This window comes from Rhinolophus hipposideros (assembly GCF_964194185.1).
Source record: "Rhinolophus hipposideros genome assembly, chromosome: 5".
Classification (NCBI taxonomy): domain Eukaryota; kingdom Metazoa; phylum Chordata; class Mammalia; order Chiroptera; family Rhinolophidae; genus Rhinolophus; species Rhinolophus hipposideros.
The window spans coordinates 29,812,297-29,884,385 of NC_138051.1; the positions used below are offsets into that span (position 1 = coordinate 29,812,297).

Below are 72,089 nucleotides of genomic sequence, written 5' to 3' on the forward strand. Positions count from 1 at the left end.
ACAACTATGCTAATCTTCCACTAAGCTTTTTTTATATAGGAAAATGTAGGTGATTTTCTTATAGCAGAGGATGTGACATACAAATTCAGGACATTTGATGTATACTCTGAGGCTATTTGATTGACATGAGCAGTTTATATAACTGGTTTCTTTCTGTACATGCATACAGAAAACCCATGGTGGGAGCCAAGCCATAATGTTCATTTTATTCTAATTGTATAATAATGATGCCAGAATTCAGGCTAAGAACAGACTCCAGCAGTCTGCACAGGCGCTAAAAACTGGAACATTCTGGTCAGGGTCTTATCTCCTTTTTCTAGGGATGTTTGGACAGAAAAATTTATATCTAGGGGCTGAGCCTGGGCAGTCCCTGAAGAATGGACCCAGCCTGAGTATTGATCAAATCATTTTCTGTTAATCCCCCTCCGGCTGATGTTTTGTTAACTCTTTTTCTGTCTCATCAATAACCATAAGTTTCATAAAGACCACCAACCACTCAAAACAATACATATCAATTCAGCATAAATTTCCTATGCTGAACTGGGGGGCCTATAAAATAGAGAAGTAATTTACTTTACAGAGAAACTGATTATACAGCAAGTCTATCAGAATTTGGAGTCCATTATAGCTTTTATGTAAAAGCAATGGTGCCATTCTTTAAGCAGAGATAATCAGATCAACCTCCCTACGCTGAGCTTTGGATGGCCTTGCTGGCAATAAGCATCAACTGAGAGGAGGACATGGTAAGATGTTAAGAGAATTGCATTCACCGATAAAATTAAAAATAAGATCAGAGGTACAAAATAACAGACTAGAACACAAACAAGCCCTATAAAAATTAAGTAAGATTATCTTTGTCTAACTCAAGAAAAATTATGAAGATTAAGTAGCTTTAGATCAACAATAACAATAATATAAAATTCAGATAAAAAAGTAAAATATCATTGGCATCAGCTTAGAATTTGACTGGAATATTACACCCAACTTTGGGTTCCACATCATCAAGAGACAATTGATAGACTTGAATGTTGTGGCTGCTCACTGTGGGTCATTAAGGAATTCTCGAGGCAGGTAGAAATAGAGAAAAGAGATTTATTAACTCTTTCACTGCATTAATTGATTTCAAGGTTTTTTTTCAAAGTGTATCAGATATCCACAAAAAAAACAAAAAGTTGACATTTTGACTATTTTATGCAGTTAATAATAACAATTTGAGCTGCTTTGTTTATAAATGATGTTATTTTATGTATAAAAATTTCCTATTGTTATTCATTCTTGAAAAACACAAAAATATAGAAAAATATACATCTGCTTCCCTAAACTTCCTTTTTGGAAGTTTCCATCTGCAGTCAATGGATGGAAATATTCATTTGGATATATCCTACCATCGCAGCAAAATGGTTAAAGAGATGGGTCAGCAGGGCAGAGTCTCCTGGAAACTACTGCAAACTACTGTGTTGAGTCTTTGTTTGGTCTCAAGTTTTATATTTTCTAACCAGGACGTAAATTGCTTCGGCCTGTAATAGAATTCTATTAAGTTTAACTTTGTCCATTGGTGAAGGGGGAAAACAGTTAAACTGATTATAACAACCTTTACATATGTTATGTAGATTGAAGTTGGAGCCAGGAGTGTATCCCACACAGAGGCAAAACCTCTCCCAAGTCACAGGGCCTGCGTGGCCAAAGTAAACAGAACCATTGAAAATGCACAGTAAATGTATAGGAAACAGAAGGAGACCCCTAGAGCTAAAACAGTAACCATCACACCAGGAGATCAATTTCAGGGAAAATGAGTGTGGTGAAAGAAAAATAATTTTTCCTCTATCCTTTCAGGTTCTTGGCTGAGACCCCTGTAATAAAAGATGGATTAACAGAAGAAAAACAAAAGTTTAATAACATGTATACATCCTGTATATATGGGGAGACCCAAGAAAACCAAGTAACACAAGAAATGGCCCAAGTTATCACCTTAAATACCATCATCAGCTCAAGACAAAGAGGGGGGAAAATGATGTTGTGCGGAGGGAAGCCAGTTGTGGGAGGTTTTCAGGCAAAGCACAGTAAAAAAGGGTATGGCTGTTATGCAGATTTAAGTCATGGCCTTCTCCATTCATGAGTTTCTAGAGATTTAGAATGATCCTTCTCTTCCTGGTACACTTATAAATGAAGATTTCCCTTATAAATTCAATGTCTCTTACAAAAGGTTAGCTTCTACTCAGTTTTCAGAGTTTCTATTGTGTCTGCTGTTTCATAAAAATAATCAGCTCAAACTAATCCTTATGCCAAAGAGGCATATTTGGGGGTGGCATATTCTGCTCTTCTTTAATAGAAATGACACTGCGGTGTTAAAAAAAAGAAGTCCTCAATTCGGAACCTATGTCTAGCACGAGAAGGTGCAAGTTCCGTCTTTTAAAAAGAATTATATGTAGACACAGTCAACTGATATCACACACACAGTATATATAGGCTCTAAATCTGTCTTTGTGATGTTCAAGACTTATGGCCTGTTGCTCAATACAGCATACTCAGCTGTTCAAGATGAGTAATAAAAAACAGGTCGATTTTTTATCCTCCTCATCGTCATCATTTGGTGTTCAATTTGATATGGGCCAACCGAGTAGCCCCTTCACTGAAAAACTGTTAAATTTTCTTTCCTGTAGGGATTTTAAGTTTCCTTTCCCTCAGTTTCTTAGCTCCCTAGTTCCTGATTTTAATCACCTTTCAAATCAGCTTTTTAATCTTACACAGAAGATTGTTTCTAGCCTGATCCTAGGAAGTCCCCTGCCCCCTGCTCCAGGCCATTCCAGGCCCAGCTCCTGGGTGAACACCGCCACCTGAATGACTAGATTAATCAGGTTAGAGGAAAAGACCACCTGCTCCATGAAACTAAACAATATCTATCACACAGCCATCTTGCGTTGATGGCTTTGGGTCCTGCTTCTTGGGCCAACACTTTTAACTCTGTTTAACCAAAATCTATTTTTTCTCATTCAGGGGCTTTGGGGATACAGATGATACCCCAGCAAGATTACCAGTCCCAACCAAAGAAGCCAACACGGTCTTCCAGGCAGATATCGAGACTCCTTCCTCTCATCTAAGATTAGATAGGAGAAGAGTTATGTGAATCCCCCAATAGGTAGGGACAGCTCTGTGTCTCTGCCCAGCAGGAAGCAGATACAGAAGAAAAGACCCCCTGTTCCTCAACTTCCCATAGAGATTTTATGGGGATCACGCCTCTCAAGGGGAAAACAAGGCAAGCAGTTAGAGATAGGCATCGGGTCTCTGCATTCCTGCATGTCCAACACAACCCACAGAATGCAGTCTCCCAAAGATCTCCCCTCTCCACTCAAAACTTCCTCTCCTCACTGTAACAATCTATCCCTATGAGGAAACAAATGAGTACAAAATACCCAGCTAGATTAGATCAGTCACTCAGCTGTGCAGTAAAGGCCACAACGACCTTCATTTCACCTGGGCCCCATTATACCATCATTATAATATTATACATATGCCCAGAAGTTCATTAATATCATTATAACAGACTGAATTCTGGGAAGGAACATGCGCAGTTTAAAAAGATGAGGTAATAGCCTCTTGTCAATTACAGGTGTCAATCAAGTGGTCCCACCCTTGGAAAGGAACAGCCCATTCTAGAGAAGAAAAGGGCTAAAACCTCCAAGTCCCCACCAGTCAGCGCCTCCTGAGCCTTGCCTTTGGTTGGGGCCCATTGCAAACCCTTTGGAGTATAATTTTTCTCCTAATAATGGCCTTGAGCCACTGCTTTCTGCTCGCCCACTTCTACCTCTTTGAAGTGTACTTTTTTTTGTAACAAACTGCTTTTTCACAACTTTACCTCAGTATCTTATTCAGTTCTTTTCTGTCCACAAGAGGAACATGTTTAATCCTGTATATTTCTCATGTTGTTCTGGCCTAGTCACAAAAACTGAGCAGAATTAACTGTCTTAAATAATAATAATAGTAAAGCAAATCCTCTGTCCTTGCTCTCAGGCAGTCTTCAGAGTGTTTTTGTTTTGTTTTTGAAAAATTATGTTGTTTGAATTTCAGAGCTGACAGAAGCTTAAGAACCACACGTTTAAGCCCATCATTTTCAGATGAGCAAATGAGACTTGCAAATCTCTGTAGTTGCTCCAAGTCACCTAGTCAGTAACAGCAGAACTCCGACTTTAAGATGGATCCCTGCTCCCTGTCAATCCAGTGCTGTCTGACACCTTTACTCCTTTCAAATAGTCCCCACTTTATTTTGCCAAGAGCTGTGGTAAGCCTTTGGGGGACAGCACAGCCAGCAGGTCTATTGACTGTGAATGGTTAACAGGGTTTGGGAGCAGGAAGTGGGTGGCAGGGCCCTGCCGTGTGTCTGCAGCACAGAGGTAGGTAGCTGAGTCTGCAGGCTGGGAGGCCATGATACGAAATGAGCTCTGTTTAATAGTGGTATCAAAGGTGGCCCTCAGTCTTCCGGTCTGTTTCTGGCGCTCATTTTCACGTATTAGTAGCAAAAAGACGAGGCCCCTTCCCAGATCTTGTCGGTACCACTGTAAGAATGCTGGAGAATAATTTGTAAAATTACATGTCAGAACGGCCTCTTCACCCTCCTGGATGCTCAGGTGCTGAGGATTCTGTTCCATCCTTTGGCTGCTCACCCCTAAGCAGAAACACAATGACAGAAACAGGAGTTTTAGTCACTACACGGACACTCTTAACACTCATATTTTCTTCCCACAACCCCAGATATAACCAAAGTTGCAGCAGAATGGATCCTGGCCCTTCCTCCTCTATCCAGTGGGCTATGTCCCTGGATCTCTTTGTCCTCATCATCTCCAACTCACAATCCACTGGAAGCCACAAAATCACCAAAACAACTCGCAGGGAAGGCTCCATTTTTTTTCCCAAATGAGATCTGAAATACTCGAATGGACTAAGTCCCTCAATCAAAAAATCATTCTCTTTCATTTGGTAGGTGTTACTAGGGTGATTCCTCTATGGGAGGAAATATCTGCTCCCTACCCAGCCAACCAGTGACAAGACGGCTCAGCCTTTTACACACACACACACACACACACACACACACACACACACACACACTGGCCTAATCCAACTTTAAAGTGAACTTTGTATTGACTCTGAGAAAATATCGGAAGGAATAGGAAACACTGCCATCTTGTGTTCAGAAGGTTTTTATAGTGCACTAATGGCATGCCATGTAGAACAGTGCTTCTCAGGCTTAAGGTGCTCCAAATCACCTAGGGATTTTGGTAAAATGCAGATTCTGTTTCACTGGGGCTGGATAGTCAATATTTCTAACCATCTGACTGGTGATGTTGGTTCTCAGATCACACTTTAAGTAGCAATAGTGTAGGAATGTTTGTTGAGTCTCAGTTATACATAAAGTTTGATACAGGACAAGTGATCAAGTATTCCAAGGTCCCCATTCCAATGCCCAGTCAAACTATTATGTTGTTCCCACAACAGTTGCCTGAGGATATCATGAGCTCTAGATAATGTAAAGCAGAGGAGCACTATTGGCTGAATCCGAGGAAACTTTCCCAGATCCAAGCAGTGCACCTCCTCTCTTCACCTCTATTAGCCTCCCCACAAATAGGAAAATTATATTTCAAAAGGTCTTTCTGCCTGATCTTGTTGGGCTAGCATAAGTAAATACTGTTTAAATACAGCAAGGACTCAAATCAGTGAAGTTTCCCACTTCATGAAGAATGCTTTCTAATATTCCCTGTACATTGTTTTTAAAACAAAACAGTTCTCTGATTGCATGTATCAGAATTTCTTTCTTTTCAACTTTGCTAATGCCAAGATAAATATATTGTAGTCATTTCCTCAATAACTTTTAGGCCATTCTGTGACCTAAATGATAGATGAATGGATAAATAGAAAAATGGGCAGGCAGATGAATGCATGAAAGAAAGAAAGAAAGGGCTAGAGTATAATGAGAAATAAAGCTGGAAGGAGATTTGGGGTTTATAAAACATATTTTGAATGTCTGAATTTTTTTGTAGGTTACTTATTAGCAAAGAACTACTGAGGCTTTTGAGCAGATAATATTATGAAAATGGAATTCTACACATTTAATTTGTCTACAAGACTAATTTGCAGGGGTAGTTTGGTAGGCATTGTAGAGTAATGTTTAAGAGATCGTGTTCCAATCTCAAGCTGCTCTAACTTTGAAACCCAGCTCTTCCATTTAATATCTCTTAAGGAGCTTCGGCAAGCTACTTAATTATCTATTTCCTTGTCTGTAAAATAATAATACCCTCAGGATGTTATTAAGAGGAATAGATGGACTAATTATATAAAATGCTTTGTAGGTAAATCACACACAGTAAGGACTCAATAAATATGAACAATTAGTATAGGAAAGGGAATACAATAGAGACACTGCACAACCAGTCAGGAGGTCATTGCAGCCTTCTCATTGTGAATAATAGGTGACTGAACCAGGATCACTGAACTTCAGAGCTAAAAGGAATTTACAGAAAATGATAGATTAGAGAGACTTTAAATCAAACAAGGTTCATATTTTGGAAAATATAGAAAAGAGAATCAAAAGAGAAAAATCACTACTTATCCTATTAAGCAAAGTTATACATTATTGTAGAGGCAGAAACATTTCCCTATTGGGTTCTTTCACTGGCCTGATAATTAAACTGACATAAAACAGATTAACAAGAAAAAACAAATTTCATACACACAGGAGCTTCATTAAAATATGAGATTCCCTGCTAATCGGGTAATTGAGGCTTATATACCATTCTGAGCTAAGGAGAAGGGGGTAGGGATCTGGGGCTTCAAAAAAGGAGTAAAATAATTCAAAGGAAGAAGAGAAGTAAAAATGTTTGGTAAACAAATGATTGCCCATGCCAGGCAGATAAGTCTGTCTGATAAAGTTGCCTCTGGCAATAGCTCTCTTCCTGGTACAGAACCCCCTATCTAAATTCTTTTAGGCAGTTAATAAGGAGGCAAAAAGCTCTTCCTGATTCTGCTGGGCCCTGATTGTCTTCAGCTTGAAATAATCCACATGACAAAGTAGAACATTCTGGGGTGGCATATTCTGCTCCCCTCCATTACCAATATCTTGGTGTATTACTTTCCATCCTTTATACTGTTCGTATTTTTACTAAGTCGCAATCACACCAATTAATGTCTTGATTCTTTTCAATTATTACTTTAAAATAATCATTATAGATTCTCTTTATAAATATTATTAATTTGCTATACAATGTTCCATTTGGATTATTAAATCTCCCTTTAAGATTAGACATTTTGGTTTTCATGTAAATAACTTACCGAATATCTTTGTAAATAATTGTTTTTTTATGTATTGAGAGCTTTCCTGAAGACCAATTCCCTAGAGAAAATGACAAGAAAGAAAATTAATGTTTTCAGATTACTAAATCATGTTTTTAAATTACTTTTCAAAATAGCTTACAAATTTACTCTCCCACTAGAGCATCTCTCACTACATCTTGTCCAAGTTTTCTTTTTTTAAATTGTTATAAAATTATCCCTATAATTCCTACCTGGTTTTTTAAAGTTGTTCACATTTTTATGACTACCAGTAGGTTTAAACATTTTCCATGTGTTTGTGAACCATGTTGTTTTTTTTCTTGTGTAAATGGCCTACTCATATCTTCTGTATATTTACCAATTTGAATATTAATGTTTTTATTTTATGCATATAAAAATCAGAAAAAATCTTAATCTGTTGTCAAAATAACAGTAAATTAACAGTAAACTGCAGTTTGAATGTAATTTGGGTCATTTTTGCCATAAAATAAATTAGCTTGTAATATTTATGTAATAAAATCTATTTTCCCCTTGATTTCTTCCATTATTTTTATTTATTAATTTATTTTATTAATTTATTTATTTTGGAATATTGGGGAACAATGTGTTTCTCCAGGGCCCATCAGTTCCAAGTCGTTATCCTTCAATTTGGTTATGGAGGGTGCAGCTCAGCTCCAAGTCTAGTTGCTGTTTTCAGTCTTATTTGCGGCTGCGCAGCCCACCATCCCATGTGGGAATTGAACCAACAACCTTGTTGTTAAGAGCTCACCTCTAACCAAGTGAGCCATCTGGCTGCCCCTCCAGAAGCTCAGCAGCAGCTCATTGTCTTCAATCTAGTTGTAGAGGGCTCAGCTCACTGGACCATGTGGGAATCAAACCGGCAGCCCTGATGTTCAGAGCTCGGGCTCTAACCAACTGAGCCATCCAGCTGTCCTTCTTCCATTATTTTTAAGTTTAAAAAGTTCTTCCCCATTCAGTTACTTGATTAATGTACATTTTATACTTTTTACTAAACTTTGTGATTTAATTACTTTAATTTTGCTGGGATTTACTTCATCATGTAAGGTACTTCATTTATTTAATCAGCCAATATTTATTGCTTGTCTAGTGATTCTGAAACACTTTTTTATTTTTTTACAAATATTCAACTTTGTGCTTCTCAAATTAGAGTACTCGTGCCCTCAAGACAAAATTTTTTATGTTTATGAAATAAACATAATGCATCATCTGACAGTACTATTATTACTGAAAAATTAGAGAATGGGTCAATTGGTAAATTATTTAAAAGATTAGGTTGCACCAGAATTAATATGGAAATATTATACAGTAAAATAAAAAGGATTTCTCAAATTTTTAAAGTAAACATGAGACTGTTTATCCTTACAGCAAACTACTGTGGACTACTGTGCCCTCATCATCCAGATTTCAGGAAGGAAACAGTCATGTTCATTCCCCCTGCTCTGTAGGGAGACTTCAGGAGAAAGCGTGGGAATCTCTGACCTAAACAATTGATGCAACACAATTTGAGAAATAATCCTGTTCTCCCCCATTAATTTAGAACTCTTTTGTTTTATTCAAATTCTTTCTTATTCTAGTCCTTTCCTTGCTTTTTCACTGTTTTTGTACTACTATTATTATTACGATTATTGTCCACCACATTTTAAAAACTATTTAAAGGGTAACATCTGTTGGGAGGTGGGGAAAAAATTCCCCCACTCTACCTTTCTTTAGTTTTTATGGCTGGACTACTTATAAAATAATAATATTGACAAAAGACTAGATTAACAGGACAAAGAAAAACAATTTAACATGTGTGCACGGGAGAATCACAATATGATGCTCAGATCCCAAAACAGGGCTGAAAAAAGTGATCAAACTAGGCACCTTCTATACTTTTTAGACACAGAAACAAGAAAAATATGAGAAATTGACAGGACAAAGAAAGTTAATGCTCGTTAGAAAGGAATTTAAGCAGGTTTGGGTATTCATTAGTGAGGATTCTAAACAAAGTTTGGGCTTGGGTAGTACATTAGTAAAGGCGTTATAAGGTTTGTTTATACATGCTCTCAACTCTGGATTTTATAACTCTTGTGATAAGTTTGTCTCTCACAGTCCTGATAAAGCCACAGGCCTACTAGTAAGATTCCCAGAAACTTTGCCATTATTCCTGTCTTCCTTTGGCCCCCTACAAAGGACCCAATTTCAGGATCAGGGAGGGCACCAACCATGGAGATTTATTTCCTGCTTTTAGCAGAGAGTCAGAGAGCTCTTTCTGCTCTTGCTGTTTTTCAGGTGATTTTAGTTCAAAATAATCAATACGACATTGTGGGATATCTTGGGGCAGCCGGCCCTGGACCCTGACACATCTGAGTTCAGAAAAACATTGCCTTTCACCACAAATATAAAGGATTCAAGGAGGGAAGAATAGGAGCTAATGCTCTATAATTATTTGTGTTTCCACAATATTACTTCCCCATCAAAAACTAAGATGAGCTAGATGGTAACACTCTTCCATCCCATGGGGTAAGCCTATTATTCTCAATAGAAAATATTATCAAATATTGCTTTCCCTGTTGCCAAAATCAGAGATAACTGCCTCCCACCCCCCAAAAAATAAGAATACTCTCACAGTCCTGATAAAGCCACAGGCCTACTAGTAAGATTCCCAGAAACTTTGCCATTATTCCTGTCTTCCTTTGGCCCCCTACAAAGGACCCAACTTTGAAAAGCAACAATCACCTAAAATCTCTATGTTTTTGCTTCAGACATCGCAAAAAAAAAAAAAAAAAAAGGTCTATCATACCAATCAGAAACAAAAAACTTCTTCCCCACTCCACCCCCTCCTCTATCGTTATCTCCATTCTTCTTGCCATGCCATCCACAAAAAGGGGAGTGGGACAAAAGAGGAGAAAGAGGAGCAACACCGAGAGTAAGAGATCAAAACTCAGAAGAGACTTGGAAACCATTCTCACAGATGCTCAAATGGCCAAACACCATTGTTCAGAATTTGTGTGACAATGATAATCTGACACAAGCTAAATTTCTCAAAAGCTGAGAAGCAAGTTGTCCACTTTGTGTGCAGTGTACATGTAAGGGAGTTTAGTATGTGTGTGAATAGTGTGTGTGTGTGTGTGTGTGTGTGTGTGTGTGTACACATGAACTGAGAAGCACCAGTGAGCTAAGCAACAATAACTTAGCTATCATAGATTGTCTCATGTTGTATAATTGAGCAGCTCAGGGACAATGGTAGAATGAAGACATTGCATTTTTTGTACTTTTTGAATTTCAGAACATGAAAATGGAATACCTATTTTAAAAATAAACAAGATCAAAAAAATTTAAGTAGTAAAATAATCTATGGATATGCTAACACTTTCTGAAAATAAGAAAATAAAATAAAAGTTTTAGAAAGCATTATTTTGGGGCTTCCTCCTGGGCTTGACTCCCGTGCCACAGGGGGATATTGTACACGTGCAGTCCTGTCTTCCTCACTGTGTGGCACTCACGATACAGTAGTACACAGCAGTGTCTCTCAGGGAAGCGTAGGGCATGCTCAGCGTGCTAGACTTCCTATCGGCAGGGATAAACAGAGATGCCACTTCATTTGTTGTGTTTGTCTTATATCCTTGAATAATAAAGTGTGGTCCCTGGTTGGGAAACTGTCGGTACCAGAAGATATACTCATTTGCAGCAATGTTGGTGTGGTTACAGGCTAGGTTCACTTCTTGTCCTTCGTATGAGTCAATGAAGCTGGGTTGGTTGGTCTCAGCAAGGCTCAAAGTACCTGTGGGAGTAAAAATACAACACTAGCTTCTATCCTGAAAACGAGGTGAATTGAAGGTCCAACTCAGCACCGCTAGGTTCTCTCTTACAATGAAGTCCAGCCCCACCCCTATTTTCCCACCATATACAGACACATACAATTTACTTCTCACTGTGTCCCAGGGTAAACTTTTTAAATATCTATTCTGAGGACTCCCAGGACAATATATACAGAGGTGGTAGGTCTAATTTCTCTGTCCCATGGATGGGCCTGGGCTCAATAACTCAGATTATTTTTATTGCCCTCAGACACCCCTCACATAAATGCTAAGAAACTGCCTGGAGAAAAATAGGACCCCAAAACCATCCCTCCACATCTTGAATGAACAGCAATGGTAGCAGACAAATTTGTAGATCCCTGTCCAGACCCAGATCCCAATGCCTCTTAATCCCAAAATAACTCACCCAAGATCAGGAGTACAGTCACTCTTGTCACCTGCTTCATATTCTAGGTATAAACCACGACCCAAGGTCTAAGCTCTGTTGCTGAGTCTGAGCCCAGACTGAGATACAAATCAGGGAATACAAATCAGCAGCAATTGCCAGAGCACACACTAACTAGCACACTAGTAGCTGTCACCCGGGCTGTCCCCAATAGCAGGGTGACAGCTCCTGAGAATGAGCTCCCCCTCAAGGTTCAACTGAGCACTCAGGAAGAATGGGGGTAAAACCTTCTAGCACAACAGCATAGCAGGCTGGATTTCCTTTTAGATCTTTGCTAATAGGTTTGGTCCGAATGAAGCAAATACATCAGAGGGTAGATTTCATTGGACTCATTATTCCCCAGCACTTTTCCACAGTCCCAGAAGGTGGTCATCTATTGTAGTTAGTCTGACATTCATGGAGCTCAGAGAATAATCCCTCTGACCTGGTACTCTGTGCCCAAAAATCTCCCATTGATCCCTACGCAACCAGATAAAACAGGGAATCCTAATTTCAACAAAAGAGCATATGAGGCAGTCTGAACTGGACCTTTCATCTCCTGACACCTCCTCTTATAATCTCACTAAGTGCTCATTTAACATATGCTTTTCAGATCTCACTTAACAAATGTTGAACAGGGGAGCAGACCCCACTAGTCCCTATTAACAAGCTAGGAAAGGACATCTGAAGTGGGATCATTCAACTAACTAGAAAGGAAAGGAGGTGAAGAAAAGCCCAAATTCAGAGTCAGACATACAAACCCCAGCTTTGCCACCTTGTGACCTTGGGCAATTCACACCTTTGAACCTTAGTTTCTTCATCTGTAAAATAAGGGCAATAATACCTACTTCAGAGTCAGTGTATGGCATGTAGTCAACTGTAAATTGTAGTTCCTTTCCAACCCCTTCCTTCTCATCTGAATGACATGCAAAGTACCATCCATGGCCAGTAGGATTATATATGTGACCATATATATATATATTCACTCTGTAAGAAATATTCAATATAAACTCAATAACAGTAACACAAAAACATTTTTTTTAAAACAGCCATTCAAGAAGAGTCAAATCCAAAAGACATCATAATATTAAGAGTATCAGCTAATTGTAGTAATTGAAACATGTTAGATACTCACATTAATATGGAAAAGATAGTTCTTTGCTCATATAATATTGAGACAGGTTAGTTAGCATCTTGTTGGGAAGACAGGAAGATCCCTGGTAAAATAAACTAAGACAGCCATATCCTGAAGCTTCAGGTTCTGAAATAACTCCTTCTGTCTAAGGCAAAATGTAACAGCACCTTGAGGTTAATAAATTATGTTATAAATCCCTTTTGGCAGGACTAACTGAGCAGATCTGACAGATAGGAATGGGTTCGTTAACCCCTTTAGGGTGGGCAAACAGGACAAACCTGACAGACGAATTTCATCAGAAGGCACTCCCATTTCCAAGCAGGCAAGGGAAGATATAAAAACCAGAGCCTTTGCTCCACGTTGGGCAACCTGGTCAGGACCCCCTCTCATTCTGAGAGCAGTGACTCATTACTTTAAATAAACTATCCTCTTTTACAACTCCTCACCTCTCCTTGGTCCGTGCTTCCATTCTACAGTTTCGCAAGACACGATCCCAGCACACTCACGAAAATATTCCTACATCAATATGGAAAAGGAAAATCACTAGAAAATATTTGGGAGGCGCTTCCTCTAGGTCTAGAATTGTCCAATGTATTCTGAATGAGCATTTTTTCCATTTTCCCATGCAAAAGATGAGTGCTGATGACTTCTAGTAGCATTTTAACAGAGTAGGTATCACAAGGCATGGATTAAATAACCAGCTAACCCTTAGTATCAAGTGGAGGAGAAAGGAAGTATTTATGAGGAAACTAAAGACACTAGGACACCTTGTACAAAAATAAAACAAAAGAGTTACAGGTTACAGTTTAGAATCAATTCATTGCAACAGTGACCCCGTGTGGTAAATATATGTATATAGAAGGAATGTTTCACAAAAGTCAGTACCATGTTTCCCTGAAAATAAGACCTAGCCAGACCATCAGCTCTAATGCGTCTTTTGGAGCAAAAATTAATATAAGACCCAGCCTTATTTTAATACAAGACCAGGTGTAATATAATAATATAATATAATATAATATAGTAATATAATACATCATATAATAGCGCGTCATATTAATTTGTGCTCTAAAAGACGCATTAGAGCTGATGGTCCAGCGAGGTCTTATTTTCGAGGAAACACGGTAGTAGATCTCAGACCCATGCAACTTATAGAGTATCACATTTCTTTGTTTCATGCAGTAGGCAGTAGCTTGGCTTATCAGGTGGACCATGGAGTCTGCTTTTTGCAATGGAAGAAACACTGAACAAGGAGTTAGTCTAACTAATTATAAGCCACTCTCTGGATTTGCTAATTTTGTGCAACTCATTCTTCATCTCCATAAGAAAGATTATAGGGATTAAATAAGCATAAGAAAGTTCTTTCTAAACTATAGTGTTCTATACAAATGCAAACTGTTTTACATATGTTTAACATAGCAAACGGTTAATCACAAGACCAAAATGATCTTACCTTTCCAGGCCAATGTTTCAAACATAATATTTCTGTGTTGCCATCTACCATCTCACTTAGGAAAATATCACTGGGTATCAAGCAACGAGAGGAGGAAACACTAGAAGTTTTTCTGTTGCAGCCTTTGGAATGAAAATAATCATTAATGGTTCTGGTGTGTTATGGGTTGAATTTTGTCCCTCTCCCTCCAATAATAAGAAGGAGAAGAAATTGGAGTCCTAATCCTTAGTGTTACCAGAGAGCAGGCCCTTCTTGGCATGTGTCCAGGTTCTTGGCATCCCAGGCAAAGAATTGAACAAGACGTAGAAATAAAGTGGTGAAAGAGTAGCTTATTAGAAGAAAAATCACACTCCAAAGAGATAGGAGCGGGTCTGAGCAGAAGGCAGTGGCTCTAGGGCCATGATTATCGAGGCCTTGGTAGTCTTTATTTTCTTTTTTTCTAGGATGGGCTGTTCCTCTCTGGATGTGGGACCACTTGATTGACACCTGTGATTGACATGAGGCTATTACGTCATCTTTTTAGATTATGCATGTTCCTTCCCAGAATTCAGTCTGTTATAATGATATGAATGAACTTCCGGGCATATATATGATATTTTAATGATGGTATAATTAGACCCAGGTGAAATGAATGTCATTATGGCCTTTACTGCACAGGTGTGAGTGACTGGTCTAATCTAGTTGGGTATTTTGTACCTATTTGTTTCCTCATAGGGGTAGATAATTACAGTGAGAAGAGGAAGTTTTGAGCAGAGAGGAGAGGTCTTTTGGGTGGTCGCATTCTGTGGATTGTGTTGGACATGCAGGAATACAGAGACCCAAAGTCTATCTCTAACTGCCTGCCTTGTTTTCCCCTGGAGCGGCGTGATCTCCATAAAATCTTTATGGGAAGTTGAGGGACATGAGGTCTTTACTTCTGTATCTCCTTTCTGCTCAGCAGGGGCATAGAGCTGTCCCCATTGGGGATTCACGTAAGTCTTCCCCTATCTGATCTCAGATGAGAGGAAGAGGTCTTGAGATCTGCCTGGAAGACCATGTTGGCTACTTTGGTTGTGACTGGTAATCTTTCTGGTGTATCATCTGTATCCCCAAGGTCCCCAAATGAGGAAAAATGGATATTAATTAATAAATTTTAAAGTATTGGCTTAAAGAGCAGAGCTCAAAGCTATTGATGCAGGGTGGCCACCTGATGGAAATTCCATTAGCTCTATGGAGCCTGTGGCCATTCAACCGGTGTCATTCAGATGGTGTATATTGTCTAGGAGCTGGGCCCAGGATGGGTTGTAAAGTACATCAGGCTTCAATGATTATAATCAATATATATAAATCACAAGTTTCAGATAATTATCTAAAGCAGGGGGTAAAAACACTTCTTATGATTCAGGCTAAAAACAATCTGTTGCCTAAGATAAAAAAAAAACTGATTTACAAAATAATTAAGAAGCAGGGGGTAGGAGCTAAGAAACTGGGGAAAAGGAAACTTAAAATCCTTATAGGAAAGAAAACTTAAAGTTTTTCGGGGGGGTGGGGAGAACTACTCACTTGGCCCGTATTGTTTGTACCTCAAAATGTGACCTTACTTAGAGACAGCTCTTTACAGAAGTAATCAAGTTAAAATGAGGTTATTTGGGTGGACTCTAATCCAAGAAGACTACTGTCCTTACAAAAAGGGGAAACTTTGACACAGAAACAGATATGAATAAAAGGGAAACAATATTTAGACAAGCAGAGAGTAGATGGCCATCTATAAGACAAAGAGAGAGGCCTGGAACAGATCCTTCCTTAAACAGATCCTTCCTTCGCAGCCCTCAGAAGGAACCAGCCCTGCTGACAGCTTGAGCTTGGACTTTGAGCCTCCAGAACTGAGACAATAAATTTGTTGTTTAAGCCATAGAGTTTGTAGTACTTTGTTATGACAGCCCTAGAAAATAAATACATGCTGCTAATAATTATGTTATATATTATATATAATGAGAAAAGTAAAGAGTTAACAGGAGTGGGCTTGTGAGTTAGCAAGAATGAACTAAACATTAACCGCTTGGCTCTGACTCCCCTGGCTAGCACTGCACCTGCAAGCTGACAAGCACCTTACATCCATCATATGTAGGAACAGAACAGCTCCCAATCGCAACGGCAATCCCCTGCAAACTAATAAACACCCATCACGGATGAGAACAGAACTGTTCCCAATTGCAACAGCAACCCCTTGCAAACTGACATCCATCATAGATGGGAACAGGCCAGTTCCCAGGAGAAGACAATTGTAACGGCAGCCCCACTGCAAGCTGACATCCTACATCCTACATGGAAAAATATAATACCCCAGCACTCTTTCTCATTGGTGCAGCTGACCCTATCAGGCTCTGCCCTGGCACAACTCCGTTTGCCAGTATCTCTCTATCCCCTCTGTCTCGACAGCTCTTTCTTTTGGGTATTTCTATTCAGTCCTTCATCTATAAATAAATAATTTTAATGATATTAGATTGCATGTGTGTGCATGTGCATGCACACACGTGCACACACACATTTGGGTACCCCAGGGTTTTTTTTTTTGTTTTTTGTTTGTTTGTTTGTTTTAATTTATTGGGGTGACATTTGTTGGTAAAATTACATAGATTTCAGGTGTACAATTCTGTATTACATCATCTATAAATCCCACTGTGTGTTCACCACCCAGAATCGGTTCTCCTTCCATCACCATATATTTGATCCCCCTTACCGTCATCTTCCACCCCTCAACCACCCTTACCCTCTGGTAACCACTAAACTATTGTCTGTGTCTATGAGGTTTTGTTTCTCATTTGTTTGTCTTGTTCTTTGTTGTTTTTGGTTTATATACCACATATCAGTGAAATCATATGGTTCTCCGCTTTTTCTGTCTGACTTATTTCACTTAGCATTATACTCTCAAGATCCATCCATGTTGTCACAAATGTTCCTCTATCATCTTTTCTTAACGCCGAATAGTATTCCATTATGTATATATACCACAACTTCTTTATCCATTTATCTATCGAAAGACATTTTGGTTGTTTCCATGTCTTGGCCACCGTAAACAAAGCTGCAATGAACATTGGAGCACACGTGTCTTTATGGATAAATGTTTTCAGATTTTTTGGGTAGATACCCAGGAGAGGGATTGCTGGGTCATATGGTAATTGTATTCGTAATTTTTGAGGAACCTTCACACTGCCTTCCATAACGGCTGTACCAGTCTGCATTCCCACCAACAGTGTATCAGGGTTCCTTTTTCTCCACAGCCTCTCCAACACTTGTTACTATTTGTCTTGTTGATGATAGTCATTCTGACTGGGGTGAGGTGATATCTCATTGCGGTTTTTATTTGCATTTCTCTGATGATTAGTGATGTTGAGCATTTTTTCATATGTCTATTGGCCATTTCTATGTCCTCTTTGGAGAAATGTCTCTTCAGGTCCTCTGCCCATTTTTCAATTGGGTTGTTTGTTTTTTTGTTGTTGAGTTTCATGAGTTCCTTGTATATTTTGGATATTAGCCCCTTATCGGAGGCACTGTTTGCAAAAGCCTTCTCCCATTCAGTCGGTTGTCTCTTTATTTTGTCGATGGTTTCTTTTGCTCTGCAGAAGCTTTTAAGTTTCATATAGTCCCCTTCATTTATTTTAGCTTTTACTTGCATTGCCTTTGGAGTCAAATTCATAAAATGCTCTTTGAACCCAAGGTCCATAAGTTTAGTACCTATGTTTTCTTCTATGCAGTTTATTGTGTCAGGTCTTATGCTTAAGTCTTTGATCCATTTTTAATTAATTTTGGTACATGGTGACAGATAACAGTCCAGTTTCATTCTTTTGCACGTGGCTATCCAATTCTGCCAGCACCATTTATTGAACCCCAGGGTTTTTTTATTTACGTTATTTTCCAAATATTTTTGCCTGTCAATAAATACATAAAATTTCAATTATAATAGTCTCAAAATATTCCATGATAGAGATGTAATTTATTTATTTACCAATATAATTTATTTACCAATTTTCCTAGTATTAAATATTTGGATTTTAGAAAAAAATACTCTGATAAATACCTTTGTAAATATATCTTTATTTAAACTTCCAATTATTTCTTTAGATTAGCTCTACAAAGGGGATTCCAGGATTAAAGAGTAAAAATCTTTTAGGACTCTTAGTAAGTATTAATTTACTCAATCAAACAATATTTATGAAGTTCCTACTTGGGTTGAAACCAAACAGGCACCCCTCTGGGACTTATTACCACCTCCATCCCAGCTCCTCCACAATAGAAGTTGAGTCCTTAAGGCAGACAACGCTTGGCAGGTACTAATTTAAAAATAGGGACATGCAGAAACACAACAAAGGAACCAATTAAGCAGTAAGGAATGGTGAGTTAAACACTTATCTGATACATGAGGCAGGGTCACAGGACTCATTGTTCTTCCTTTCTACTAGCTATGGATAGTATCTTAATGCATGTCTCCAGGTGTTTTTCTGGAACTAAAACCCCCCACCAGAGGGAAGCTGCTGATAACAAAGTAAGGAACATTTTTATTAGCAGATTCAGATGTATCTTTTAGTTTTTCTGTAATAAGAAGTCAAAAGTAGATACGCTTAGATTAATAAAATAATGTTTCAGTATTTTATCTTGTATGGTAATGATTTAGATACTCAATGAATTTCATTAAAAGACCAACTATACTCGAATTTAGCTTTTAGTCAAACTTGTTAAATTAGCCCTCTTAAGAGTTCTAGTTCCCCTGTGAAGGGAAGCAGTGTCCCACAGCAAGATATGCCTTTTGGGATATTGATTAAAGCTGGCTATTAAGGAACAAAATACTCAGGAAAAGCCTTTCCCTTCCCTCCCTTATCTGCCTGAAAAGAATTTAGATGGAGACCTTCTCCAGGAAGGGAGCTATCATCACAGATAATTACAGTTGAATATAAACTAGTGTGTGATAGAGAGAAACCTAGCAAGGCCAATTTGTTCAAAGTCCCCTCGGTATCTCATTGTTACAGGTGGCCCAGCTGAACATTTATTTACCAAACACTTGCTTTTCCATCTCCATGTGAATGGCCTTCCTGCCCTTTGAAGTCCCAAACCAGAACACCTTTTGTTCCTTAGCTTCAGAATGGCATATAAAACTTAACTGCCCAACACTTCTTTGGGTCTCTAGTCTATGGCACCCCCAAATGTATATTCATATAATAAACTTTAGCCATTTTCTCCTATTAATCTGTTTCTGTCAATTTGATTTTTAGCCCAGCTAGAACTTAAAAGGTAGGTGGAAAAATATTTTTTAGCCCCCACAGTTGGCTGTCATTATTTCTAGTTAAAGATTAGGAAAACAATGTATCCAGGTCCAGGAACATGACGACCTGCCTGTAAAGCAGATTTTGGAGGAATGTAGTCTGTTAAGCACAAGATGGATAGATCTGTTTTTCTGCTCTTAAGCTAACATCACTGACTCACAATCCCCAAGATGTGTTTCAGAACTTTGGCTTGTTTGCGAGAAAGAAGACCTCTCCACCCCAGTAAGGAAGACCCAGACAGGATGATGCCAGGGGATAAATAAATCAGATTAAGAAAATCACTGAAGTTTGTACAAAAACTGACCAATCAACACAGTCCATGTCCCTAAACCCCTTACTTGTGATTTTTCCTTTAAAAGACCCTGATTGTAAGTCATTGAGGAGTCCGGGTCTTTCAACATTAACTGCCCATCCTCCTTCATTGGTGCCTTTGAAAAAAACACCTACTTTCTTTCACTGTATCCAGGCAGGGGCAAGTTCTCTCATGCATGGAGCAGGTGTCAGTACAATTGGCTGTTTGCACATCAGGCAAGGTAACCCCACTTCAGGTTCTCCGTGTACTGAGCTACACACTAGACATTCAATGAGAAAGACCCAGTAGTCTAGTGTGAAGGAAGATAATTTAAAAGCAATGATAGTTCTCATGATACCTGGTGTGATAGGGCAAGCACAGAGTTCTATAGAAACACACCAGAAATGAAACTGCTTTGGCTGTGGGTTTCCAGGAGGAATTCCCAGCAGTAGTGACACTCAAACTCAAACCTAAGGGAAGAAGAGGAACGAACCTGGTAAATACTAGACCAAGTAGGAAGAAGGCAGAAGGAACATCTGGACAACCTGGAAGCAAGAGAAGATGGCATTTGGGTAGATGGTGGTGCCATTGTTTGATATAGAAAAAAAGAGGGGGGAAAAAGGAGCAAGTTTGTCTTGTTTTGTTTCATTTTGTTTGGGGAAGTGGAGAAGAGCTAAGCTCTGTACCATTTAATTTGACTTACTTCTAGATTCTTGCAGAGAACCCAGTGAAATTCACTATACAATCAGAAAAAGAGCAGAAGAGGAAGGACTGAATATACCATAGATGATTCTAGAGAGGGTGGTTCCTCTTGGAGAGAGGTGCCCCCAGCATCCAGGCAGGGCAAGTTCTCTCATGCATGGAGCAGGTGGCTATCTACATCTAGTATTCTCAGGAAAACCAGGAAACCAGGCTATCTACATCTAGTATTCTCAGGAAAAAAAGAACGTTGTTTCTGCACCCCAAAATATTTCTCTACCCCTACTTTCTCTAAAATGATTAAAATTATATTTCTGGGACAAAAACTGCGATTCCTCAAGTAATAATAAAAAAAAGTTGTTCCTTAAATGCAATTTACCACAATGTAAATAGATAATTTTTCCTCCTTTCCTAAAACCAGGCTTTCAGAGATAGAAGATAGTATTAGAATACAGGCCAGACTGATATGACAATGGCCAAAGTAACTTTTCAAAGATAGAAATGTATTCCCTTCTTGTGTTACAGTCCAAATATAAGCAATTCTGGGCAGATATAAGAGTTTCACAGGATTGGTGGCTGTCTTAGTCCGTTCAAGCTGCTATAACAAAAATACCATAGACTGGGTGGTTTGAACAACAAACTGGTTCACAGACTCCCATCTTAACGTGATCTCACAGAGAGGAAGGGGAAAAGGACCTCTGAAGTCTGTTTTATAAGGACACTAATCTCTTTCATGAGAGCTCTACCTCATGACCTAATCACCCCCCCAAAGGCCCCACTTCCAAGTACCATCACACTGGGGATGAGGATTCAACATACAGATTTGAGAGCAGGGGAGGACACCAAGATTCAGTCTATAACAGTGACCTAAAGATCTGATTGCTATGCCTCCCTCAAAACCCACTTTTATTTGGGGTCTAAGACATATTTTCACGTGTACAGCAATCCTTCCAATTATCTCAATTAGGAAAGTAAATATGGCTTATCCAATAATAGTTACCTAGAAGAATCAGAAAATACTACCTACACTTCCTAATTCTTAATTTAGTCTTTGTTCCACAAAACCCTTTAAGTGAGAAAACAGAGTGTATTAAAAAAAAAAAAAAAAAAAAAAAAAAAGGATAGTATGAAGACAAATTGTATTGAATTGCTAGTTTTGCCTAAAAGTTACCTGGTTATGTTTAAGGAACATTTTCCAATGAGCATAGGAAAAAAGAGAATACTGGGCTAACTTTTCTACTCAAAGTAAAACAGACCAATTACCAGGACAAAATGAAAAAAACAGAGCTTCTAAGGAAACATAGTTGCTCACTCCCAGCTACCTCAAAAAATGGAGAAAATATAGATTCCCATTTCTCTACATGACTCCCTGCCCATCACCACCACATGGTGAAAACAAACGTAAGAGAGCTAGTCTGACCTTGGAGAGTCTTCCTGAGAAGGAAATATTCCTCTGCACTTTGACTAAGAAATAGTTCCATTTGGGCAAATAAATAGTATCAATAATTTTCAAGTCTGGGCAATGAGTGAATAGGAACCTTTTATTCACCATTATATTCCCAATGACTAGAACAATGCCTGGTACATAGTAGGAATGCTACAAATAAGCATTGAATGAACAGGTAAATGAATGAATGAGTTGTAATTGTGTAACATCCTTATTTCTTTTGTAGGACTTGCACAAAACCTACCACGGAGCCAGGAGCCAGGTCAATGGCGTAGTGTGCTGAGAATATCCTTCTGGGTATGAACTCCCTTTGGAGCGAAACAGTGATGGGAGCTGAGGGCTTACCTAAAGAGAAGTATGGCAATATATATATACATATTAATTCTAAAATAGGGACCATGGTTTTATGAATACAAATGTATTTGAGACAATAATAGGACATAACACCACCACTGTTAGACACAAACAAGCAATGTCCCCATTCTAGTCCTGTACTTTAAAGACTCTAGCATGACCATCCTCCAGCTCCTCTCACCCTATTACCCGTGAAAAGTCCACGGTGCCAAGGGGACCTGGCCCATATGGACTCTAAATACCTCTTGTAGACAATGCTCTGGATACCCAGAATTCCAGAATTCTCTGCACACATCTCCCCAGATCTACTTTTAAGGTCTGCATGGGCTTCTTCCAAGGACCGTCTTCCCAGATGCTGACATACCAACAGTGTCCACAACCCTAGGCCAAAGGGGTGATCGAGGGACTGCTGTTTGCAGGATTGTAGACATATAGGTTAAGGTATCCACACCTTTATATGTAAAGCCCCTCAAAGTATGTGATGGAGTTAGATATCGAAAAATAAGAGTAGATCACAACGGACACCAGAGGCTGCAGGATGATGTTCCTTGAAGCAGCACAATCCAGCACAGAACTACTGGAATAGAGAGATCAAAAACACAAATCCACCGCTAAAATCAGTCTCATGTCTCAAGGAGCCTGCAGGCTAGCAGAGAAGTGGGGTGGTGACACCATGCACCCCACAGCAGACTCTTCAATTTGCTGTTTTACGAGTTTTGTGCCTTTGTTCCTTCATCAGTAAAGTGAAGCTCCTGGTAATAGTTATGAGAATGAAATGGGTCATAAATGGGTGGGATCACACCTGGTACATCAAGATCAAGGATAACTTTTTTCACCTCTTTATGATCAGTACCTAACATCTAAGGATTCAATAAATATTTCTCTAATGAACAAATCCTGTGGCTTTACATTGTAATTGAGTTACAATAAGTGACAGAACTTGGGACCACACCACCCTCTTGTGGAGGGACACAAAGGCTTCAGGAAAATGGTTTTCACTGTACTCGGGAGTTTGTGTTCAGCTCTCCCAGCAACCCCACCACTGTGTCTCTCCCAGCACAGAAGTACACAGCAGAGTCACTCCCAAGGGCAGACGGTTTCTTCAGGTGGAAAGACATTTGGCTCTTATTAAATTCAGCCACAAACCCAAAGCTGCCTTTGACCAGGTTGTCCCCCGAGAAGTATTTCAGAAGAAACTGGAGTCCTTGGTTGGGATACTGGACATACCAAAACATGTAAGGCGTCCCAGAAAACGAATAGGTGCATTTCACAGTCAGTGGATCCCCTTCGGTGACAGTGACCTGATCATCCGGCTGACTCACCGACTCTGCTCTCAGTCCACCTGTAAAGTAATCCACACTGCGTCAGTAGAACAGCTGAGAAGAAGGTCAGTGGATAGTACAAGTGGAAAATGGGAAAAGAATGTAACTCACTTAATGTGAAGAGAATTGCAAGTGTGGAGATGCATGCAGAGGCCATGGCTTAAGCTCAGCTGGCTGGAGGCACCTTTTCAGCTCCCCTCAGCTGGACATATGGCCCCACCCCAGACACTGGCTTTCGATCAGGGCCCAGCAAACCTGTGTCAGCACAGCGTTCTTAGAAATGGCCCTTCTTCAGGGACGCTGCTGCTTCCTGGCACCTGCGTCTTCTTTCTCTTGAGCAAGCTCTTGCTTCAGGCTCCTCAGACCTTTGTGGGGAGCAAGACTGTACCACACCTTGCCCAGTAGGAATCCTCACACTGGAGCACCCCCTAGAGCCCACCAACAGAACTCACTGTTGACTTGCTGACTACTGTCAAGCAGCCAGGGCTTCCATGTCTTACCACAGGACAAGACTCTGGACGTTTACACTGTGCACGAGAAACAGAGGGGGAATTGGATATTACAGGAGAAATAACAGGAGTTTGTGAATCAAAGTGGAAAAATGAATGCTCAGGGGATCAAGGTTTAAATGGTTTATGCTCTTAAGATACTGTAGAGGTAGAATTAGGGAAATAAAAAACTTTCAATAAAATGGGGAAACAAACAGAAAGAAGAAGGGAAATGTAGGTTTGGGTGAATAGAAAAGAAAAAGGAAAAAGAAAGATAAAGAAAGCAAAATAGTAAAAAAAAATGAGACAAGAGAAGAGAAATGATAAGGAAGAATGAGAGCCTTGTTATTCTCTTTAGAAAGAATTCAGACATGACTTCTGTATAAACCTTTTGACAAAAGATAACTCGGGTTTGTCTCTATTGGGGATCTTCTCCTTAATGATCTTTAGTTCAAGATTCACATAAAAATAAATTTGAACCTTCTCTTGAAACACTTTAAAAAAAAAAGGCATGGTGTTATGTACACTTCCTGCCACATTGGTCCTAGTAAACAGTAGAAAACAAAGCAAAAAAAAAAAAAGAAACCTCTATGCAGCAATTATAAAATATAGATTTTCTCTCTGTCTTAAGTAGAGAGGCTACTTAAGACAGATGAAATAAAAATGTATAAGGGGTAAAAACTGAAGATTAACTAAGCTCAAGTTATGATGATGATAATAAACGACTCAATTTAAGGAGAGGACAGGCTAAAGTTTTGTACAAAAAATACCACAAGATCAGCACAGTGATTATTTAATAGATTTGATTTAAAGGAAAGAGGTATCAATACAAAGACATTGTTCATTAATTTTCCTTCTTTTTCTTTAAATAATATCCAAATATACCAAACATTTTACAAAGGAGTAGAAAATCTCTTTGCTTGGAATTAGAAAAAGAAGTGGAAATTAGGTCTTTCTGAAAGCTCTGCTAAAGATCCCTTATGTGAATCATTGAAACCTTGAACCTATGATAACTGTCTTAATTTGGAATATTTCAATTATCTTTAAATAATAACCTTCAAGTCCCAGAGAGGCCTGTGGTCAATGGAAAAATGTAATAAATTTCTTCTCTCCACCTAGAGCCTAAGATGAGTGTTAGTGTTGTATCTTTGAGGGTCCTGGTAACCACATCAGGAGAATGATTGGAAAAAAGTGTCATGAAAGGAATATTTTCAGATGTGTGAGCAGAATCCAGGGAAATACCAGGAGTGGGTGAAGCACCCTGGCGCTAGACAGCCAGAAGCGTTCAGCAGTCCTGGGCCTGAAGAGACAGAGGAGGAAGAATTTACCTACCCTGGGGACCTGTAACTCGGAGAAGACCCAGACAGGACCTGTGGATTTTCATACAGGAAAGGAAGGAACTTAGAAGAGAAATATCCTGAGCACACTCTCCTGCTGATGCCTCCAAACCCAGCAAGAAGCAAGAGGACAAGGAAGACCCTCGATGCAGCGCATGGAAGTCAGCCTGCTGGGTGTAGAGCAGGCTGGAGAATAGACCTGGAGACGAAAACAGAACATGAAAAGCCTGACACTGGGGTTTATAGCAGCCTGGCCACTCAGGCAAATATATATGTGTGTCCTAAATACAGGTATGGGCACATCCATACTGCATTTTGATCAATGTGGAAAGACAAAACAATATAATCTTTAGTAGTGCCTTAATTAAATTTTCCAGGTAATTGTCCAGTGTCTACTTCTTCTATTCACCACAGAAACAGTACAGACTACATACAAATTATGCCTAGAAGTGTAAGTGGATTAAATATTGTCAGCCTCCAACCATTTAGTAATTAATCCCAAGAGCCATAAATGAACCAACTTTTTAGGAGGCTTATATCTTTACTTCTCCATGAGAAATATGTCTGATTGTTTAGTGGTTCCCCTCAAAGGGTGCTGTGGGAGGAAATGACTGTATTTATTAATCAAGTGTGCTCAGTGTTAAAAGGAGGAAAGTTTTATGCTATGCAAATTTATGCGATGGTTAGAACTTATGAGCACTCACTTGCAATGGCAAGACTGATGTAAAACACTTAAAGCTCTCAGTCTTGAAAAGTAGAAAACATTTAGTCTTCACACTAGCTTCCAGTTAAAGAAATGTTCCTTAACAGCTACATAAGTAGGAAAGGATTCAGGGACCTTCACACAATATCCTGGACACTCCAAGGATTTCTAGGGTCTTGACTGAGCTTTCAAAATTGAACAACATGACTTCAATAGATATTCTGCTTATGTGCTTTGATTCATGACGTTAATGAGGAATTATTCATCAATTGACTTGTGAGTATAATGTTAAGCCATTTACATTCCTTGCCACACTTATTCTTCCTAATATTCCACATTTTAAATGTAAGGACACTGGAGTTTAAAAAATTAAAGTAATTTACTCAAGTCACCCCTAAAGAAATAGAACAAAGGTTTTAACTCATATTTTTCTGAAATCAAAGGCATTCTTCCCACTAAATTACACCGAGAATATCAATTTTCATCATTGTTTTTAGAAAACCTTTCAATATTGGAAAATACCCCCATTGTCATAATAAAATTATGTAACATAGACTTCAATGGGCCAAGCAGAACTTTACAGGTCATCTTGTCACTCGAGTATATACGAAACGCTGACCCCACAAGTATGTGCCAATTAACTAAAACAGCCCCTAGATAATTCCTTCTAAACCACTGATAACACGCAATTATCATCTTTATCATCTACCTTCTCTAGCGCCTCCTCCTCATTTCTATGCCCTTATAGATTTATGTGCACATACTCTAATGAAAACGTCACATTTTTCCTTATCAATTTAACAATTTACTCCCCATCTGGACCACATGACTGTTCTGCCCAAATCTCCAATTTCTATAGAAAGAACCTTTAAGTTCACAGTAAATAGACATGAACTGTTTCCCCAAACTACATCTAGCTACATTGTAAGCTGGGTGTAGTGATGTCTGTTTGGAGATCTGTCTTATGCAAGACATGTGAGTTAATGGGGACTCATATAAATTAATAAGAAAGCCCTTTCTGAACATCAGACTCTGAAAATACATTGTATTTATTTGAGATGCAGGAGAGAAAAATCAATACAAAATAATATTGTTGGAACAAGGAGGAAAATCAGTGCTTTTTCTGCGAACTTTAACAAAGAATCAAATCCAACTTAAAAAAACAGATTTTTTTTCATATAGATTATGAATTCTAAACAAAATGGGGAAAATCCATGATTTGACCTCTGCTCTTCTAACTCCGAATAAAAGGGACCATAAATCAGTGGCCCTCTTAACTCAGTGGACTGAAGAGTTTTTTTAGTTTCTCAGGGTCTAATACTTTCACTCACTCACACCCAGTTTTCTCACTCTTTCCTTGTAGTTTACTATGAGTTCAAGCTACATCTCAGGTGTGTTGTTATGTTCTAGAAATTATATTTCTAGAAATATAAGCCAATGGGAACTGTTCAAAGTGCACACTACAGACGGGAATCTATACAGACATATAGACTCCAAGGACTGAGAGTGAGGGAAATTTTACTGTCCTGTGGATTTTCCTCTCCTTGTCACCAAAGAACTGAGAGGTTCATGATATTGAGTCTGGACTCAAAATTGTTCTGATAGTGGAGCCAATGGAAAAGCTTGGGAACAATAAATTAGGGGGGAAGCAATTGTTACTCTTTTCGAGGTCGCCTCCTGCAAAGGCTGTGATCTCCCTGTTTCTGTTCAGCTCCTCATGGGTTCCGTGCCTCTGTGCCCCCCACAGCACAGTAGTAAGTGGCAGCATCTGCCACCTGCACCTGGAGGATGAGCAGTGAAGAGGAGAATCGCTCATATGTCATGTGGTAGCGCCCCTGCTGAGAAGGCCTCGAGCCCCTTACAAGGAGTCTTGGTGCAAGTCCAGGGAAGTGAAGGTACCAGAAGAAGTCATAAGCATTGGATATGGAGTGATTGCAGGAGATTTCCGCCACAGCTCCCTCTGAAGATACCACAGAGGAAGGCTGAAATACTTGGTCCTTATTCTCTGCAACTGCAGGAAACAAACAAAGAAGGTCTGAATTTCATGCTGCTATTTCCTTGTTGATGACTTTTTAGGTACTGTGATTAGTAATTAATCTGGCTTTTTTTTAATTAGTCCAAACTGTAAGATAATGGCATATGCTTTTCTTATACCAGAAAGAGCCTACTTACCCTTCCAGAGGGAGCTGAGGAGAAGCCCCAGCCACACCGCTTCCAGAGTGCTCTGCAAAGCCATAGCCACACCACAGCTGGTCTCAGGCCTCAGCTGTAAGCGTGATGCTCACCAGGAAGCTCTCTTAAGGACTGTTTTGCTTTTTTTTTTCCTTTTGTCAATGACATCATCAGCCAGAATCTGCACTATAGAAGAGTGACAGCAGTTGTGAGGCTGCTTATTAGTGGCTTCAAGTCCTTTGTTCTGAGAAGGTTGTCTTACAAGGATGTAGCGTTTCAGAGGTCACTGCACTTGTGCAAATTTAATCACTGGAGAAGCTTGTTTCCTTTTCTAACGTTGTCAGAAGAAATCTGTGATTGTTGGAGACTGCATCATTATTCATATTAAAGTGATATGTTTACACAAAAATACTCTGCATTTATCACATGTGATCATAATGAAATGCTAACATGAAAAATAATAATCATGAAACTTTAGTAACTGCTCTAGGGGAACGTTTTTCTTTTTATAAGGCACTAAAATTACTATATAAACATATTCATTAAAATTTGACCCATTGCTTTCAAGGTCGTCTTTATGTTTTTCTGTATCCAAAAGAAGCTGGGTCAAGGAAGACCCAATACCTGTATTTGGAGATGATCTCTTTGGATGGTACCTATCCTCATTTTGTAGCCTGACACTGTCCCCTCTTTATTAATGCTAGGCTTAATAGTTCTCCCTCTTGCTTTGATTGCTTTATACAGGCTTTCATGGGATTTTATCTGAAAAAGAAGAATTAAACAGGTTTGTGGCAATTCTAAGTTTATACGTTAAGGAGCTTGTATGTTCACCACCTAGTGGACCATACAGGAACTGACGCAATATTATTTCCCCAGCCTCCTCTGAGACAGTCTTCACAGCTTCCCACAGATTGAAGAGGTTTGATGCTCTTTGCTTTTGTTCAAATTCCTCTTTCTTATTCAGTTCACAAAGACTGCGAAGGCGATCCAGAGGAAATAACTGCCTTCTTGGAAAGCCTTTGGTTACTGAAAGATGTTCTTCATTCCGGGGGCTGGTTATTTGAACACATACTTCCAAGGAGTTAAATATTTCTTTCTCATTTTAAGATGATTACTTGAATCATTTCCTTATCTTTTTCTTTTTTAAATAGTCTTCCAGGTCAGAAGAAATTAGGTTTGTCCTTCATCTTTTTTCTGTGTGTCCTGGGATATTCTTAATTATGATAAGGTGACAGTTTAAGTCCAATGGAGACATTTTATTTATATTTGTGACCCCAAAGCTTCCAAATAAAATACAGAATTCCAACATGGCTAGAAAGTTAGGAAGGAATAAAAGCAAACAAATGGGCACAGTCTATTTTCGTGAAAGGACTAATATGGTAACTGTGATTATTTTGAGGTCTGAAATTTCTGACAACTGAAACATAAAAGGAATCACAAACGGAATACAATAATACAAATAAGCTGATTAAGTGTGCAAGCCACTTCTTTCTGAAGCCAAGTGGTATATAGCTGTAGGTAACTTAAAACTCGTTTTAGATTACAGGTTATGTATATCAGGTTCAAAATTTCTAACTACTGCAAAATATTTTAGCATGTGCTTCCTCTACATTTACTTTCAGTCCCCTAGTGGTGGACTCATAACCCTAGTGATGACTCATAACTGGTGAGCCATCAACGAGTGGTGGACTCACAACCCTATCAACACAGCAATGACCATATACTTATATTTCCCCTTATCAATTATTTGACAATTTCTTTGGGGTATGTATCCACCAAGGGTCATCCATTCATAGTATATATGCATACTCTATTTTACTAATTAAACATTCAAAGTGGTGACAGTCACATACACTTCTACCAGCAGTGCATGAGCATTCCATTCCTTCCACATCTTCAACAACATTTGGTATTAGAAAAAACATAAAAATGTCTAAATGTTAGTAATATACTGAGTGCAGAGTCTCATTTTAATTTGTATTATTCTGACTATACGTAAAATTGCACCACTTGTGTTTTCTTTTCTAACATTAGATATTTAAATGATTTTTCCACCTAAAAAGGTCCAAAACCTTCACCTAGGGCTTGCCTGGAAGTTGTAAAAGATAGAGGTGAACGATAGGCAGAGTTGTAAACTTCTGATGTAAATGCTGAAGGAGTGTTCAAACCTGTACACTAGGCAAAGCATAGAAGGCCTACTGGTTCCAGGATTTAAGGAAATTTCTGTCCGATTACTTGCTGACCACATAGCTCATCACAGAAAGTCCAGTAGCCACATGACAAAAACACACACTTCAGAAATTAATTCAAGAAACTCACTAAACAAACTGAGAGCTAACACAACCAAAAACAGCAACCTCAAAACAATAGGAGATGCTTGCCAGTGTTATCATATTATATTATTTAAATGTTGAGTTTTCAAAAACAACACAAAAATGATAATACATGCAATAAAACAAGAAGAACCGGTCCACACAGAGGAAAAGAGTAGAGAAAAAGAGCAAAGAGCTTGAAGAGGCTACCAATTGCACTTACTAGACAAAGACTTTAAATCAATTTTTTAAAATATGTTCAAAGAACTAAAGAAAACCAAGTATAAAGAAATAAAGGCTAGTGTAAGAATATTCCCACACCAAATAGAGAATATCAATAAAGAGATGAAATTATTTGAAAAGAGCCAAAAAACTAATACATTTCAATGGATTGAAACCATACAAATAATTTTCTTCTACCATGATGGAATGATATTAGTAACCAATTAAAGAAGGAAATTTGACACAGTCACAAATTTGTGGAAATTAAACAACACAGTCCTAAATTAAGCAATAAGTCAAAGAAGAAATCACAAGGGAAAATAGAGAATCATTTAAGATGAATGAAAACTAAAACACAGTAAGATCTTACCAAACAACTTATGCGATGCATCTAATGCTGTGAACACCTATCTAATAAAGAGAAAAATGTCAAAACAATAATCTGACTTTCCACCGTAAGAAACTAGGAGAAGAGAGCAAACTAAACTCAAAAGAAAGCTTTGGAAGGAAATAAAGACTGGAGTACAAGAAATAAATGAAATAGAGACTATAAAGAGAGACTAACAAATGAAATAAAAAGTCAGTTCTTCTGAAAGGTCAACAAAAGTGACAAAATTTTAGCTACTGGCCAAGAAAAAAGGAGAGAACACTAAAATTATTAAAGTCAGGAATGGGAGCATTACAACCAACCTTACAGAAATAAAAAGAATTATAAAGAGAATACTATGAACAATTATATGCCAGCAAATTGGATAACCTAGATCAAATGGACAAATTCCTAGAAAGACATAAACTACTATAACTCACTCAAGAAGAAATAGAAAATATGATTAGACTTATAACAAATAAAAAGATCAAATCAATAATTTTTTTTAAATCTCAGAAGAAAAAGTTCTGGGCCAGATGGCTTCACCAGTGAATCGTACTGAAGGCTTAAAGAAGTACCTCCCCCAGACTTCACAGAAAGATGACAGAGTAAGTAATGCTGTGCTCGACTCTTCCCATCACCATGTAAAAATTACAACTTCATGATTAAACAATCACCCCAGAGGTCCACCTGAACACTAGGTGTACAGAATTCTTGTATCTCAATATTTAAACAAGCAGCTACATGAAGACTGGTAGGGGGTGGGTCCCACACTAACATGCGGCCATTAAAAATCCAGAAGAATATCTTGGCTGTAGAGATCCCCGCTAAATGATTGAGAGGTCTCAATCACACACTAGGCTCCTAGCTAAGACCACAACAGCTAGAAAAAGACATCCACACAACATCGGGCTGTGAATATCACCAAACTTTCTGTCCCAGTGAGATGGAGAGCTGTTTCATGGACTCTCTTAAAGGCATTCCTCTTAAAGTTCCCATAGAGAGTGGTGCTTGCTGAAGGTCTTACTTGCTCTGACTTCCAGCAATGGGCTGCACCTCAAAGATCACCAGGGAAACACAGGTATGATGTACACTGTCTGGCCTCAAGGCAAGGGCTGGAGGGGCAGCTCTATCTACCATTTTGCTATTAGTGGACCCTCACCACACAGAATTGGCAGGCAGGCACCATCATTTCTTTGCTAAGCCTTCCGCAAGCCAGCGTGCAAATGAAGGTGGTCACCAAATCTGAGTCTCCGTCAAACTCACCCTACCCTAGTGATTCCTTGAGAACCCCCCTCCCCTCCTCCAATGCGTGCACAGGCAAGACCTACTGCAGTGGCTTTTGCTCACAAGTTGATAACCTCAACCCACACTGTGGAATTCCATAAAATCTCTGAAAAATCTACAAATCCCAAAGAAGCAGAAACTGGCCTTGGCATGCCTTATACCACTTGATAAGTGAGCCTCAGTCCGGCACCAGTGGCAGGCAGCCTCTGTTCACAACATAGACTCCGCCAGTCACCTGCACATTCAACACAGGTTGCTCAACTGCAGATCAATTTGTAGGTCTTATCAGGTGTCTCTGGGCTAGGAACAGGAAACAGCTTTCCTGGGCCTGCACTAGGGCCCCTCCCAAGGGACTCAGGAACAAATACACCCCAGGAAAATCATCAGACCACACCAGAGCTCCACCCAACAACCTTCACAAAGGACACACCCAAAAAATGAATACAGCAAACACTAGAGCCCAGCTACAGTGAATCCCACTCCATGCAATTTGATCCCAACAACAGTTCACCAGCTACAGTGAATCCCACTCCATGCAATTTGATCCCAACAACAGTTCATCTGAGGACTGGAGTCACAGCCAGTCCTCAAGCCAGTCAGCCTGGGGGTCAATCCCACCCACCGACATGTCAATAGTAATCTATGCTAAACTGCAACAGGAGGGTACATACAATCCACACACGGGACATCCCTGGAGCACCTGAATCACGTGACTAGGGAAACTCTGCCACTCACACCCTAGGACACCTACTAACTAAGAAAAGTCTGCCAGGATTAGGACACATAGCAGATCTACCATTAAAACAAACACAGGGAGGCATCCAAACTGAGGAGACAAAGAAACATGTCCCCAACAAAAGAGCAGAACAACATTTCAGAAAAAGAACTAAGCAAAAGGGAGGCAAACAATCTACTAGATACAGCGTTCCAAACACTGGTCAGAAGGATGCGCAACGAACTTAGGGAAAGAATAGATGAACTCAGTGAGAACTTCAACAAACAGAGAGGAAACATAAAGAAAAACAGAACCATAGAAAAGAATCAGCCAGACATGAAGAATACAATAACTAAAATGAAGAATACACTAGAAGAAATCAACAGCAGATTAGATGAAGCTGAGTATTGAACCAGTGAGTTGGAATATAAGGCAGCAGAAAACATCCAATTGGAACAGAAAAATGAAAAAAGAATTTTAAAAAATGAGGATAGTTTAAGGGGACTGTGGGACAACAGCAAGTTACTAAAATTCTCATCAGTGGGAAACCAGAAGGAGAAAAGAGAGAGAAAGGAATTGAAAACTCGCTTTAAGATATAATGACTAAAAACTTACCTAACCTGGCAAAGGAAATAGACATACAAGGCCAGGAAGAACACAGATTCCTAACAAGGTGAACCCAAAGTAGCTCACACCAAGGCACATCATAATTAAAAAGTCAAATGTTAAAAACAAAGAGAGTTATAAAACGAGCAAGAGAAAAGCAGTTAGTTACACAAAGGAGCTCCCATAAGACTGTCAGCTAATTTCTAAACAGAAACTTTGCAGGCCACAAGGGATTGGCATGAAATATTCAAAGTGATAAATCGCAGTGGTTTCCAACCAGGACTACTCTACCCAGCAAGGTTAACATTTAGAATTGAAGAACAGATAAAGAGTTTCCCAGACAAGAAAAAGCTAAACGAGTGCATCAACACCAAACCAGTATTACAAGAAATGTTACAGAGACTTCTTAGAGAAGGAGAAGAAGTAGTAGTAGGAAAACAGAAATGAGAAGGAGGAGGAAGAGGATGAGAACAAGAAGAATGAGTCAGAGAAGAAGAAGAAGAAGAAGAAGAAGAAGAAGGAGGAGGAGGAGGAGGAGGAGGAGGAGGAGGAGGAGGAGGAGGAGGAGGAGAAGAAGAAGAAGAAGAAGAAAAGGAATCAAAAATATGAATAATAAAATAGTAATAACTACTTACCTATAAATAATTACTATAAATATAAATGGTTTAAATGCTCCAATCAAAAGATATAGGGTGGCTGAATGGATAAGAAAACAAAACCCATATCTAAGCTACGGACAAAAGACTGACTTCAGATCAAAAGACATGCACAACTGGAAGTAAAGGGATGGAAAAAGATGCAAAAGGATATGAAAAAATAAACTGGGGTAGCAACACTTATACCAGACAAAATAGACTTTAATACAAGGGTAGATCAGCAGACAAAGTGGGGCGTTGCATAATGATAAAAGGATCAATCCAATAAGAGGATATAACTTTTGTAAACATTTCAGTACCCAATGTAGAAGAACCTAACTATATAAAGCTAATATTGACAAACATAAAGGGACAGGTTGACAGTAATACAAGGGGGCATTAACTCCCCATTGAAATCAATGGATACATCATCCAGAAATAAAAATGAACAAGGAAACAGAGGCCTTAAAAGACACAGTAAACCAGATGTATTTAATCGATACTTTTAGAACATTTTACCCCAAATCAGTAGAACACATATTCTTTTCAAGCACACATGAAACATTGCCCAGAATAGACTGCATCATAGACCACAATGCAAGGCTCAATGAATTTAAAAGACTGAAATGAGAGCAAGTATCTTCTCCTTTTATAATGGTATGAAACAAGAAGTCAATTACAATAAGAAAAGTGAAAAACACACAAACATATGGAGGCTAAATAACATGCTACTAACCAAAGAACAGGTTAACAATGAGATCAAGGGAGAAATTAAATAATATCTTGAGACAAATAATAATGAAAATGCACAGATCCCAAACCTGTGAGACACAGCCAAAGCTGTTCTAAGAGTGAAATTCATAGCAATAAAGGCCTTCCTCTACAAACAAAACCCTGAAATATACAATCTAAACCTACACTTAAAGGAACTGGCTAACGAAAAACAATCAAGACCTAAGAGTGTAAAAGGAATAAAATAATAAACATCGAAGTGAAATTAAACAAAATGGACTCTAAAAACACCATACACAGAAATTAATGGAACCAAGAGCTGGTTCTTTGAAAAGATAAATAAAATAGATAGGGCCGGCCTCATGACTCAAGTGGTTGGAGCACCATGGTCCTAACTCTGAGGTCGCAGATTTGATTTCCAGATGGGCCACCGAGCTGCTCCCTCTACAGCTAAGATTGTGAACAACAGCTCTCCTTGGAGCAACACTGTCATCAGCTGCCGGAGGATCCTATGAGCTGCTGTGTCCTATCACATGCTGCTGTGTGCTGCCGTGGGCTGATGTGTGCTGCCATGAGCAGCCGATAGCCAGCATGAGTGGCTGATGGCCAGCATAAGTGTACAGCAGCCATCGCAAATGGCTGGGAGCCAGCAAGAGCTGCTGTGAGAGGCCAACCAACAACTGGTGACCATCTGCCTCTGCCAGGGTGGGGGGAGGAGCACAAGGCTCATAAAACCATCATGGGCCAGGGAACTGTGTTCTACACAACTAGACTGAGAAACAACAGCTTGAACTGGATTGGGTGGGGAGGCAGAAGAAAGGTGAGAAAAATAAAATAAAATAAAATTGATAAATCTTTAACCAGGATCATCAAGAAACAAAGAGAGAGAACTCAAATAAATGAAATCAGAAATGAAAGAGGAGAAGTGACAAGTGGCACCAAGGATTACAAGAATATACTATGAACAATTACATGCCAACAAATTGGACAACCTGCAAGACATAAATAAATCCCACAAATATACAATGTTGCAAAGATTGAATCAAGAAGAAACAGAAAATCTGAACAGACTGATAACTAGTAACAAAATCAAATCAGTAATGGAAAACCCAAAAAACAAAAGTCTTGAACCAGATGACTTCACTGTTGAATTTGTTACCAAACACTGCAAGAATTTACACCTATACTCCTCTATTCCAAAAAATGGAAGAGGAGGGAAGGCTCCCAAACTCATTTTATGAGGCCAGCATTATCTAATTCCAAAACCAAAGATATTACAAAAAGAATTATAGGCCAATATTCCTGATGAACATAGATGCAAAAATCCTCTATAAAATATTAGCAAACAGAATTCAGCAATAAATTAAAAGTGTCAAATACCATGATCATATTAGATTTATTCCTGAGAAGCAAAGCTGTTTCAATATCCTTAACGCGATACACCACATAAACAAAATGAAGGTTTAAAAATCACATGATCATAACAATGCATGATCATAGATGCAGAAAAAGGATTTGACAACATCCAGCATTGTTTATTGTAAAAACTCTCAACAAAGTAGGGATGGAGAGAACATATCTCAAAATAATAAAGGCCATATATGACAAACCCACATCTAATATCACAGTAACAGGGAAAAGATAAAAATGTTTTTCGTAAGATTAGGAACAAGAAAAAAATGTCCACCTTCACCACTTTTATTTGACATAATATTGGAAGTCCTAGCCACAGCGACCAGAGGGAAAAAAAAATAAAAGGCATCCAAATTGGAAAGGAAGAAGTAAATGTGTCATTATTTGCAGATGACAAGATGCTGTATATGCAGAACTTTATATAGTCTACAAAAAAACTATTAGAACTTATCAATGTATTCAATAAAGTAGCAGGATACAAAATTAATGTTCAGAAATTGGTTGCATTTCTATACACCAATAGTGAACTATCAGAGGGTGAAATTAAGTAAACAATCCCATTTACAATTGCATCTCAAACACAAAAACAAACAAACAAAAAAACACCTAGGAATAAATTTAACCAAGAAGGTAAAAGACCTGTACTTGGAAAATTACAAGACACTGAAGAAAGAAATTGAAGAAAATACAAACATATGGAAGCATACACAGTGCTTATGGGTAGGAAGAATAAACATTGTTAAAATGTACATACTACCCAAAGCAATCTACAGACTCAATGCAATCTCTATCAAAATACCAATGGCATTTTCACAGAATTGGAACAAATAAACCTAAAATTTATGTGGAACCACAAAAGACCCTGAAGAGCCACAGCAATCTTGAGAGAGAACAAAGTTGGTGGTATCACGCTGCCTGACATCAAGCTATACTACGAAGCTATAATGCTCAAAACAGCATGATAGTGGCACAAAAAGAGACACATAGAGCAATGGAACAGAATAGAGAGAAATAAATCCAAGCCTATATGGTCAATTAATCTATGATAAAGGAGGCAAATATATACAGTGGGGTAAAGGCAATCGCTTCAATAAATGGCGGTTGGGAAAATGGACAGATGCATGTAAAAACATGAAACTAGACCATTTTCATACACCATGTACAAGAAAAACTGAAAATGCATTAGAGACTTAAATGTAGGATCTGAAACCATAGGACTCAGTTGAAAACATAGCCAGTAAACTCTTTGACTTTGCTCTTAAAAATATTTCTTTGAATATATTTCCACAGACAAGAAAACAAAAAAATAAATAAATAAACAAGTGGGACTACATGTAACTTAAAATATTTTGCATAACAAAGGAAACCATCAACAAAAACAAAAAACTACCTACGGGAGAACATATATGCCAATGATACATTTTATAAGGGGTTAATGTGCAAAATACATTTAAAAAACTCATGCAGTTTAACACCAAAAAACCCAACAATCCAATTTTAAAAATGGGTAGAGGACCTGAATAGACGTTTCTCCAGAGGACATACAGATGGCCAATGATATATGAAAAGATGCTCAGCATCAGTAATTATCAGAAAAATGCAAATTAAAATCACAATGAAATATCACCTCACATCTGTCAGAATGGCTATCATCAATAAATCAAAAAATGAAAAGCGTTGGTGAGGATGTGGAGAAAGGGAGCCCTCATGCACTGATTGTGGGACTGCAAATTATTGCAGCCAGTATGGAAAACAGTATAGAGTTTTCTCAAAACATTAAAAATATAATTACCTTATGACCCAGCAATTCCACTTCTGGGTATATATCCCAAGAAATCCAAAACTCTGATTCGAAAAAATATATGCACTCATATGTTCATTGCAGTGTTATTTACAATAGCCAAGATTGGAAGCAACCTCAGTGCCCAACAACGTTCAATTGAATAAAGAAGAAGTGATACATACATGCAATGGAATATTACTTGACCATAAAAAGAATGAAATCTTACTGTTTATGACAACGTGAATGAACCTAGAGGATATTATGCTAAGTGAAATAAGTCAGACAGAGAATGACAAATACCGTATGATTTCACATACATGTGGAATCTAAAACAACAAAATAACTCCAAACAAAACAGAAACACATTCATAGATACAGAGAAAAAACTGATAGCTGGAGATGGGAGGGGGCTCAGCGGGCTGAGTGAAAAAGGTGAAAGGATTAAGAGGTACACATTGGTAGTTACAAAATAGTCACAACAATGTAAAGTACAGCATAGGAAATATAGTCAACAATATTGTAATAACTATGTATGGTGTCAAAAGGGTAGTAGATTAATCAGGGGATCACTTCATAAGTCACATGTCTAATCACTATGCTATGAGCCTGAAACTTCTATAATATTAAATATCAACTGTAATTGAAAAATAACATAGAAATGTATCTGGGTATATATGGCAATTTATCGTACTATAAATGTAGTATTTCAATTCTATGGGGCAAGAGTACATTTTTGTTTTCCACCCCTTTTGCATGCTTGGACCTTGGGAAGTATATTTAAATGTTAAGATTCCGAAGTGGCAATCAACACAGAAGGTTCTCTGCAACTTGCACTTATCTGTGAAGAGTACATTTTTTAATACATGGTTTTCCTACTATTGGCTCTCCGTTTCAAAAAAATAAACAAAAGTAGGTACCTAAGTACAACTTTATTTCTTTGGGGGCATGCTTTTTAACCTAAATAGAGCTGCTAACTTTGTGTAGAATCAACCCCATTAACTGGCCAAATGTGCAAGCCAAGCAGAGCTAATTCTACCAGCTGACTCCCACAGCCACCAGTTAGTCCAGGGATGAGCAACTGACTCACAGGAATCAACCAGAACCCCTCCCAGAATATTCTATACTGAAGAGAGAAGGGGTTGGGAAAGAGAGAGAGAGAGAGAGAGAGATCAAGTCCAGTCCGAGTCATGGGTGTACATAAGATGCAAGTCTAGGACCTATAAGGAGCCGACATGTTTAAAGGAAATGTTTAAATCCTCCCTTGATTTGATTTCTGCTCCCATTATTCAATCTCTCTCTCTTTCTCTGTCTCCCCTCCCACTCTCCCTCCCTCCCTCTCTCTCTTTCACTCTCCCTCACCTTCCTTCACATCTAAGTTACCTCTACACTAGCATTTATCAAACTGATCTGTTGGTTACTATTTATTCCTACCACCAACAATTTTTTTGACAGTGACTGATTTGGAAATCATGGCTACACAACTGCTGAAATCAGTCTCAAGCTTCAAGGAGCCTACGGGTTGGCAGAGAAGTGGGGTGGTGACAACCAACCCCAGAGGCAGACAGCTTGTATTTCAATTTGCTGTTTTACGAGTTTTGTGACTTGAGTGAGATACTTAAACTCGCAGTGCCTTCATTCCTTCATCAGTTAAGTGAAGCTCCTGGTAATACTTGTGAGAATGAGATGGGTCATAAATGTGTACACCTGGTACATGAGGATCAAGGATATCTTTTTTCACCTCTTTATGATCAGTACCTAGCATCTAAGGATTCAATAAATATTTCTTGAATGAACAAGTCCTGTGACTTTACATTGTAATTGAATTATAAGTGACAGAACTTGGGACCACACTTCCCTCTTGTGGAGGGACACAAAGGCTTCAGGGAAATGGTTTTCACTGTACTTGGGGCTTTGTGTTTAGCTCTCCCAGCAGCCCCACCACTGTGTCTCTCCCAGCACAGAAGTACACAGCAGAGTCACTCCCAAGGGCAGACGATTTCTTCAAGTGGAAAGACATTTGGCTCGTATTAAATTCAGCCACAAACCCAAAGCTGCCTTTGACCAGGTTGTCCCCCGGGAAGTATTTCAGAAGAAACTGGAGTCCTTGGTTGGGATACTGGACATACCAAAACAGAAAACGGATCCCAGAAGTCAAATAGGTGCATTTCACAGTCAGAGGATCCCCTTCGGTGACAGTGACCTGATCATCCGGCTGACTCACCAACTCTGCTCTCAGTGCACCTGTAAAGTAATCCACACTGCGTCAGTAGAACAGCTGAGAAGAAGGTCAGTGGAAAATACAAGTGGAAAATGGGAAGGGAATATACTCACTCAGTGAGAAGAGAATCCAAAGTGTGGAGATGCATGCAGAGGCCATGGCGTAAGCTCAGCTGGCTGGAGGCACCTTTTCAGCTCCCCTCAGCTGGACATATGGCCCCACCCCAGACACTGGCTTTAGATTAGGGCCCAGCAACCCTGTGTCAGCACTGTGTTTATAGAAATGACCCTTCCTCAGGGACCCTTCGTGGCATCTACGCCTTCTCTCTCTTGAGCAAGCTCTTGGTTCAGGCTCCTCAGACTTCTATGGGGAGCAAGACTGTTCCATACCTTGCCCAGCAGGAATCCTCACACTGGAGCACCCCCTAGTGTCCGCCCACAGAACCCACTGGCTGACTACTGTCAAGTAGCCACAGGTCATTTGCATCCAGGTCTTACCACAGGACCAGACTATCGACGTTTACACTGTGCACGAGGAATTGAGGGGGAATTGAATATTCTAGGAGAAGACACAAGCGTTTGTGAATCAAAGTGGAAAAATGAATGCTCAGGGATCAAGCTTTAAATGATTTATGGGGGCTGGCCCGGTGGCTCAGGTGGTTAGAGCTCCATGCTCCTAACTCCGAAGGCTGCCGGTTCGATTCCCACATGGGCCAGTGGGCTCTCAACCACAAGGTTGCGGGTTGGATTCCTCGAGTCCCGCAAAGGATGGTGAGCTCCGTCCCCTGCAACTAAAATTGAACACGGCACATCGAGCTGAGCTGCCTCACAGATGGGTCAGTTGGTTGGAGCACGTCCTCTCAACCACAAGGTTGACTGTTTCGACTCCTGCAAGGGCTGTGCCCCCTGCAACTAGCAATGGCAACTGGACCTGGAGCTGAGCTGCGCCCTCCACAACTAAGACTGAAAGGACAACTTGACTTGGAAAAAAGTCCTGGAAGTACACACTGTTCCCCAGTAAAGTCCTGTTTTCCTTCCACAATAAAAATCTTTTTAAAAAATGATTTATGCACTTAAGATACTATAGAGGTAGAATTAGGGAAATAAAAATATTTTAATAAAGTGGGAAAATAAATAGAAAGAAGAAGGGAAAGTGTAGCTTTGAGTGAAGAGGAAAAGAAAGATAAAGAAGTCAAAATATTAAAAAGAATGAGGCAAGAGAAGAGAAATGATAAGGAAGAATGAGAACCTTGTTATTCTCTTTAGAAAGAATTCAGACATGACTTCTGTATAAACCTTTTGACCAAAAGATAACTCAGGTTTGTCTCCAATGGGGATTTTCTCCTTAATGATCTCTAGTTAAAGATTCATGTAAAAATAAGTTTGAATCTTCTCTTGAAACACTTTTAGAAAAAGAAAAGATAGGCATGGTGTTATGTACACTTCCTGCCACATTGGTCCTAGTAAACAGTACATCATAAAGAAAAGGAAAAAAACCTCTATGCAGGAGTTATAAAATACAGATTTTCCACATGGAGATGCTATTTAAGACAGATCAAATAAAATGCATAAGGGGCAAAAACTGAAGGTTAACTAAACCAAGTTATGATGATGATAATAAACGACTCAATTTAAGGGTAGGACAGGTTAAAGTTTTGTACAAAAAATACCACAAGATCAGCACAGTGATTATTTAATAGATTCAATTTAAAGGAAACAGGTATCTGTATAAAGACATTGTTCATTCATTTCCCTTATTTTTCTTTAAATAATATCCAAATATACCAAATATTTTACAAAGGAGTAGAAAATCTCTTTGCTTGGAATTAGAAAAAGAAGTGGAAATTAGGTCTTTCTGAAAGCTTTGCTAAAGATCCCTTACATGAATCGTTGAAACCTTCAACCTATGATAACTGTCTTAATTTGGAGTATGTGCACTACCTTTAAACAATAACCTTCAAGTCCCAAAGAGGCCTGTGGTCAATGGGAACATGTAATTAATTTCTTCTCTCCACCTGGAGCCTAAGATGAGTGTTAGTGTTATGTCTTTGAGGGTCCTGGCAATCACGTCAGGAGGATGATTGGAAAAAAGTTTAATGAAAGGAATATTTTTAGATGTGTGAGCAGAATCCAGGGAAATACCAGGAGTGGGTGAAGCATCCTGGGGCTAGCAACAGCCAGAAGGGTTCAGCAGTCCTGGGCCTGAAGAGACAGAGGAGGAAGAATTTACCCAGCCTGGGGACCTGTAACTCGGAGAAGACCCAGACTGCACCTGTGGATTCCCATACAGGAAAGGAAGGAACTTAGAAGAGAAATATCCTGACCATTCTCTCCTGTTGATGCCTCCAAACCCAGCGAGAAGCAAGAGGATAGGAAGACCCTCGATGCAGTGCATAGAAGTCAGCCTGCTGGGCGTAGAGCAGGCTGGAGAATAGACCTGGAGACAAAAACAGAACATGAAAACCCTCACACTGGGGTTTATAGCAGCCCGACCACTCAGGCAAAGATATATGTGTGCCCTAAATACCTGTATGGGCACATCTATACTGCCTTTTGATCAATGTGGCAGGATAAATAAAACAATATAGACTTTAGTAGTGCCTTAATTAAATTTTCCAGGTAATTGTCCAGTGTCTACTTCTTCTATTCACCACAGAAACAGTACAGACTACATACAAATTATGCTTAGAAGTGTAAGTGGATCAAATATTGTCAGCCTCCAGCCATTTAATAATTAATCCCGAAAAGATGGCGAAGTGAGGTGTTCTGTGGCATACCGGCCTTTGGGCAGGGGGTGGGCCGGCCCCCAGGCGGTCAAGTGCTTCTGCTGGCTCATGCGAGGAAGAACATTTTCCTTTAGGTACTTATATATTCATCTCGAAAAGAAAACAAAACCCTGAACTCAGGATTTGGCAAGTATTTCTGTGTCATCTCCTGGAGTGGATAGTCCTGTTTTGTTTATCCAGCCACTTTTTCTAATCTTGAAATATGGATGTCTCTTCTCTACACTTTACCTCCATGATTTGGATTGGAAAGACTGCTTTTCTTTTTTTTCCACCTCTTAAATTCAACTCAGAGAAGATCCTAGGGTGCAGTTATCCTACAGACTTCTCCAGGAAGAAAGAAGCAACTGCCATGTGTTTTCTGCTGCTACTTGCTTAATTGTAAAGAAATTATCTTGCAACCTGAAGGCTGATGTTTAATTAGAAACAGGTACTTAGATGGTGGTATTTGTGAATTCTATACCTTTTGTTCCCAACAAGAAGACTTACATATAAATAGCAAGTATGGATGACATTAGAGTTTTTTTTCATGTCTTCCAGTTTCAGCCACTATCATGATAAGCCCAGTTGAGACTGCAGTAGCAAATTCCAAATATGTGTTGAACTCTGAAATGAAAGAGATGCTAAAAAATCACATATGTATCTAAATCCTGGCTCATCCTGTGATAGATTAACTGCATAAGAACAAAGGTCCAATTTTGCAGTAAAACCTTTGATGTGATAAAGAAGCATAAAGACAAAATATTGCAAGGTTAATTTCATATGTGAATAAACCATCACAATCTCTGTAAAACTCCGTATTTTTACATGTGTGAATCCACATTTTTGAATGAGAAGAGTAATTTTTCTCCTAGAAAAAGAATCTGTTCTTTCTCAGAAGTCTTTGGACATTTGGTATTTTTAAATGTTATTTTTGTTTTTCAAAGGACCACATTGTGCAGCTGCTAACCCTATGAATGCATGTTTGGCTTTAGTGAAAGGTTGGTAACAGGAAACAAAAGTTTTGAGTCCAGTGATGGAATCCTATTCACCTCTGTAGGAGGAGAGGCTGCTATATTACCAATTACTTCATTCTTCTTTATGGAGTCCTATATAGCTCTTGAGACGGTTTTCTGTGCTGCTAGGCTGGAAGAAAGGTGACATGTGGTTTTTCTGCTCTGAAGATGGGATGGACCCTACAGTATAACCTGCCTTCAACTTTGGACATGGAGGAATGGGGGGTGGGGGGGAGTAAGAAGTTTCCATATAACTCCCTTCTCCTAAGAAAAAGGTGTGAAAATGCCTTATGCAGCTCCACCTGACTTTATGGCATTTTACATTCTATAGCTCTGTTTTTTGTAAAATCTTAAATAACTTTTTTCCTTTGACTCAAAAATAAAATAAAATAAAATAAAATAATTAATCCCAAGAGGCTTAAATGAACCAACTCTTTAGGAGGCTTATATCTTTACTTCTCCATTAGAAATATGTTTGATTGTTTAGTGTTCCCCTTAACGGGTGCTATGGGAAGAAGTGACCATATTTATTAATCAAGTGTGCTCAGTGTTACAAGGAGGGAAGTTTTATGCTTTGCAAATTTACGTTATAGTTAGAACTTATGGGCATCCACTTGCAATGGCAAGACTGATGAAGAACCCTTAACACTCTCAGTCTTGAAAGGTAGAAAACCTTAGTCTTCACATTAGCTTCAAGTTAAGGAAATGCTCCTTAACTGCTACATAGGTAGGAAAGGAGTCAGGGACCTTCACACAATATCCTGCACACCCCATGGATTTCTAAGGTATTGATTGAGCTTTCAAAACTGAACAACATACCCTTAATAGCTGTTCTGCTTATGTGCTTTGATTCATGACATTAATGAGGAATTATTCATCAATTGACTTGTGAGTATAATGTTAAGCCATTTGCATTCCTTGTCATACTTATTCTTCCTAATATTCCACATTTTAAATGTAAGAACACTAGAGTTTAAGAAATTTAAACTATTTATTCGTCACCCCTAAAGAAATAGAAACAGGTTTTAACCCCTACTTTTCTGACATCAAAGGTATTCTTTCCTCTAAATTACATTGAGAATATCAATTTTCATCATTGCTTTTAGAAAAGTTTTCAGTATTGGAAAGTACCCCCATTGTTATAATAAAAGTATATAACATGGACTTCAATGGGCCAAGCAGAACTTTACAGTTCATCTTGTCACTTGAGTATATACAAAACGCTGACCCCACAAGTATGTGCCAATTAACTAAAACAGCGCCTAGATAATTCCTTCAAAACCACTGATAACACGCAATTATCATCTACCTTCACTAGAGCCTCCTCTTCATTTCTATGCCCTTACAGATTTATGTGCACATACTCTGATGAAAATGTCACGTTTTTCCTTATCAATTTACCAGTTTACTCCCCATCTGGACCGAATTCTGACTATTCTGCCCAACTCTCAAATTTCTATAGAAAGAACCTTCAAGTTCACAGTAAATAGACATGAACTCTTTCCCCAAACCATTGTAAGCTAGGTGTAGTGATGTCTATTTGGAGATCTGTCTTATGCAAGACATGTGAGTTAATGGAAAACGTTCCCCAAATGCTGCAGGTGGAGGTCTCTGCCATCCTCCAGGGTTGTGCCCCAAAAAGGTACCTCTCTTCACTCCTTATTTGATGACCATTGAGACACGCACATTACAACACAAGGGCACAAAAAGGGGCCTCAATCTGAGACTCCAGGTACTTCTCCCAGAGTGTCTACTGCCTTTCTCAAAAAACTATTTATAAACATCAGAACTCTGTAAATGTTACTGATTTCCCAGGAGATAATAGGAATGTCTCATGTAAAATAATAAGAAAGCCCTTTCTGAACATTAGACTCTGAAATGTGGATTGTATTCATTTTAGATGCAGGGGAGAAAATATCAACACAAAATAAAGTTGTTGGAGCAAGGAAGAAAATCAGTGCTTTTTCTGTGAAACTTTAACAAAGAATAAAATCCAACTAAAACAACCACATTTTTTAATGTAAATTGTGGAATTCTCAACAAAATGGGGAAAATCCATGATTTGACCTTCTGCTTCCTAACTCCAAATAAAAGGGACCATAACTCAATGGCCCTCTTAACTAAGTGGACTCAAGATATTTTTTTAGTTTCTCAGGGTCTAATATTTTCCCTCACCCACATCCAGTTTCTCATTGTTTCCATGTAGTTTATTACGAGCTCAAGCTACATTTCAGATGTGTTGTTACGTTCTAGGCATTATATTTCTAGAGAAACATAAGCCAATGGGAACTGTTCAAAGTGCACACTACAGACGGGAATCTACACAGACATATAGACTCCAAGGACTTGAGAGTGAGGGAAATTTTACTCTCCTGTGGATTTTCCTCTCCTTATCACCAATGAACAGAGAGCTTCATGATATATAGATTCTGACTCAAAATTTTTCTGATAGTGGTACCAAGTGGAAAAGCTTGGGGAACACTAAATTAGGGACGGAAAGCAGTTACTACTCCTCTTTAGTCCGCCTCCTGCAAAGCCTGTGACCTCCCTGTTTCTGTTCAGCTCCTCATGGGTTCCGTGCCTCTGTGTCCCCCACAGCACAGTAGTAAGTGGCAGCATCTGCCACCTGCACCTGGAGGATGAGCAATGAAGAGGAGAATCGCTCATATGTCATGTGGTAGCGCCCCTGCTGAGAAGGCCTCGAGCCCCTTACAAGGAGTCTTGGTGCAAGTCCAGGGAAGTGAAGGTACCAGAAGAAGTCATAAGCAGTGGAAATGGAGTGATTGCAGGAGATTTCCGCCACAGCTCCCTCTGAAGATACCACAGAGGAAGGCTGAAATACTTGGTCCTTATTCTCTGCAACTGCAGGAAACAAAGAAGGCTGTGAGTTTAATGCTGCTATTTCCTTGTTAATGACCTTTTAGGTACTGTGATTATTAATGAATCTGGCTTTTTTTTTAATTAGTCCAAACTGTAAGATAATGGCATACGCTTTTCTAATACCAGAAAGAGCCTACTTACCCTTCCAGAGGGAGCTGAGGAGAAGCCCCAGCCACACCGCTTCCAGAGTGCTCTGCAAAGCCATAGCCATACCACAGCTGGTCTCAGGCCTCAGCTGTAAGCGTGATGCTCACCAGGAAGCTCACTTAGGCCTGTTTTGCTTTTTTTTTTCCTTTTGTCAATGACATCATCAGCCAGAATCTGCACTATAGAAGAGTGACAGCAGTTGTGAGGCTGCTTATTAGTGGCTTCAAGTCCTTTGTTCTGAGAAGGAATGTAGTCTTTCGGAGGTCACTGCTCTTGTGCAAATTTAATCACTGGCAGAGCTTGTTTCCTTTTCTAACGTTGTCAGAAGAAGTCTGTGATTGTTGGAGACTGCATCATTATTCATATTAAAGTGATATATTCGCACAAAAAATATGCTGAATTTACCCCATGTGATCATAATGTGAAAAATAATAATCATGAAATTTTAGTACCTGCACTAGAGGAGAGATGGTGTGTGTGTGTGTGTGTGTGTGTGTGTGTGTGTGTTTTTGTTTTTCGATTTTTTTAAAAGATTTTATTGGGGAAGGGGATCAGGACTTTATTGGGGAACAGTGTGCACTTCCAGGACTTTTTTCCAAGTCAAGTTGTTGTCCTTTCAGTCTTAGTTGTGGAGGATGCAGCTCAGCTCCAGGTCCAGTTGCCCGTAGCTAGTTGCAGGGGGTGCAGCCCACCATTCCTTGCGGGAGTAGAAACCCGTAACCTTGTGGTTGAGAGGACACACTCCAACCAACTGAGCCATCTGGGAGCTGAGCTGCAGCTCAGCTCAAGGTGCCATGTTCAATCTTAGTTGCGGGGGCGGAGCCCACCATCCCTTGCGGGACTCGAGGAATTGAACTCGAGGAATAACCTTGTGGTTGAGAGCCCACCGACCCATGTGGGAATTGAACCGGCAGCCTTCGGAGTTAGGAGCATGGAGCTCTAACCGTCTGAGCCACCAGGCCCGCCCTGGTTTGTTTTTTAAGGCACAGAAATTACTATGTAAACATATTCATTAAAATTTGACCCCTTGCATCCAAGGTTCTCTCTGAAAAAAGCAGAAAAGGAAATCTCAGTTATACTTTTCTGTAACCAAAGAAATTGGATCAAGGAAGACCCAAAACCTGCATTTGGAGATGATCTCTTTGGATGGTACCTATCCTCATTTTGTAGCCTGACACTGTCCCCTCTTTATTAATGCAGGGCTTACTAGTTCTCCCTCTTGCTTTGATTGCTCTATACAGGCTTTCATGGGATTTTACCTGCAAAGGAAGAACTAAACAGGTTTGTGGCAATTCTAAGTTTATACATTAAGGAGCTTGTATGTTCACCACCTAGTGGACCATACAGGAACTGACGCAAAATTATTTCCCCAGCCTCCTCTGAGACAGTCTTCACAACTTCCCACAGCTTGAAGAGGTTTGATGCTCTTTGCTTTTGTTCAAATTCCTCTTTCTTATTCAGTTCACATAGGGATGTGAAGACGATCCAGAGGAAAAGCTGCCTTCTTGGAAAGACTTCTGGTTACGGAAAGATGTTCTTCATTCAGGGCAGTGGTTATTTGAACACATACTTCCATTGAGTTATTTATTTCTTTTTCCCATACTAAGACGGTTGCTTGATTCATTTCCTTGTCTTTCCTTTTTTAAAATAGTCTCCCAGGTTAGGAGAAATTAGTTTTTCCCTCATCTTTTCTCTTTTTTACTGGGATATTTTTTAATTAAGGTGATTGTTTAAGTCTAACAGAAACCTTTTATTTATATTTATGACCCCAAAAGCTTCCAAATAAAATAATGGTGTGCAGAGCTTATGCTGAAATCAAGACCTATATATCTCAAAATGTGTATCCAAAGAAATGAAAGTGTTAGTGCTGCTTTGTTTAAATGGTAAACCTTGAATGGATGGTTTAGTTAAGTATCAATTTAGAAATTTAACCTAAATAAGTCAGTGTTGTATCAACTGTATTTCAAAGTTCATCAAATGTATATTCTTGTTTCACCCATATGATGGTTAACTATTAACATCTCAGTTCTCAAGTGGAATTAGAGTCACTCTGCTAGGCCACAGCTGCTCCTGATTGGCCCATTTTTACTTGCCTTCACTGATGTCACTGCTGCTGTCACTATTGCTGTCACAGGTCAATGCAGTTAGGCTTCCCAGGGCTTCCTTTTGTTCCTGGCTAATTGCAAAGTCAGCTATTACTCTCTGGGTGAGGCTGTCACAAATAGGTAAGAGGAAGGCATTCGCCAGCTTCACTATCTCTGTGACCTGGGCAGGACTGTTGGATGCTTTCGCACTGTCCAAAACCTCATTCAGCAACTCATTTCTAGGGATCTTATTATGCTTCCTGAGAAGCCCCCACCTTTTCCAGGCTCCCTGATTCCTCCCAGCCCTGAAGAACAGGACAGCTATATAGTTCAGAGGGTTGCTGACCAATGAGGAGCAGTCTATCTGGCATCTTGACTTTCAAAAGTAGATTTGTAGTCCACAGCATAGTCAGCAAACACCACAGGAAACTCCAGTGGGTGCTGATCCCTTGCCATGAGCATCAGAATCTCTTCTTTCATGTCACTGAGAAAAGTGTGACCATATTCCTTACTGTCTTTCCAAATTTGAGGAATTATTTCTAGCCTGTTGGCTACATCCCTTGCTTGGAGAAGATCTATCAATGTTTGGGAGTGGGGAAAGAAGACTGAAGATATCAGGTCCTTATACTACTTCAAGGTGACATCAATTTATTCCATTAAACAAAGCAAACTGAAGAACTTGGAATAATAGAAATTACGCTGATGATTGGGTCCAATGAATTTCCAGTGGTCTCCAGTGTTTAAAAGGCCATGTACTTGGTAAGCAAGTTCTAGGTTTCTCATGGCTGACTGAAAAAACATCATTATCTAGGTCCTTTGGGGAAAATTTCTTTCCTATTAATTAGTTCATGATGTTATAGATCATGAGAGATGATCCTTTTGAAGGGCTTTCGTGTTGATAAAACAGCTGAATAACATAGTGGTATGTTGCAAATGAGGGTTCTATTCTGATGGCTTTCTTTTCATGTAAGTTCTGTCAGGCTGGCAGTTTTCCAAATGCATAAAATCTGTGGAGACATTTCAGAATGGTATTAAAAGTATGTAGATTTGGTTTCACCTTCTGTGCAACCATTTGTTTCAGCAGCTCCAATATACCATTCCATTGGTTCTCAGATTTGTCATTCATCATTGCTATTACTTCAATCAGTGAATTGAAGGTGTATAAATCACCATGGAGTTTAATGACTCGGAATATGAGTTTAATGCTAGCACAGGAGCTCGATGCTTCACCATTCGGAATCATTGTGTAGTAGGAATGTGTGTTTTTCTCTGGCTTTACAGCAAAGATTCTCTCAGCATTGTTTTTCGCTCTCCAAGTAACTCCACACTGATGAGCAACCTTCTTAGATTTCTCATTATTTTCTTGTGTGGCCTCTTCCAACTCTTCTGATTTTTCACTTTGTTGAAAATAATAATCAGCTGAGGGATCTTGGTCACCATAGTAACACAATAAATCCAAGAGACTATTAGTTGTTTCCAGAGATACAGTGGTTCCTGCTTGCAAAAAATGATCAAACATATCCACTGAAGCTTTGACTTTTTTGAGTTTGATTTGTTCCTTCAAGGCAGCTTCACTTATGTCTTCAATCTGAGGTTCAAAGTATGCAGGCATTAAACACGATATATGAAGTTCAGCTATTTCCTTCTGAAAATATTTGGGATGTAAATTAATAATACACTTTGCTGCATTCTCCCCAGACTTCTTTGCCAATAAAAATGAACGTGATTCCATAGAGGGTGTTTGTATGCGATAAGGATCATCTTGAAATGCATAAGGGGCAGCTGTGGTATCCCCGTTTACTATGTATGCAAATGCCTGAAGAATGGCCACTTTATCCCAAGTTTTCTTTTTTGGAATGACCAGTTTTTCAAGCCCTGTTACAACAGTTGTCATACAGGGTGTCATGCGGGGTCTCTGGTCCTGCACCCCACATAAGAACGCAGGACATGGTGAGGCCAAACAGGAACACCCACGGAGCCATAGGTAGGGGAGTCACATCACTATATTCTCACTGGCGGCTGGGTTGGAGACACAGGAAGCAGAAGCCACACGATCAGCAACCTGCCGTCCACTTCTCTGCAACCCGCAACCCGCACTCCGCTCTGCTAACTGCAGTCCACGCTTGCCAGCTCAGCCGCCATCTTCTTGCTAGCCCCTGTTTTCTGCTAGCGTAGCCACGGCAGTTGTATTAGTGGCCAATGGCTCACCGGTTACAGCTGACGGCCAACTAGCCACAGCTGATGGCCATCCAATCACAGTTGATGGCCATTTACTACCTGAGCCAGCACCTTTCCATGTGAGGCCAAGAGCCTGGAAACTGCACTCCTGGCTCTGTCCCCCCACATGCCTTTCACCTTCAGGATTACCAAGGGAGGGTAAAGGTGGGCGGGAAAATTTCTGCTATTAAGTTAGACGGAACAGGACGAAAGCAATCATAAAATAGGTTAAAAGCTCATGGCTTGCAAGACTTCCTTCCAGAAGTTAAGGGGTTCAATACATTTCACTTGCCTCAAAGAAATTTTCTAAAACAATCATTTTCATGTCTTATGTCTTTGTTTTCAAAGTAAGAAAGATAGTGTCATGAAATATCTTATGTCCTCCCTAGAGAGGAAGTCTACCTCTTACTCTTTATCTCTCAGCAGTGCCTGTATCTCTGATAGTCATTTCAAAGACAAAACTTTGGGGAAGCTGATGAAGTACTTATTTTTAAATAACTATCTAACCTGACAGGGCGCTGCATATAGTTTTTCAAGTGTGCACTGCCAAACCCCACGAGAACTACTCACATCACAGACCCATAGATCTGTATCTCCACCACAATTTTCCAGCAAATGGTAGGACAGCAACTTTATCATATAAAATTCAGTAAATTGCACCCATGTTACAACTAATTGTAATTCACATAAAATTGCCATAATTGACCCTAACTCTGACATTTCTAGTGAGTTAGGACCACAAGGGAAACATGACTTCTTAACAGAAAAATTCAATTCTCTTTACTCAAGACACATTATTAAACAAGCCAAAATCTAATTTATCATTTTCACCCCAAACCTCCCTCTCTTCCTGACTTTCAATTTCGGTGATTGTTCCCATCACCTAGATTAGAAATCTTAGGCTAGCTCACTCAGTCCTCTAATCTGTTCTACGCAGCAGAATAAGATTAATCTGCCCCTGAGATATAAGAAATGATGTTTGCCACCTGCAAATGGGATGTGTACAATAGTAGCTTAAGTACAGCCTCCTGAGCTGACCAGCCTCCCCTAATGGCAAGACATTTTTACTTTTGCTTCAGTATTCTATTCTAAAGCAACATTACAAATTCTACAATGATCGTCTAAGCATCTGTTATTTCATGTTTAGTATTTCTGAAATCAAAGCAACAATTCTCAGGATTCTTTTTTCATTTTTATCCCAGAATTCACCTTTAAACAGTTCTCCAGAGTGTGACTAGACTTTGCGATTCTCTGCCTCCTGGATATGTTCTGTGTGCATAGCTTGGTTCATTGGCCAACATTAATTCATTTACATAAGTTAATCACCTCATAACCACAACAATTTTAATAAGATCCACTGGGGAACCCAACTCCCTTTATTAACTGCTGTTCTTACCACAGAGAAATATTTAGAGACCAAAGAGTAATCAGTGAGAACAAGAGTTATAATGAATCACTAGAGGCATCTTCTGGTCTTATCTGTGATGTTGGCATGGGCCAGAGTAACACAGGAGATTAATTTAAAAGTTGAATTTTCCTCTGGGTCATCTTAACAGACAGTCCCTATTGACCTGTAATTTGTCAAAAGTAGCCTAGGGTAGAAACTCTAGGCTTCTTCCTTCCCTGAACTTTATGTGTATTCCACTTACAAACATCTAACCTCTTGAGTGCCTTTGATTCAGTAGAGAAGAAGCAAATATCTACCCTATAACCCAATTCCTTTGTGCATAGCTTCCTTCATCATTAAGAGAAAGCAAAGTGTGAAGAGAGGATTTTTAAATCTAGATTATAGTTAACTACTTCACTAGGGCCCTGTGTGGGTAGTTAGTCCAGACAAGTCATTTATTCTTTTTATTTCCAATTGAATTGGTCTGTCATCGTAGGCCCACCTCGGGATGAAGTTTAAGATAATAAACTCTTATCATCTAAGAAATTGGAGCTGGAAAGAGTCTTAGAGTCTACGTGTTGTAGCCATTCATTTTACAGGAGAAAAAGCAGAAACTCCAGAAGGTTACATGACTTGTCTAAGATCAGACAGAAAGTTTGTGATTGAACCAAATCTAGAACCCTATTCTCCTATTCTGTGTTCTCCTAACAAAAATTGTAAGTTTCTGCCGCCTGAAGACAAGTCTGGAAAAAAATTAAGAGATTGCTTTAGTTGAATTTTGGATAGGAAAACATAATATAATGCCCTATTATTTCTTCCTTTGAATTTTGAAATCTTTCAGATAACTTCCATTTCCTTTCCATTCTCATTGCCATTATTCTTATTAACTCATGCTCCTAATGCTGCCACAGCCTTCTTGGTTTGGCTTCCATATTCCAGTCAGCCCTATTTCTAATCTATCCTGCCTATCACTGCCAAATAATCTTCCTAAAAGAAGATCATGTCCCAATCTATTTAATAAAATAAACTGTATAACCTTTACGTCTGTTCTGCTTAACTATCCATGCTGTATCAAGTGAAGAGGGATCTAATTATATTTTTGCTCCAAATTTCTATTCAATGACTCCAAATAATTTGTTTAAATTTGTCAGATCCATTGACTTACACTTTCCATTTTAACCACGTATTAGATTCTTAGATATAGCAGCATTTAATTCTGGGCTTTTTGTTGTAAAAGTTCCATACATCTTTTAGTTATTTATATATGCTCCACCTTTTTTTGACAACCACATCTATATAAATTGAAAAAATTAACTGTGGTATATGTATGTAATCAAATATTACTCAGCACTAAAAAGGAGTGAACCACTGACACACAAAAAATGACGTATACAGATCTCAAAATAATTATGCTAAGTGAAAGAAGCCAGAGGAGAAAAGAGTGCATACTGTCCATTTACATAAAATTCTAGCAATTCTGGAAAGAGCACTAATCAACAGTGATAGTAAGCACATCAGTGGTTGCCTGGGAAAGGAAAATGGGGAGCAGGAAGAAGCAAAAAGAAGAATTACAAAGAAACACTAGAAAACTGGGGGAATGATGGTTATGATTATTCATTTGATTGTAGTGACGGTTTCATGAATGTATATACATATATATATATACCACAGTGCCAAAAAAAGTGTATACAAGTGGAAACTTTGGTCAACGTTGCTCAAGTAGTAGTTCACTGTAATCAGAAGTGTCTGGACACTGATGGTAACAACTTTGAGCACCTCTTATCATTGCAGGAGTCAAACATGACTTGTGTTCATCTTTTGTTATTGATATATATTAAGTATTACAATTTTAATATAGTTTTTCCTTTCTTAAAATGTGTATACTTTTTTGGTACCCTCTATGTGTATATAGACATGAAAACTGTATGAAAATTGTATACATGCACAAACACACGGTGTCAAAAATATGTATACATATTTTAAGAGAGGAAAACTGTGTTAAAATTGTAATACTCAATATAAACTGATAACAAAAGATAAATACAAGTCATATTTGACTTTTGCAATTACAAGAAGTGCTCAAAGTGGTTACCATCAGCATCCAGACACTTCTGATTATGGCAAACTACTGCTTGAGTGTAGATAACATCTCTTAAAATGTGTATATGCTATTTTTGCACTATGTATATATATATATATATATATATATATATATATATATATATATATATATATATATATATGTCAGTATTCATCAAACTGTAAACTTTAAATATGTTCAATTTATTATGTGGTAGTTATAACTCAATAAGGCTGTTATGAAAAAAAGAAAAGGCTTTCTGAACTAACCATATGAGGTCACTGGTGGCCTTCAAGGGAACAGGTTCCATAGATAGTAGGTGTTATGAACTGAATGTTTGTGCTCCCTTCCCCAAATTCATATAATGAAATCTTTAACCCCAATGTGATGGCATTTAAAGGAGAGGCCTTTGGGAGGTAATCAGGACTAGATTAGATCATGAGGGTAGGGTCCTCATGATAAGATTAATGCCCTGATAAAAAGTGGAAGAGACACAGGATCTCTCTCTCTGCTCTCTGCCATGTGAAGATACTGTGAGGAGATGACCATTTGCAAACCAGGAAGAGAGTTCTCACTAGACACCAAATCTGCCATCACCTTGATCTGGCACCTCCCATCCTTTAGAATTACAAGAAACAAATGTTTCTTGTTTAAATCACCCAGTCTATGGTATTTTTGTTATACCAGCCCACACAAACTACACTGATATAGAAAGACAATGACAAGAAGTAAAGAGTGAGTAGATAGTGAGGTATTAGAAGCAAATAAATTGTTGGTGTAATAAAAACAACAGGACGAATATTAGAAATGTTTTAATTATAGGGAAGTTCTGAGCATGTTTATAGGCTGAGGGAATTGATTCAGTAGAATAAAACTGAAGATATCAATGAGTGAGGCAGTAAATGATGGAGTAAAGTCCCCAGAGAGAATGGAAGATAATTACCACGAAAATTCAGAACCTTCCTCCAAACAAAGAATTTGAGAGATGGCCCCAAGGTATACAAGATATGCAAGTAGGTATGTCTCTGAAAGTCTTCTTAGTAACTTAGAAATCTACATGCATTTGCTCATTTGTCTTTCACATCAGTTCTGCTTCTGCGATGTTTTCCAAAAGTATCTTCACTTTTCACAAAGTTCACTTTAAAGCAACATCTTACTAAAGTCTTTGATATAGACTGCATTTGGATCATAAACTCGATTTAAAACCTGGTCAAATTGTTCTTGAATATAAGTCCTGCTTTGCTAACTTCACTCCACCTTGCCATACATGCTGAAGCAAAGGATTTTGATGTACATTGGTCTCTGAGCATTTCTCATACTAGTATTTGTTACAGCACAGAAATATGTGCCACTCTGACTCTATTCTGCCCCTCCTAGGAGCGATTAGATGTCTTAGGGGACATTCTAGTTTTGATGAGAAAAATTCCAGCTACTACAAGTCCATCTATTAAATTCCTCCGAAAATGGAGCCCTGTTCCCCAACTTCCCTTGGACTGCTGGTATTAAAACATGGTGACATAGATGATAGAACTGTGACTGCAGGAAATCTGGACTTTTTCCCTTTCCTGAAGTATCATCAGGGAGAGCTGTGGAACTTCAAAGATAATAAATCTGCACACCAGATGGTATTATCCCCATACCAACAAAGAAGGAGAAAAGTACAGTTTTATAGAATGGAAAGATGAGCATGTGCTGTTCATACAAAAGAATGCTCATGAGTTGAAAAATTGCCAAATTAGGTGTGAAAATTTTAGCATCTTTAATTCTGAGTGTCTAACAACTGAATTCATTTAGCACCAACACCCCCACAGAAAGCAGTGCCATCACAGTGTCTCCTCCCAAACCTGGGTCTCATCTCTCTCATTCTGAAGTGAGGTAGACTCCTTCCTCACTGGAAACCAGCTAGGGACAGTAATTCCACAAAGACACAAGCCTTTTTTATTTATACTAGAAAACGAGAGAAATGATCCCTCCTCCAGTTTCATTGTTTCACTCTATCTGTCAATGGGTGAGAAGAATTCCAAATTGAACCCGTTCCTTCATAGTTAGCACAAAGGTCTCTTTAAGTATGTAGTGAATCTGTGGTTTTGAAATTGGTCAGGGTTTTGTCTCAGAGAAGCTATTCCCTCTATAATTTCACTGCTGTGAAGAAAAAAAAGGAAAGAAAACAGGGATACATCTTAGCATGTTTGCATTGCTTTTGATGCCCATTTTTTGAAAGCTTAGACCAAAACAGAATCCCTACAACTAGTCACAAAGGATAAATCAAAGGATATTGTTAAAAGTTGAAACAATAATCTATTCCTTTTCTGCCTCATTCTTCTCCTACAGCATTTTACAAAAAACAAAAGCCAGATTTAATCTGGTAGATTTTTATAGTAATATTGGCTGTATGGTGTGTGGGTTGTGCGTGTATGTGTGTGTGTGTGTTTAAGAGAAATAATAAGAAAGAGAAAAAGGAAAGAGAGCTAGAAAAACTACACCTATAAATAAAAAGGATAGCCTGTATAAAATTAACCTGAAACTTGTGAAGCCTCTAAATAATAAATTCTCATTTTCATCATAAATGGATAAGATGAATGATTTAGCCTCTTACCTATAAATAAGGCAATAACATCCCATGACCCAAAAATGATATGAAGTTCTGCTTTTTTGTAACATCTGATGATATTTATAGTTTATCTTCTCATTATTCTACACAATGTCAGGCAAATTCCAATTATATATGAAGCTTTCAATAATAATATTCACTAAGATTTGAACATACACAAACTAAATTGGAAAGAAAAGTAATACAAAAATATAACTTCTTCAATTATCCATATTATACATTAAACATCAAGTTTTTAAAATCAGCATCAGTGTGCATGTGATGGCTGAAGCTCTAACAGCCATCTTGGGCAACATGGACAAGGTCCCACAATTAGAAATGGTGAATCAGAGGTCTAGAGGGAGTTTGGGTAGGTCTCTCATTTAATAATCATTGTGCCATTCCTGGAATGGCTACTCCCTGACTTATTTTATGTGAGAGAAATATAAAATTCTATGTCATTTTATAAAAAAATCAACTCCTCATTATTTAGGCCTTCATTTGTTTATGCACCGTCTGAGATTTCTGTTTTCCTCCTTCCTTTAAAGTACCCATTCATTTAACACCAACTCTATCCTCACCTATTCACATGCAAGAGCTTGGAATTGAAAAAGAGATAAAATAAAACCCATAGTTTAAAAATGTAGGTAATCTTCACGTGATTCAAAACCCTAAAAGTATAAATGAATATAGAATGTTCCCTTTCTTCTTGCCTTTCAGGTAACCAATTTCCACCCTTCTTAAAAGTATATAAAGGACTTAAATAGGTGTTCACTAATTCCAGTGGGGATAAGATAGTTTCCCCATACCAACAAGCAATGCTCAGGACACCAACTGGGTGTCCTATGATTCAACTCAATTCTGACACTGTCTACTTGAAGATAATGTTAGATTCCATAGGTCAAAGGTTCTGTCCTACAAGACTGCCCCCCAACCACTGCCACTTCGGACACTATTCACAAGCACAAGCCCAGGTTATCACCTGTGCTTCTGACCCACTGGCTATAGATTGGGAGTTCCAACAACCCCCTTCCTTGAACTTTGGATACTAGTCACAAGTCTAGGTTGTTACTGTACTTCTGACACACTGACTATAAATCAGAGGTTCCCACAACCAACCTCATAACTTGGGTTTGATTAATTTGTTAGAGTAGCTCACAGAACTCGGGAAAGATTTTGCTTACTAAATTACAGGTTTATCATAAAAGGAAATAACACAGGAACAGCCAGATGAGAGAGATGTATAGGGAAAAATATGTGGAAAGGGCATGGAGTATAAGTTATTCTTTCAAGGAATTTTGCTATGAAAAAGAACAGAGAAATTAGGTGGTGGTTGGAGAGAAATGTGGAGTCAAGGAAGGGTTTTTCAATACTGGAATTATTATTGCATGTTTCTGTGCTGGTGGGAATGATTCAACAGTGACAGACATTTGATGATGTAGGAGGCAAAGAATTGGAGAAGCAAAGTCCTTGAGAGACAAGAAAGGATGGCATCCAAGATAAAAATGGAGGGGTTGGACTTAAATAGAGCAGCATGTCCATTATAAGAGTGAGCAGTGTTTACAGGTTCAGATGCAAATTGGTGGGTGGATTTAACAGTGGGATGGGGTGAAAGTTCTGATTACCTATATTTCTCACTGAAATAATAAGCAAGTCTTTAGCTGAGACTAACAAAGTAGAAGGAGTTACTAAGGATTTGAATAAAGACAGTATAAAATAATCATCAGAGATAGTAAAAAGTAAATTAACTATAAAAAATGTACTAGAGGCACCCTCCACAACTAAGATTGAAAGGACAACTTGACTTGGAAAAAAATCCTGGAAGTACACACTGTTCCCCAATAAAGTCCTGTTCCCCTTCCCCAATAAAATCTTTTTTTAAAAAAGCCCATTGCATTTCTACATACTACAATGAAATATCAGAAAAAGAAATAAAAAAACAATTCCTTTTGCAATTGCAACAAAAAGAATAAAATGCCTAGGAATAAACTTAACCAAGGATGTGAAAGACCTATTACTCTGAAAACTGTAAGACATTTTTAAAAGAAATTGAAGAAGACACAAAGAAATGGAAAGACATTTCATGCTCATGGATTAGAAGAATCAGCATAGTTAAAATGGCCATATTACCCAAAGCCATATACAGATTTAAAGCAATGTCCATCAAAATCCCAATGGCATTTTTTAAGGAAATAGAACAAAAAATCATCAGATTTGTATGGAACCACAAAAGACTCCGAATAACCAAAGCAATTTTAAGAAAAAAGAACAATGCTAGAGGTATCACACTGCCTGACTTTAGCTTGTACTACAGGGCAACTATGATCAAAACAGCATGGTTTTGGCAGAAAAACAGACACATAGACCAATGGAATAGAATTGAGAACCCAGAAATAAAACCACATAAATATGGACAGATAAATTTTTTTTTGTCAATTGTTCAATTATAATGTGAAAGAAATTTTTGAAAAATAAACTAAGGCTTCTGTCCAAAAAAAAAAAAAAAATACTAGAATTGCCTATTTGAGGTTTGGGTCAAAAATTTAAGGTGAGATCATCTATACAATTGTGTTTTCTTTCATCTGCAAAATAAGCATAGATTTGGATTTAACCAGAATTGGAATTTGTCTGTAAAAACCTCCATTGGAAGGACAGAGGAACACATGAGTAGATGTATACAAAAAAATGACTATAAAACTCGGTCTTGGAATCTAGGTTGAATGAGGAAGAAAGTAAAGATATTAGCGGAATAATGGATAGCAAGAAGATGAGAAGATCAATGAATTGGGGTTTCTGATGGGTTTGAAGAATTGTTAGAGTGGGGGTTCTAGAAGAAATGAACAGGAAAGTCAAGTTAGTAATCAAAAATGGAATACTTGAAACTGAGAGTATGAAGGGGTTGTGGTCACTGGTAATGACAAGGTCTGGGGTGTGACCGTGGGAGTGGCTGAGGCGAGGTGTAGGAAGAGGTCACTGGAGGAGAAGTCAAAGATATGAGACAAGCATATTGTGTGAACTATCAGTGTGGTTGATAACAACTGCCAAAATATACGAGAAGGCATGGGGGAGTGGCCAAGAGGATAATTTAAGACACAAAAAGACAGGGTTACAGGTGAAACAGTAGGATAGAATTTTCTTCAAAGGACAAGGATATTTTTAAGAAACAGAAAAGAAAAATGATCTGCATCAGCAATTGTTAAAAAAAAAAATACACCTAGCAAAACTTGAGTTCTAGCTTAGGAGAAAAATCCTGCACTATTTAAAAGGGCTGCAAGAGACAGACACATAGAGCAGGAATGTAAAAGAAATGTGCAGAAATGAAGCTGAGGATTCTACTTGCAAAATGCTAGTCAGAGGGCATAGTAAAGAGTTTGCATGGTCAGAGAAAAATAAGAGCTTGATTAGAGAAAGTACCAAGCCTTTAGGAGATAAGAGTACATAGGAATGAACGAAAGGTTAAAAAATGTGAAGACAGAGATGGACAGGCAGACAGGGCTTGATTAGATTAGACTGGCTGGTTTCTTTTGAGAAGGCATGGGAAGTGATAAGATCTAATTGTACCTTTTTCTTGGGGTCTGATTTCTGCAGTTTGTTCTAAGGGGCAGAATGATGGTCTCACTAGAAGCATGCAAACTCTGTTGGTTCCCTTCCTTTCTGCTGTGAGGAATGTGACGGCTGGGACAGGAGTTCACATAACAGTGTTAATTCGTATTGCGTTTACTGACAATACGATTCCGAAGCTTTTTTCAAGCGTTTTCCTTAAATTCCTAAAATAAAAGTCATATTAACTCACTATATTGTAAATTCTTCATAGGAAAGAATTATTATTGTTATGGACCTTTTTATCTCTACTACACTAAGTATAATACTGTACAAACCCTAGGTTATTGACTGCTGATTAATTGCTTTTAACAGGGAGTCAGTGACCTTTTAGAAGTGAGGACCATATCTTTCTGATCTTTTGGAATGGAGAGAATAAAATGAGGAAAAAGGAAATAGTAATTTACAGTTGACATTCAATATTATATTAGTTTCAGGTGTACAGCATAGTGGTTAGTCATTTATATCATTTACGAAATGATCCCAATAATAGTAACCACCTGGCACTATACATAGTTATTACAATATTATTGACTATATTTCTTATGCTGTACTCTAAAACCCCATGACTATTTTCTATCAATTTGTATTTTTTAATCCCTTCACCTTTTTCATCCAGCCCCCTCCCATCTGACAACCATCAGTTTGTTCTCTGTACCTATGAGTCTGTTTCTGTTTTGTTTGTTTGTTTAGATTCCACATATAAGTGAAATCATATGGTATTTGTCTTTCTCTGTCTCACTTATTTCACTTAGCATAATACATGTTGTCGCAAAAGGTAAGACTTCACTCTTTTTATGGCCAAGTAATAGTCCATTGTATATATAATATGTACCACCTCTTCTTTATCCAGTTGTCTACTGATGGGCATTTAGGTTGCTTCCAATCTTGGCTATTGTGAATAATGCTGCAATTAACATAGGAGTGTATATATCTTTTCAAATTAGTGGTTTGGATTTCTTGGGATAAATACCCAGACATGGAATTGCTGGATCATAAGGTATTTCTATTTTTATTTTTTTATTTTTTTGAAGAACCTACACACTGTTTTCCATAGTGGCTGCACCAATTTGCAATTTCAAGAGTGCATAAGGGTTCCCTTTTCTGCACATCCTCACCAACACTTGTTGTTTGTTGATTTATTGATGATAGACATTATGATAGGTATGAGGTAATATCTCATTGAGGCTTTAATTTGTATTTCTCTGATGATTAGTGACACTGAGCATCTTTTCATATGTCTATCAACCATTTGTATGTCCTTTGTGGAGAAATGTGTATTCAGGTCCTCTGCCCATTTTTAAATTGGATTGTTTGGGGGAGGGGGGTGTTGAGTTGTATGAGTTCTTCATAAATTTTGGATATTAACACCTTATCAGATGTATCATTGGTGAATATCTTCTCCCATTCAATAGGCACTCTTTTCATTTTGTTGGTGGTTTCCTTTGCTGTGCAAAACTTTTTAGCTTGATGTAGTCCCATTTGTTTATTCTTTCTTTTGTTTAACTTGCCTGAGGAGATAGATCAGAAAAAACATTACTAAGAGCAATGTCAAAAGTTTACTGTCTGTTTTCTTCTAGGAGTTTTATGGTTTGGGGTCTTACATTTAAGTCTGTAATTCATTTGGAGTTTATTCTTCTACATGGTGTAATAAAGTGGTCTAGTTTCATTTTTTTTTTGCATATATCTGTCCAGTTTCTCAACACCGTTTATCAAAGAGACTGTCTTTACCCCATTGTATATTCATGCCTCCTTTGTCATAGATTAATTGATTTTATAGATGTGGGTATATTTCTGGACTCTCTCTTTGGTTACATTAATCCATGTGTCAGTTTTTATGCCTCTACCATCTAATGGTTTTGATCACTATAGCCTTGTAGTATAGTTTTATATCAGGTAGTGTGATACCACCAACTTTGTGCTGTGGCTATTCGGGCCTTTTGTGGCTCCATATAAATTTTAGGATTATTTGTTCTAGTTCTGTGAAAAATGCCATTGGTATTTTGATAGAGATTGCACTAAATCTATAGATTACTTTGGGTAATATGGACACTTTAATGATGTTAATTCTTCCTATCCATGAACTTAGTATATGCTTTCATTAATTTGTGTCTTCTTCAATTTCTTTCTTCAATGTCTTAAAATGTTCTGAGTTCAGGTCTTTTGCCTTCCTGATTAAATTTATTCCCAGGTATTTTTTTGGTGCAATTGTAAATGGGAATATTTCCTTAATTTCACTTTCTGATAGTTTGTTATTGGTGTGTAAAATGCAACTGAAAAATAAAAAAAAGAAGAAAAAACAATTTTAAAATAAATAAAATAAAATAAAATGCAACTGATTTCTAAATATTAATTTTGTATCCTGCTACTTTACTCAATTCATTTATCAGTTTTAATAAATCAATTATTTTGGTAGACCTTGAGGGTTCTCTCTATATAGTATTGTGTCATCTACAAATAATGACAGATTTACTTCTTTCTTTTCCTATTTGGGTGGCTTTTTTCTCTTTTTCTTGTCTGATTGCTATCGCTAGGACTTCAAATACTATGTTGAAAATAACAGTGGTGAAAGTTGGCATCCTTGTCTTGTTACTGATCTTAAGGAAAACTTTTAGCTTTTCCCTGTTGAGTAAAGATCAACTGTGGGTAAAGGTCATATATGGCTTTTATTATGTTTAGGTATGTTCCCTCTATTCCCACTTTGCTGAGAGTTTTTATCATACATCAATGCTTGGTTTTGTCAAATGCTTTTCCTGCATCTGTTGATATGATTGTATAACTTTTATTCTTCATTTTGTTTATACGGTATATCACATTAATTGATTTGTGGATATTGAACCAGGCTTGCATCCCAGGAATTAATACCACTTGATCATGGAGTATGATTTTTCAATGTATTGTTGAACTTGGTTTGCTAATATATTGCTGAGAATTTTTGCATCTATATTCATCAGGGATATTGGCCCATAATTTTCTTTATTTGTAATGTTTGTCTGGTTTTGGAATCATGGTAATGGTGACTTCATAAAATGAAGTTGGGAGGCTTCCCTCTTCTTCAATTTTTTTGGAATATTTTCAAAAAAATATTAGGTATTTAGAGAAGGATAGGTATTGATTCTTCTTTTAATGTTTTGTAAAATTTACCTGTGAAACCATCTAGTCCAAGACTTTTGTTTATTGGGAATTTTTTTATTACTGATTCAATTTCATTAGTAGTTATTAGTCTGTTCAGATATTCTGTTTCTTCTTGACTCAGTCTTAGATGGTTTTATGTTCCTAGGAATTTATCCATTTATTCCTGAATGTCCAATTTGTTGACACATAATTGTTTATAGTATTTTCTTATGATTCTTTGTGTATCTCTGAAAGCAACTTTTTAATTGACATATAATTGACATGTAATATTGTATTAGTTTCATGTACACAATATGATTCAATATTTGATAAGAAGAGAAAAGACACAAATAAACAAAATTAGAAATGAAAGAGAAGTTACCATGGATACCACAGAAATACAAAGTATCATACAAGAGTATTATGAAGTACTATACGTTACCAAACTCAATAACCTAGAAGAAAGGGACAAGTGCTTAGAAACATATAGCCTTCCTAGACTGAATCATGAAAAACTGGAAAATCTAAATAGATCAATCAACAGTAAGGAAATTGAATCAGTCATCCAAAACATTCCCCGAAGCAAAAGTCCGGGACCAGATGGCTTCACTAGTTTGAATTCTACCAAACATTCAAAGAGGATCTAAACACCTGTCTTCCTCAAACTCTTCCAAAAACTTGAAAAAGAGGTAATATTTCCTAATTAATTTCATGAGGCCAACATTACCCTTATACCAAAACCTGATAAGGATAACACACACACACACAAAGAAAATTACAGACAAATATCTCTGAAGAATACAGACACAAAAGTCCTCAACAAAATTCTAGCAAATTGAATACAACAATACATTTAAAAGATTATACAACACGACCAAGTGGAGTTCATTCCAGGGGCACAAGGATGGTTCAACATACACAAATCAATCAATGTGATACACCACATAAACAAAATAAAAGATAAAATTCTTATAATTATATCAATAGATGCAGAAAAAGCATTTGACAAGATAAAACATCCATTTATGATTAAAACATTTAATAAAATGGATATAGAAGGAAAATACCCTAACATGATAAAGGCCATATATGACAAACCCTAAGCTAATATCATAATTAATGGTGAATAACTGAAGCCTGCTCTATATTCAGGAAAAAGACAGGGTTGTCCCCCATCACCACTGTTATTCAACATAGTATTGGAAGTACTCGCCAGAGCAATCAGGCAAGAGAAACAAATAAAAGGCATCCAAATTGAAAATGAAGAACTTAAATTGTCATTTTTTGCAGATGACATGATGCTACATATAAAAAACCCTAAAGGCTGCACAAAAAAGCTACCTTATAGAAACAATAAATGAATACAGTAAAGTAGCTAGCTACAAAATCAATGTACAAAAATCCATTGCATTCCTGTATACTAACAATGAAATTTCAGGAAAAATAATTTAAAAAAAAAAATTCCTTTTGCAACTGCAACAAAAAGAATAAAATACCTAGGAATAAACTTAACAAAGGATATAAAGGACCTATATACTGAATACTATAAGACATTTTTTCAAGAAATTGAAGAAGACACAAAGAAACGGAAAGACATTCCATGTTCATGAATTGGAAGAATCAACATAGTTTAAATGGCCATATTTCCCAAAGCAACATACCAATTTAATGCAATCCCCATCAAAATTCCAATTGTATTTTTTAAAAGAAACAGAACCCATATAAGCATCAGATTTGTATAGAATTCAAAAGACACCAAATAGTCAAAGCAATCTTAAGAAAAAAGAATAACGCTGGAGGTATCACACTCCTTGACTTCAGCTTGTATTACAGAGCAACAGTAATCAAAACAACATGGTATTGGCAGAAAAACAGACACACAGACCAATGGAACAGAACTGAAAACCCAGGAATAAACCCACATGTATATGGGCAGACAATTTTCAACACAGGAGCCAAAAACATACAGTGGAGAAAAGACAGCCTCTTCAATGAATGTTGCTGGGACAATTGGAAAGCCACGTGCAAAAGAATGAAACTAGACTGCTATCTGTCATCATGTACCAAAATTAATTCAAAATGGATCAAAGACCTAAACATAAGACCTGAAACAATAAACTGCATAGAAGAAAGCATAGGTATTAAACTTATGGACCTTGGGTTCAATTTGACCTCAAAGGCAAGGGAAGTAAAAGCTAAAATAAATGAATGGGACTATATCAAACTAAAAAGCTTCTGCACAGCGAAAGAAACCATCAACAAAACAAAGAGGCAACCAACTAAATGGGAAAAGATATTTGCAAATGCCTCGATTAGAGGCTAATATCCAAAATATATAAGGAACTCATACAATTCAACAACGAAAAGACAAATAGTCCATTTTAAAAAATGGACACAGGATATGAACAGAAACATCTCCCAAGAAGACATATAAACGGCCAACAGATATATGAAAAATGTTCAACTTCACTGGCAATTAGGGAAATGCAAATCCAAACCACAATGAGATATCACCTCACAGCTGTTAGAATGGCTATCATCAACAAGATAAATAACAAGTGTTGGAGAGGCTGTGGAAAAAAAGGAACCCTCATACACTGTTGGTGGGAATGTAGATTGGTGCAGCCTCTACGGAAGGCAGTGTGAAGGTTCCTCAAAAAATTAAGTATAGAATTACCATGTGACCCAGCAATCCCTCTCATGGGTATCTACCCAAAAAATCTGAAAACATTTATCCATAAAGATGTATGTTCTCTGATGTTCATTGCAGCTTTATTTACAGTGGTCAAGACATGGAAACCACCAAAGTGTCCTTCAGTAGATGATTGGATAAAGAAGATGTGGTATATATACACAACGGAATATTACCCTGCCATAAGAAAAGATGAAATATTGCCATTTGTGACGACATGGATGGATCTTGAAATTATTATGCTAAGCGAAATAAATCAGATGGAAAAAGTCGAGAACCACATTTCACTCCTATGTAGATATAAAACTGAAAGCAACAAAGTAACAAGACAAACAAAGAAGCAAAAACTCATAGACACAGACAACAGTTTAGTGGTTACCAGAGGGGAAGGGGAGAGGGTAGAAAAGGGTAAAGGGGGCCAAATATATGGTGATTTAAGAACTGATTCTGGGTGGTGAGCACACAATGTGATATATACAGGGGGATGCCAAAAAAATGTATACACATTTTAAGAAAGGAAAACTGAATTAAAATTGTAATACCTAATATATGCCAATAACAAGAGATGAATACAAGTCTCATTTGACTTCTGCAATTACAAAAGGTGCTCAAAGTGGTTACCATCAGCGTCTAGACACTTCTGATTACAGTAAATTACTGCTTGAGTAACATTGACCAAAGTGTCCACTTATATACACTTTTTGGTACTCCCAGTAGATGATGTATTATAAAATTGTACACCAGAAACCTATGTAATTTTACTAATCATTGTCACCTCAATAACTTTAATTTTAAAAAGAATAAATTAATGAAATAGAAATTAAAAATGATTCAATATTAATATATATTTGAAATGAAAGCCACAGTAAGTCTAGTTAACGTCCATCACCATACATAGTTTAAAATTTTTTCCTTGTGATGAGAACTTTTAAGATCTACTCTTTTAGTAACTTTCTAATATATAATACAGTATTTTTAACTACAGTTTCCATGTTGTACAGTACATCCCCATGACGTATTTATTTGATAACTAGAAGTTTATACCTTTTGTCCACCTTCACTCTTCTGCCCACCACCTACTCTCCATCTTCAGCAACCACCCCCCTGTTCTCTGTATCTATGAGCTCATTTTGTCTCTTTTTTAGATTCTACATACAAGTGATTAAGCAACTCTTTTAAGCGTGCATATTCCATAGGTGGTGAGATCAACGAATCATTCATACCTTGACGTTATTATTGCTCCTCTATGAAATGCAACATCCATGTGAAATAATACAATAAGTACTGGATTTAGCAGCTGAAAACCAGAATTCAAGCCCTGCTTCAGGTGCTTACATGACATGTAAACTCTATAAAAATCACTAAACATGAAGTCCAATTTTTCTATAATGCTCTTTACCTCACAGGGTATTATGAAGATCAAATAAAATAGTGAGTGTGAAAGAGCTTTACAAACTCTAAAGTGCTCTGCAACTATAAACAATTGTTCTCATTTATCCTGTGGAGGGAATAAGAATACACAATTTTGGAGCATGAGGGACTTCCAGGGAAGAAAAGCCTGAATGGGACACCTAAGTGCAGTCTGTGAACAATCAGAGGAAAGTAGTGGGGCAGGATGAGAGGTTACCAAGAGGAAGTGTAATATAAGGCGGTCAAGATTAATTTCTCAGCCTTGCATTTTGCCAGTGACAATGGTGATAGTATTGCCCTGTAATGAGTTGAACATCATTTTCTATATTGCCCTTGGTATATTATACCTATAATAAAGTATCTCAATTCCAAGTGTACATAAAATTAGTATGGCCAGCATATTCCTCTTCTTAATGTGTTCCCTGATTGCCAAAATGACAATAATATACAAGCCCCACATAGGCCAAGTACAGTATCCTTAAGTTCTGGAAGCTCCAGGTTTTTCAACAGTCGAGTCTGGCCTCTGATCAGTGATAATGAATCCAACAAGAACACTGGGGGAAAGGAGCCCAAGCCACAGTCTTTGGGAGTAAAAATGTTTAGTAACTTCTGACACTTTCCCTCTATTACCATCTTCTCTTCTACCTACTGCTGTATGCTTCCTTGTAGTTCCAAACCATCTATTTAGGATATTCTAACCACCCCACAAATCTATCCAATCTTGAAATTCAAACCAAAAAGTATAATCTTTATCTCTCTCCTTTGAATCCTTTCACCAAACTAAACCACCAAGCTCATACATCTAAACAGAGAAAACAAAATGGAAATTCAGGCAAGAAGTTCCAAATTTTCATTGTTATCCAAAATAATGAATAAGTGATGCCAAAAACTTGGCTGGAAGTTGGTGGTGGCTTTTTGTTTGTTTGTTTCAATTGCATATTACATATTTATATTAATATAGTTAATACATTTACTAAGTGTCACATGGTTTGCAAAAAGTTCTAATAAATTTGTACCATCGTTATTCGTGTTTTATGGATGAGAAAAGTGAGGCCCAGAGTGGTTAAATAATTTGCCCAAATTTACATATCTAAGACATTGGAATTTACCCTTAGGAAATCTGACTCTAGAGTCCAAACATTTGACCTCTCTGGCAGGGAATTGATTAAAATCTTAACTCCACTACCCTACCCTCATCTCTGAGTTTTTATATGGATTAAATAAGAAAACACAATACCGTGTTTCCCCGAAAATTAGACCTAGCCAGACCATCAGCTCTACTGCGTCTTTTGTAGCAAAAATTAATATAAGACCCAGTCTTATTTTACTTATAAAATAAGTCTTATAGTAAAATAAGACTGGGTATAATATAATATAATATAATATAATATAATATAACTGGTATAATATAATACGGGGTCTTATATTAATTTTTGCTCCAAAAGACGCATTAGAGCTGATTATCCAGCTAGGTCTTATTTTGGGGGAAACACAGTACTTCGCACCTAATACTTAGCACATAGTAAGCAATCACTAAATAGTAATCCATTTAATCATACATAAGCATCTAAAGATTTAGATGTTGAAGTCCTACTTTCTCATTACATTCCCCGACTCGCAATTGCAAAATCTGTAACTTCAGTCCCCACAGAATTCACTTTTCCTAACCAGTGACTAGGGCAAGCTGATGTCATTGCTTTCAAGTTCCCAAGGACATAAAACCTATATAATCTGATAGAACAACACCAATGCTGCAGCTGCCACTCCCAGCTGCTTTCTGTCTGTACAGTTTTCCCTTCAGTGCTTGAAGGTGGAATAATCCATCTGCAACTAGCAACACAAAATTTCTACCTAGAGAGTGTGCTGTGACGTAACAAGATGCTTCAGTCACCCTGATTCTCAATAATTCGGTCAACTTGGTGTTTGAAGTGTTCTGGTAAACTAGTGCGGCCTGCAAAAGTGGTTAGTGACCCCTTTTAATCCTTTCTACTCATTATTGCAGTCTGACAAAGTACAAAAAAATAGACCATTGTTATAACGCATCTTCAGTTGACTGGAACTGGAAACCAGTCCTAGAAAATCAGTGCAGAGTTACATGCTCTACATATTGAAAAAACTATGACAACAATATAGGTACAAAGGGGTGATTTTTTGCCGAAATCTGGAAGTAAAATGTCATCAAATATATCTACTATGACTTAGTGTCAATAACTGTGAACAAGACCTAAAGGAACTTCAAGGGTTTAGAACTTCTTTATAGAATAATCAAGGTAAGTGGGGTTGTTTGATTTGTTCAACTTCAAATAATATTTTTCCTAAATAAAAATCCTGAAATAAAGTTTATATTAGCTGCTTCTGACAATATCAACATTATGTTACTTAATGAATTTTTTAATTAAATTCATTGGGATGACAATGGTTAGTAAAATTACATAGGATTCGAGTGTGAGATTATTTATGCTAAGGTAAATAAGTCAGACATAAAAAGTCGAGAATCATATGACTTCACTCATATGTGGGATATAAAACTGAAAGCAACAAAGGAACAAGACAAAGAAAGAAACAAAAACTCATAGACACAGACAACAGTTTAGTGGTTACCAGAGGGTAAGGGGGGAGATGGGATAGTAAAAGAGGGTTAAGAGGTCAAATATATGGTGATGGAAGGAGAACTGACTCTGGGTGGTGAACACACAGTGTGATATATAGATGATGTATTACAGAATTGTACACTTTAAAAATGGGCAGAGGACATACATTTCTATTTCTACTGGGAAAATAATACCTTTGATATTGAAACTATAAGACTGATAATTCAGTTCTTTCTGGAGGTGCTGAGAGCATCAAGAACAATCAGGGTGAGTTTTACTGACATTTTAATTTTATTCTGTTTTTGCTCTTACTTTCCCCTTCTGAATTGTGTGCAATAGACATAGGTTTCTTTTTGTGCACCATATTCTTGACATAAACTAACACAAACTTCCTGCTGCAATTGGACACATCTCCGTTTTTCAAAGCATTTTCCCCCTATGGCTCCACCAAAATAGAAAAAAAGTGATCATAATGGAACAGAAATTTTCACTTCAGACTTATTTCTCAGTCTGCATACGCTTTCCTATCCATGCAGGTAGAAATTCCCATACTGAATTAAAAAACAAAAACAAAAACAAAAATCCCTGACTCCATTCTCGGTCAGTTCTAGAGCAAAAGCTTTAAGTAGACACTCTAAGAAAACCTTCTAAATAGTAAAATTAATCCAAAGTTACATTAAGATATTGCTCTAAATATGAATCGAAACACTGGACAATGTGAGTTTAATTTAAATGTTAACTGAAAGACTTCCCCTGCCCTAAAATTTCCTTCTTTGCCACAGATCTCCTTTACTAGTTCCCTAATTTGACATTACCATTAGTCTTTCCTTTGATAAAGACAAATAGAGCCATTCTCTGCAGAAGTCCAGCATTAGGAAGTATAGGAAATATTTGAGAAGAAAGGGAGATTAGGAGCAAAAGAGTTCCATCTAGTCTTTTTTCATAAGCAATGTGGAGTTGATTCATTTGTCT

At 38.0% G+C, this 72,089-nt stretch overlaps 1 pseudogene and 2 gene segments (V, D, J or C); all 3 read right to left on the minus strand.

The window, feature by feature from the left end:
- Positions 1-27,801: 27,801 nt before the first annotated feature.
- On the minus strand, positions 27,802-28,322 carry LOC308497844 (T cell receptor alpha variable 2-like). The segment is given in 2 exons: positions 28,259-28,322; positions 27,802-28,097 (listed from the first exon to the last, which is right to left on the minus strand).
- Positions 28,323-46,891: 18,569 nt separating this feature from the next.
- Positions 46,892-47,410, minus strand: LOC308497845 (T cell receptor alpha variable 2-like). The segment is given in 2 exons: positions 47,347-47,410; positions 46,892-47,187 (listed from the first exon to the last, which is right to left on the minus strand).
- Positions 47,411-49,437: 2,027 nt separating this feature from the next.
- LOC308497846 (small ribosomal subunit protein mS39-like) lies at positions 49,438-51,342 on the minus strand (annotated as a pseudogene). Its single transcript has one exon. The product of its transcript is annotated as a small ribosomal subunit protein mS39-like (transcript).
- Between the last annotated feature and the right edge of the window lie 20,747 nt (positions 51,343-72,089).